The sequence below is a fragment of the Mastigoproctus giganteus genome, unplaced genomic scaffold, assembly GCF_048544385.1.
Source record: "Mastigoproctus giganteus isolate SK-2022 unplaced genomic scaffold, ASM4854438v1 scaffold_15, whole genome shotgun sequence".
Taxonomy (NCBI): domain Eukaryota; kingdom Metazoa; phylum Arthropoda; class Arachnida; order Uropygi; family Thelyphonidae; genus Mastigoproctus; species Mastigoproctus giganteus.
In genome coordinates, this window is record NW_028328292.1 from 7,147,687 (window position 1) to 7,219,775 (window position 72,089).

The 72,089-nt window shown below is 38.5% G+C and overlaps 1 protein-coding gene across 1 annotated transcript; it reads right to left on the reverse strand.

Moving 5' to 3' along the window:
• Window positions 1–12,275: 12,275 nt before the first annotated feature.
• On the reverse strand, window positions 12,276–43,999 carry GatC (glutamyl-tRNA(Gln) amidotransferase subunit C, mitochondrial). Its single transcript, XM_090389360.1, has 4 exons — window positions 43,898–43,999; window positions 32,731–32,781; window positions 24,710–24,879; window positions 12,276–12,416 (listed from the first exon to the last, which is right to left on the reverse strand). The coding sequence occupies exons 1-4, from the start codon at window positions 43,973–43,975 to the stop codon at window positions 12,287–12,289; spliced, it is 429 nt and encodes a 142-aa protein (XP_090245486.1). The 5' UTR covers window positions 43,976–43,999; the 3' UTR covers window positions 12,276–12,286.
• Between the last annotated feature and the right edge of the window lie 28,090 nt (window positions 44,000–72,089).

Sequence of the window (72,089 nt, forward strand, 5' to 3'; positions counted from 1 at the left end):
CGTGGACTAATGTTATCAGTGGAGTCCCTCAGGGTTCAGTATTGGGTCCATTATTGTTTTCTGTATTTATAAATGATATTGATGATGGTATATCAAGCTTAATGTCCAAGTTTGCAGATGATACGAAGGTTGGCAGGGTTGTCAAGGACACTACTGACACTACTGCAATAGGATCTGGAAAGGTTGAGCAGATGGGCTGAGAGGTGGCAAATGAACTTTAACATTGACAAATGTAAAGTACAACATATGGGAAACAGCAACCCCAGAGCAACGTATCAACTCTGTGGTACTACACTGACAGTGGTAGAGAATGAAAGGGACCTGGGGGTGGTTGTGCAGGCAGATATGAAGTTTTCTGAGCAGTGCAGACGGGCTGCAAGAGTAGCTCATGGTGTATTGTCAATGATATATAGGAATTTTTCTAGCAGGGATAAGGAGGTGATTATTCCCTTGTATAAGGCAATGGTCAGGCCACACCTAGAGTACTGTTTACAGGTCTGGAGGCCTCATTTCAAGAAGGATGTAGATCTGCTGGAAAGAGTACAGAGAAGGGCAACAAGATTAGTGAATGGAACAAAGGGGTGCTCTTACGAAGAAAGGCTTAAGTTTTGCAAATTACAGTGTCTGGGGACTAGGCACCAGCGAGGTGATCTGATAGAGGTGTATAAGGCCTTGAATGGTTTGAGCATGCTCAATGCTGATGGGATTCTTCCTCTTTCTCAGAATAATCACCTGAGAGGGCATAAATTCAAATCGAGAAAAGACAGATGTAGGATAGACGTGAGGAAATTTGCCTTTAGCCAGCAGGTGGTTGGTTGGTGGAATAGACTTCCATCCCTTGTCGTGGAAGTTGATAGCCTAAATAAGTTTAAGGTTCAGATGGACAGGTTTTTCGAACGAACAGAGGGGTGAAGTGAAAGTGGTTATTTTTTATTTATTTTTTTTTTTTTTTGGCTGATGCTGCATAAGCTTGCTTTCTTGCATCAAATGCCTCTACTAATGCTAATCTCAACCGCGGACCTTACAGGAGTTAAAGGATCTGCCGGTTACGTGTTAGTACTACAAAACACATTTAGAAATCTTGTAGCATCCATACCTCACTGGATACGAGCTGTTTTGGCTCATCAGTGTATGTAAAGCATGAATTCATGTTAGAAATGGTAAAATAGTCCAGTACATCAATATGCATTCACACTCCACCTCAGCATAAAAAGTAGAAAGAGAAAGCACAATTATAAAAATAAAATCGCAGACTATATAAACTGTAAAAAGAACATTGCAGGTTATCAATGCGTGTTACCAATCCTAAGGTTACCAATCCTAATCAGTGTACTGTTCCACAGGCTTTCCCGTTATGGTGTGCTTGCCGGATAACCCTTTTTACCTAGTAATTAAGACAATCGACTCATAGAATTCCTCAACATTCAATGCATAAAATAAAGCTAGTGGGCAAGACTATCACTAACATTAGTATTCCAGGGGGCCTGGGTTTCATATGATTGACTAGCAGTTTAAATTAGGAAAATAAATCCTGTGCCCTCAAGACTTACTCAGAATGTTACTGTGAGTAAGCTCCCAGCATCAAGGATCGTGTTGTGATTATACTTTGGGCTCCAAAGCACCGCATTAACTAGGGTTCTTTTACAAGATTATTCAGTGAATTATGTGCAACTAGAAAGAATGGTCAAGACACAAAAGGGTAAACAAACAAAACAAAGTTTATTAAAATACTAAATTGTACAGCAGATTATTAGACAAAATATATCATGATTCGTGTTACACTTGTATGAGGCAGATTAGATACAACTAAATAGCAGGTTAAAACATTACTGCTGTTAGTATAACTGGATAAGTGTTCATGTCGGCTTTTTGCTTGTCACTCTTCCAGGTATCAAAATGATTGGTGCCTGTCATAACATACTAATATTCTAATGGTGGTGTAGCGAAATGTGTCGGTTTAATAGTTATAATTAGGGTTTTGGCAATTAGGTTGATAAGTCACCTTATCTGTTAAAACTGAGTACTAGAAATTAATACAATTGTCGGGGTGTATCCATGAGGAGAGATGTCTTATAAACATATTAAAAGAAGTGTAGAGGGTAGATTCGACTTTGGGACAATTTGGTATAGTTTGTTCTTAGGAAACAAGGGTTGACTTACCCAAAAAACTCCGCGCCGCCTCGGGGGCCGTATTTCTTGTCCAGAAATTCATTTTTTTCTCTTTTCTGTTTTCTTCTTGCCGATTGATTCCTTTCTTGTTCTTTACTCATAAAACCACAAAAAATCTTTTTAATCTCTCACTGATCTGTCATTCAGCCACACCCAAAAAGTATGTGACTTCTTGCTTTCCCCTTTTCAAATATATATACCTCTGCATCCCCCTCATGTGTTTCCCATGACCTGTTCTGGTTTCGTGGGTCAATAATGTGGGGAAAAGAATAAACCTTAGGATCTATCACCTATTGCGACTAGAGACTAGTAAAAAATGAAATGTTATCTGGAGAAAGAAATACGATATTTGTACAGGGCAGTTTCCGTCATTTTCCAGGGAGGTTGTCAGAAATAAATTGATATAGTACCAAGCACGGAATGTCGAAATGACAGTTAATGTGTTTATAGGATTCTGATTACGCGAGGAAACATGTCGCCTGTTCTGCTAATTTTCCTACTGCTGACCACAGTCGCCCCTTAGCCTTCATCGTCCTTGGGGATATTACATGTTTGGCGTTCGCCCACAAAAAGGAAAACGACCTGATGTCAATGACTGACTAAACGCCTAATAGTGGTGTAATATTACAGCGGCCGCATCCCCTGGGGCGATGTTGATTGCGTGGGTGAAAAACTAAAGCGAAACGCAGCTATCTCCGATGGAGTGACGAAGTCCTACTGCCTAAATATAAAGGCTGTGGCTAAAGTACAGGGCGTCTTGAGGCATAGAATACTTTTTATGGGCAAGCGAAAAGGCTAGAAATGAAAATGTTTTTCATAGTACTGAGAAAATTAGTGAGAGGGAAAAGGAACGAACTAGCGGCATATCCTAATACAGCAAACGTGGAATTTAATGAATCCTAAGAGTTTCCAAACCTATTCCTGTAATGAACTTGAGACAGAAAACTTTTTGCTTGGTGACAGTGGCCAAAAGTCATGCAGAATTCTTCTGTTTGGATGAAAAAGAAATGCATTTTTGTTAAAAGAATCGAAAAAATGATATGTTAATAGTGCTTTCAAAATTCATTACGTCTATGCTATTATGGCAGAAATGCATGCAGGAATTCATCCAATGATGTGACGTATGCTCCTCTCCAGAATAAGTGGCGACATTATACATATGACAAATTATTTGATGATTCTTCAGATTCAACCCAAGTGCAACCTATAAATAATTAATTGCTTGTTTGAGGTAGCTACATTCAAAGGAGCATTTTCCACTTGCTGAAATTTGCCGTTGTTTTTTCATCTTGCACACAATATGAAAAAACGTTTCACTTCAATGGGGCTTTTCATATCTATAAAACAATATACACAATTTGCTCTATAAACTAAAATTAGTGTACTTCCATGTACTTCAATTTGTAACAACTGAATATATCAAAATATGCAACTGAATATCTTGCTAATATTCTCCCCAATGAACTGCAACCATTCTTTGGTTTGAGGACAACTATGCAAGCAGACAACAGAGACGAGGTAATGGTAAATGTTCTCCGCTATTTCCAAACGAAATGTGGAATTTATATAGAAGAATTTTAAACTATGACCCAACTAACAATCATGCAGAAGCAGCACACAATACTGCAGTGTGAACGAGTAGAACATCCTAATATCTGAAAGTTTATCGATTGGTTGCGTAAAGTTTAAAAGGGAAGAGATCTTTATTATGAGCAGTTAATCCCAGAGGCTCACATCTGGTGAGTATGGGCTTGGCACACCCAGAATTTACACTACATGAATTCGATCATACACGATTTATAAATAGGGGAACAATATCGTATATAACATGAACCGAATTCGCTTATGCATGATTTGCCTTTGTGTTTACAAGAAATGGTCCTGAGCTGGATATCATCATTCTTCTTTCTTGGCAATTCCCTTCTACTTTTAACTCTGTCTCCATCCTCCTATCCACCTGACGATGTGCAATGTTTAGATACCACTTAGTACTGCCATGGGACACCTTGAGTACCCTGTGGAGAGCATGTCAGGACATGTACAAGATATATTAGCGGCAGAAGGTTGTCCCACAAGTTATTAGGTAGGTGTTACTAATGCAAAGCCAGCTCATTGTAAATGAAAAAACAATTGTAGTTTTATCATACTCTCACAAATGTCTCTTGTCATTTGCACAGGACCAGCTCATTAAAGTGAGTATGGAAGATCAGAAGAGATTTAAAGTAACCGATCCAAAGGAAAACATGGATGTCACAGAATTGGAGTATGAGCCATTTTTTGAGCAAAGAAGGGAATGAACCAAAAGTTATTTATGAATGGATGAAAGCTGTATATAGTGATGCTTCCCATTCTGAATACCAAATAAAAATTAGATTTAAGCAATTCTATGGGTAGAGAATAAGGATGAACCCTGCTGGAGATGTCCAATGGAAACAGCAACTTCAGAAATATGCCAGAAAATTAAAGACCTATTTACACAGGATAGGTGTATAAAAGTGTCAGTGACTACCAGGGAATGTTACATTTCCAAAGGGGTAGTATCATCATCCTTCGCCCATCAAAGGACAGATCTCTATGGGTGCAATGAATGCTCACATGCCGTTGGAAACAGCATAGGGCTCCAAATTGAAGCAAATTTACACATGCACAATATAGTTTCTTGAAATTCTTGTGCTTCTACATCATATATGTATAAATCACAGATTTATCCCTGACCTCAGGTAGCACAGTACATAATGATGCAAGGAATTTTTATGGTCTTTTTTCACGCTGAGTCAGTTGATCTTAGGCAAGGGTTGGTTGCACAGAAAATTTGCATTTTTTGGGCAATGGTGGCCCACTGCCCAAAAAATTTAGAATCAGCCCACTGGCAAGATAAGGCCACCATCTGAGTGCAGTCAGTCCTCATATAACACGTGTTTACACTACACGAATTCGATCATACACGATTTATAAATAGAGGAACAATATCGTATATAACATGAACCGAATTCGCTTATGCATGATTTGCCTTTGTGTTTACAAGAAATGGCAGTCGAACGCGAAATCAGCCCAACTGAACGCAACATGACAGGAATGAAGAGAAGTTTTTGAAAATGTATATGTTTTTTATATCAGTGAAGGGGAAATACATATCACTATAACATAAGAACCAAAACAATTTCAGCTATTGGTATTATCACAAATGTAATTAGATCGAGTTTACTACCAGTTTATAACAGATTCTACTAGCAGGAACACAGCTGGAAATCATTTTTATTGTTTCATGGTAGTAACCCCCAGAAAAGTGCTTTAATGTGAGCTAGTGAGGTGTTCATAATGTCTCCGCCTTTACGGTGTTGTTTATTTAGTTGCTACACAAGCGCAGCTTTGTTTATGTGTATCAAGCGTGCCTCCTCATTTTGTAATTGTGCTTTATTTCCTAAAAATGAGTAAAATACTTAAAAGGTCTGAAATGGAAGCATCTTGGTGAAGACATTACAGATTTAGAGAGAAAAAAGAAAAGCAATATCGATAAACAGAGGCGGGCTGGGTCAAAAATTCTTACCCGGGAAAATTTGTAGTGGCCTCATGCTAGTGTTTATGGCCAAAATCACACCAGCCTCCTGTAAGGCTTATGGCCAGTCCACCTTGTCGATAGAGAAAAAATATGAAATTGTGAAACGCTATAAGCGAAATGAAAGACCATTTGATATTGCACGTGCTACAGGCCTAAATGAGGCAACGCTGAGAATTACGAAGAATGCAGAGAAGATAAAAACAACTTTCATAGCACGAACAACTAAAAGTGTAATTAAAATCCACTAGATTACGACACAAAGAATTGGAAGAGGTGGAACGGCTGTCATCTGTTTGGATAGAAAATCAAATAAAAAAAACAAGTTTGCTTATGATAGAAGCAAAAGCATTAGCAATATTTTATTACGTAATAGTCGTAATAAAATACGTATTTTATTACGACTATTATGTAATAAAATACGTAAGTATTTTATTACAATAATTTATTGTTTCGTAATGTTTTGGTTACAAATGTGTGTTCAATCTTGGGTGGTTGGCACCTAACCTTATTTTTCCCATAGGGCCTGTTGTTTATATTGCACGAGGGTTTCTAGGAACACAACTATCCTGCTATATGAGAACTGACTGTATTAGTATCACAGAATTTACAGCATTAATGGTTCGCTATAGCAATGAGGCATCAGTATATTGTCTGTAAATTGCTTGTATTCTATGTTGGTTTGCCTGTTTAGATGGAAGAAACACTAAGCTTTCCAGGGAATAATTGTTGCTGGGCTCATGAATAATTGTTGCTGGGCTCATGCTATATCCACAATATATGGAAAACGGGATTCGAACATAGCTTTGTCGTTGTAGTAGGGTTATTTTAGGAGCATCGGCGACTAAGGCCATATTGCTGCATGTTATATTATCTGTAAATTAGCATTAGTAAAGGCACACTATGCAAGAAAAAAAGCACACTATGCAAAAAAAAACCTCATTTCACCCATCCACTTACTCCAAATATTTGTCTAGTTCTGCCTTGAATTTAGTTAAGCTATCAACTTCTACAACAGATGGAAGTTTGTTACAGCAATCAACCACCTGCTGGCTGAAGGCAAACTTCCACACATCTATCCTACAACTGTCTTTTCTCAATTTGAATTTATGCCCTCTCAAGCGATTATTCTGAGCAAGAAGAATCCCATCAGTATTGAGCATGCTCAAACCATTCAAGGCTTTATACACCTCAATCAGATCACCTTGCAGGTGCCTAGTCTCCAGACACTAATTTGCAAAACTTAAGCCTTTCTTCATAATAGCAACCCTTTTTTCCATTCACTAATCTTGTTGTCCTTCTCTGTACTCATTCCAGCAGCACATCTTTTTTAAAATGAGGCCTCCAGACCTGTATACGGTACTCAAGGTGTGGCCTGACCATTGCCTTATACCAAGGGATAATCACCTCCTTATTCCTGCTAGAAAAATTCCTGTATATCATTCCTGTAAAATGTTCTGAGGTCAATTTTCTGTTTTCTGGACAATAAAACCCAAGTTTCCTGGAGGAAAAACCATGCTACTCTCACCTGAGACCAAACAGCTCAGCCATGTTGTGAAAAAGGCCCATAAAATTTCCTCTCATCATTGACGGGACTCAAATCCAGGTCTTTCCTGCACTCAGTGCAGGGAGGATGGCAATCTTACCAACTGTGCTATCTATGAGGACTCGAACACAGTATTTGCCACACAATATAGACTAGGTGGATTGGTTATTTGTTATTTGGTTTTTAGGAGCATTAGCAACTAAGGCTATATTGCTCCGGGATATGCGGTGGTCATTCCCTGACCTTTCCACATCCTCCGTATTTGGTGGTCACGAGCTCGAACCCCGGTCTAATCAAGAAGCATGTGCTACGCACTGCTGCTCCTGCCCACCTGGCTACGGAGGCACCTCTAGGTGGGTTGGTATGTATCAAGCATAGTGGTTATAAACGTCCTCTCCTACTGACAGGGAAGTCTTCAGTAGCACACTACAAAGCAAATTACAGCTGTGATTTGTCGGCATATTGTCTGTAATTGCATGTGGTCTTCCATTTGCTGTACAGACACCCAAAATTTCAAGGGTAAAACCACAGGACTGCCAGAGATCAACTAATTCAGCCATGTTATGAAAAAGCCCCAAAAAAATATTTTGCCTCATTGATGTGATTCAAAGTTAGGGCTTTCCCAATCAGTATGGGAGGATGATTGTAATGTGCTTAGGCCATATTGTACCATATGAATGTCTAATTTGCATGTGTTCTGTGGTGGATTTGCTGTTTGCTGAAAAAAGCTCATTTCTGGGAGAAAAAAATCATAGTATCCTCACCTGAGACTGACTAACTCAGCCACACTGAAAACGGCCATCATTGACAAGAATCAAACTCAGGTCTTTCCAACATGCGGCGAATATACCAAATGTGCTAGCCACATTTGGTATACTCTCCACAGTTGGAACTACTATTATTTTTATTATAGTAGTAGTAGTTGTTGTAGCCAATGCTTCAAGGAAGATTAAATAGCAAGAGTAAAGCAAGAAAACTACTCACCTATCAGTTCATCCCTTCTAATGTCTAATTCTTTAAAATTTATTCAAACTACTCACTTTCAACAATACCAGTTTGTAGTTTTTCCCAACAAGCAATTACTCTTTGCCTGAAAGGAAATTTTCGCACATCTACCCTGCAGCCATACTTCTCCAATTTAAATTTGTTTCTTTGCATGTGTTGTCAAAGAAAGTAAGAATGCCATCATCATTAACTTTACTCAATTTGTATAAAGAAAAACACTTCTCAGGTCTCCTTGAAAGTGGCTACTTTCTAAGTGCTGCAATCCGTTGGTTTAACCGACATCTTTCTTGGTAAGGGTATTCTTTTGTATCCATGAATAATCTCACTACTCTTCTCTGCACCCATTCTAACAAAGCCACATACTTCCTAAAACGAAGCTTCCAGAACTGCATGCAGTACTCAAGATGTTGCCTAACTGTTGACTTATAATCACTTGTCCCTGCTGGCAAAATTTCTGTACATCATTGAAATACCCCATGAGCTATCCTGGCTGCTTACCTACAGTTCAAAAAACTTAAGGTAAAAATGAGTAATTACATGCCCCCCAATTTTTTCTTTCTCCATTATCTTGGATGCATTACCACCCAATCTGTATGTTATTCTGGGATTCCTGCTTCCGTATGCAGTGTCTTGCATTTTTCTATGTTACACTTCAATTGCCACTTCTCTGCCCATCTGGATAATATTTGTAGACCTTATTGCAGTCATACCCTGATTTCTGTCAACCATACAGCCAATCTTAGTATCATTGGCAAACTTTGACATTGAGATTGTCTTCTTCAATATCATTAATAAATATCGAAAACAAATATAGGACCCAGCACTGAACCCTGAGGGACTAACATTAGTCCATGAATAGTGCCCCTATTAATAACCACTCTGCCTACTGCTACTACTCCATCCCTGTATCTACAGAAGTAACTAGCCCCTAATGCCAATTGCTCCAATTTGTAAAAGCAGTCTTTCATGTAGAACAGTATCAAAAACTTTGCTGAAATAAAAGATGTGAAAATTATTTTTTGCATTGTTTGTTGCTACGTTGGTAGTAACAAACTCATGTGTGTAGTCTAAGCACAAGGAAAGACTCCATCAGCATTGAGCTCACTGAATCCAATCAAAGCCTTAAACACCTCAATCAACTCCACTTGCAAGTGCCTAGTCGCCGGACACTGCAATTTACAGAAATGATGCCTTTCTTGGTAAGGGCAGCCTTTTGTTTTTCTCACTAATCGCATTGCTCTTCTCTACACCTGTTCCAACAGATTCACATTCTTCCCAAAATGAGGCTTCCAGAACTGCACACGGTACTCAAAATGTGGCCAAGCCATTGCCTTATATCAGGGGTCGGCAACCTGGGGCTCTTTGAACATGTAACTGTGGCTCTAACTTTTAGCCCACACGTACGACAAGCTACGCATTTTCGTGAGCAAATATTTTCGAACATGCACTATATTAAAAATAAAGTCATGAAACTGTCTGAACAACGAGTCTCTCAGCATGTTTAAAGATGAAAACTACGGCATACTCGCCTGATGTTGAGAGACTTGCTCAAGAAGTTCAGCAGAAAAAGTCACATTAATTCGTACCTAATTGGATGTTTGTTTTTTTCAGTATTAATAAATAATATTTCAAAAAATATTTTTTTTAAATAAAGTACCTTCCCATTCTATTCCATTTATTAAAAAACTTCCCACGCATCCTAGCTTGAGCTGAGGCTCTTCGGAATTTTTTTTTTTTTTTTTTTTTTAATTAAATCAAAAATGGCTCTTCACTCAAAAAAGGTTGCCAACCCCTGCCTTATACAATGAGTATATGATGATCATCTCCCTATTTCTTAGACATTAAAGCCTGATATGCCTTCATCAATATCATTAATAAATATAGCAAACAACAATGGCACAAAATGACACTTTCATTGCATGCTTTCCCAAAGAACATTTTGATCCGGAATTGAGTCAATCTGGATTGAGGAGGGCAAAAACATTATTTTGGCTTTCTTCTATGGCCAAATTAGTCAGCCATTGGCAACAGTTGCTTGACAAAAGTATATTATGAATTTTCTTCCGCAAAATCGGAAGTGATTCTAATGTAGGGTAGTTGCCCCCCCCAAGGGGATTAAAAATCCCATGGTATATAATTTGTGAAGCAGTTAATGTGTAATGAGCAACTCCATTTTCCTGAAATAGAAATCAAGCTAACAGGTCTTTAATTAGGTTCTAGGTATTTTTTCCGCAAACGTTTTCGCTGCATAACTAATTGGCCGAAAAGCAATTTTGACGTTAAAGATAAAATAATGAAAAATAAAAGATGGACATAAGGAAACATGAAAAATTAATAACAAAATTAAAGACTTTATTGCAAAAAATGAAAATACTAAATATTTGAATACGTTTACAATGTGTGTAGATTCCTAGCAATACTGCACAAATAACTGATTTTATTTTGTGGATCGTATCTAAGCACTTGTCCTCAAAGTTTCTTGGTCGTAGTATTATACATTTCTTTGCTTGTCTCCTCGTCCAGCATCCCACTTTTTTTTTGCTAAAATTTCTTCCTTCATTAAGAGAGGTATGTTTCCAAATACTAGGATGCATTTTTGAAACTGAGCTATGTATTGCATTGTGAAAGCCTTCTACACTGTTGTTCATTCTTGGCATATTGTCACACATCCATTGATAGATGTTCCAAAGTTCTGTGGGAAATGTGGGGTCAACTCTGTCCCTTCAGGGCCCTTGGCCACTTTCTCCTCCAATGTAGTGTTTCAAAATAAGAATCCAACTCTTGGGGCAAATGATCATCACCTGTCAGCTTAATAAAGCCATCAATAACGTCGCTAACTGGAAGAAATGCTAATGCTGTAATGCATTTAATTTTCATGTTAAATTCGGCATGTTTGATAGCGCAACTTTTGTCCAATATCAATGATTTTGCGGTAAATGTTTTTTGCCATATGAAACATACAGCTGGTTACAGTTGTATTCAGGTATATCTTAGAGAAAGTGATGATACTGCCTTTCTCAAAGTTGTTCATTAAGGATTCGGGATCTAGTGTCGGACGTAAGTACTTTATATAAAAAAATCTGCTATAAGTCTCTTCAGATTTCCCTGGAAGTAAAACGAACAGACGAGGGATGCTGCTATTTCTTATCATTATATGTAACATATAATGATAAGAAATAGCATAACTGGTAGTAAATAACTGGACTACATTTAAATGTTCCATCACGTGCCCAGTCCTTATATTTCACCAAATCATCTAAGCCTGATTCTGTGCCAAATACCAAAATTCTGTCTACATCATGTTCTCCACTATCAAATAAAATATTTTCACCATTTTCAAGAAACTTATACTCATCAGGAATCATGTAACCATTTCTTTTTTTGGGGTTAGGAGGAACTTGATTCTTCTTTTGCCTCCAGTTTCTAATATTGTGTGATAAATTTGGTAAAGACAGCATTACAGAACAAGCTGCTGTATCGAAATTAATTAAACAATCGATAATTAATGCTCTCGAAGACTGCTGTGAATTAATAGCTGCCTCTTGCAAAGCTTGGTAAACTGTTTGGTTTTGATAGGTGGGAGGGATGACTGTGCTCACCGAAGGGTTTGCATATGTTATCATTTTTGCTGCTTTTTTTTTTTGCATTCTTTGCCAGAGACTTCTTGTAATTAGGGTAATTTCTTCTCATCATTAGGGTTCATTAATAACCATTATATTAACAATTAATGTCTTGTTTCAAAGTTCCTACATTTTTGACATTGGAATTCTCAAATATAGAATCGTGCAGATAAATGACGTGAATAATATAATAAAACAAAACTTAATCCTTGGCTACCACTGATTGAGCTGTAATGTAGATGGGGGTTACGGTAGGTTCTGTACTTCTAAATGATCCCAATGAAACTAATAAACAAGCAATAAAGAATTTACAGAACATAATTTAATACAGAACATATTAACTAGAAGTAAATAATACAAACACTTCATGATGAGAATAAATACCTAAATTCAATCTTCACTGTGCTGCAATATACCTGGAGGTGCAACAAAGTAATCATACTCAGTTTTGGAAGAATTGCACAGCACCTCTTTTTTGCGCTTGCCATCTGTTTCTTTGTCTTCTCGGAGGTATAAATTCCTGTGAATAAGCAGGTAAAAATCCATTGCAGTTTCTAATTAAAAACAATATTAATTTCGGAAACTACTTCAACTAATCAAATCATTATACAATATTAAAAGTTTTCCTTTCTATATTACATTAAAGAAAGAAAGTGAAAATTATCTTGAAGGACCCTAAAATTTCAGGATATGTCCTCTGGGAACATTATAAAATTACTTTGGTAACGAAAGTAAGAAAAGGAAATCTATTAAAGTGACTGAATTTTTTTGAAGGGTGCTTATCAAGGCTGGGCTGCATTAATTATAAAATGATCCATCACAGTAATGCTTCTGTAGTTTCACACAGACCAACTACAGAAAAAATGCACTTAAATACAAAGAATAGACATTTCAAAATTTTACCAGCACAAGTACAAATACTGATGAAAATTAGTTTAATTACTCAAGTACAAATATAAATAACACAAATATAAAAATAAGTATAAATCGGTATAAGTAAAACAAGTATATTAGTTCACAACTAATTTAAATAAACACAAAATATATTTGGATAATTTGTTTAATAATAACTTTCCAATTATGTAAATTCAAAATGGGACTGACAGAGTAAAAGAGAAAAATGTTAAATACATATATTTTATATAACTGCATAAAATGTAATAATTAAATAATAATAAAAAAAAAAGTAGCAAAACAAACAAATGTTAATCAGTGAACAAAGGAGGTAGACTGATAACCGCATGTGGGATGTTTATTATATAGTGAGATACTGTCTCTGATACAGTGCCTAATATCCATATGTAGATAGTTATGGATATTAGTCACTAACAAATAAAGTAAAAGGCATAATCAGCTGAGTATCTTTCGAAGATTCTATAGCTCATATCATCATTGGATGATTAGAGATGCATACATACAGTTTTATATATATAAATACACGCACACACAATGCATAAATACGAACAATGACAAATAAACAGTTATATAGCTGCACAGAACATAACACAATACAGTACAGGAGTATACATGTCATTCACACAGTAACTGTATATGTCATTCTGAAGTGTTAACAGTTATTCTGGGCACTGTTTTGGATTATGATATATCAAATTTTTATAAAAAATTTTTCTTATTGACCAATTCTGTGGGCTTTTAACAACTAATTTTTCCAATTTTTTTTTGATTAAGGTATGTCCTTCTGTGCACATACATAATTATATCCCCTTGATTTATACACATTTATAATCCTGGGCATCTACTGCTGTGAAGGGAATTTGTCTTTGCCTTTGGGCTTCTGTAGCTGATAGCACAATAATTGGATTCTATCTCAGGCTCATTAAAATCACAGAAAACATTTTCAGTATTGGTATTAGCAAATAATATTAGGAAGCATGCTTATGTAGCATCATCCAAAAAAAGTCCTTTCTGTACACAGTGTACTCACCATATTCAAATTTCACATCTCTTAGCACCATATTCAAATCCTACATCCCTTATGTCTCAGTGGTGCCATGTCTCTGATAAACCTAAAATGTCCATGTTTGATAACCTAACCAGTATTTCATCAACTTTGTATTTTGTACCCTCCTAGCATTTTACTCCAGGGGCTCACATTTGGTGAGATGGGCTTGGCACACCCAGGGTCCTGAGCTGGATATCATCATTCTCTTTCTTGATGATTCCCTTCTACTTCTGACTCTCTCTCTCTCTCAGGGTAACTCGGAAATTTTTTAGCTGGTGCAGCATAAGCCTTAGGCTTCCTTGCACTATATGGCTAGTAATAATAATAATAATAATAATAATTAGTGTATATGCAAGTATACATGCACCTGTTTCTGCTCTATTAATAACAAGCCAATGGATGTGCTTGTCTCAAGGACCCACAACAGTCCCTGTAATAGCTGACACCTTGCTTTACAGGCTGCTGCATGTCCCAATAGAAGTACAGTGCAAGAATCACTTTCACTTCTGCCTGCAGTTGCTGTTAATCTATTAGTCTGTGTAACTCCCCAAGTTAGAAGTTTTCCAACCCAATAATCAATGGTATTAGTAAATATTCATGCACCCTTTCTATTCAAGTATATCCCATACCAGTATAATCAGTCTCCCCTATTAACAGGCACACACCGTGATGAGAAAAATTCTATCCCATAAGTCTTGCACAATCTCTCTAGGGCTGAATTGACTGACAAGGCTCTCGTCATGTACTTCCTCTTATGTCCGGGCAGAATTGCAGACACTTTCAAATTTAATCCCAACTTATGACCTTTTCTCAACATGTCCTCAAATATCCTACTCTTATTATCATTAGTACCAACATGAGCAACAATCTCATGTTTTGTGCTGATGATAGCTGCTCAACATCATCAACTTTTGTCCCTGGTCCTATTCCACCTATCCTTTTTACAAAATTATCTCCCTGGCAATAGTCACAGATAATACCTTCCTGTGGGACCAGCACATTCTGGTCAGTAGGATGTCATTATGTCCAGCATTGTACTAGGAAAATAAATGTCTGATGGGTCCCTCTCTTTTATTCTTCTGAAGGCATCAACCTTGTTCCTCAAGGCCCTCATATAAGCCCACCAGAATACTGAATCAGCATTATATTCTTCATACTTTCTGAAAGAATAGCACAAAAAGATGTCTCCTTTGGCTGTATCATATCCCACTAGAGATAACATGACAAAAAAGAGAGTAAGAACACTATACATAACTTTGATTAGCAAGGGGAACTGCTATCAACTGTTCTCTTTTGAATAAGAATTGAATTTCTGTAGGTTGTATATTTGGGAAATATACATATGAAGAAAGTCTGTTCCAGAAAACAGAAGTAAAAAGGGATAAATGAGGAAGAGGAAAAGATGGTTCTGCAAGCTCAGAGTTGGATGATGAATCGATGTTGACTGCTTGTGCATATGTTTGGATTGGTTTGGAAGGGATCCAGGGAATTTCAGATGTCATTTCAGAAGAACAGTGCCTAGGGAAGCATCTATAGAAAAAGCATGCAGTAGAAACTGAATATTTATGAGATAGAGAGTAAAGACATTTTTAAGAGAGGAGTGATTAATTAAAGTGACTGCACTCTATCCTCCACATAGGTATCACACCAGATGTGGGAACAATATCCCACGCTAGGGCAGATTTGAGTTCTGTACAGTGAGTAGTTGTTTAGAAGAAAAGTGATGCAGAGAGAGAGAGAGAGAGAGAGAGAGAGAGAGAGAGAGAGAGAGAGAGAGAGAGAGAGAGAGAGAGAGAGAGAGAGAGAGAGATATTAATTTGAAGTAAGTCAGGGTAATCCCTAATAGAGATATGTGATTTGTCTAAAAATCTGGATGTCAAAGATGAGCATAACAGTATTCATTTTTTCTCCTTTTCTTTTCCTTTTTCTCTTTCAGCAGACTTGTAAGTTTTCTATACGCCACTGGAAAATTATCTGGACATCAGAATCTAAGGAATTTGTGGTGGATATCTGATAAGTTGAGACTGGTTCAGGGCAAGGTTTCTCAAACTGGAAGATGAAATTGTAGTGTGCCCTCATCAGCAAAATCGACAGGATTTGCAGTTAGCAGGTCATTAATAAACAAGAAAAGAGTGGGAGAAAGAACTGAACCTTGGGGAATACTAGCATTAGTGGAGAAGTTGGAAAACAGAGCAAGCAGGCCATAAGATTGGAACTTGTTTAGAAGAATTTTTCAAACTTTTGGACAATTTTTCCAATGAATTTGCCCAAAAATTAGTAAAAAAAGGTAAAGTGCAGCCATTATCAACCCACTGCAGGATGGAAGCCTCCTCAACAATTCATGCTGAGGGAAATGGACCATAATCTGCCACGCTGGTCCGGTGCGGATTGGCAGATCGACCGTATTCAGCAGTCAGGGGCTTGAACCCCGGTCTACTCAAAGAGCATGTGCTACTGCACTCCTGCTCCTGACCACTCGGCTATGGAGACAAAAATTAATAACATATGCCAATACATCATTAGTAAATTGACACTGATAGAATGCATATTGTGATAATTAATCAAATAAAAGGTATTACTTATTCATTATATTATTTGATTTACCTTACTATACTCCTGTTTCTGCTCTCTTAATAACAAGCCTATGGATGTGCTTGTCTCATAAGGACCCACGTCTGCAGTTGCTGTTAATCTATTAGTCTATGAAACTCTAGTATATGTGCACCTGTTTTTGCTCCTAATAACCTTTAAATAACCCATGTATTTGCTTGTCACATGTGGGCCTCCCCCCACTTAGTAGTACTTGTAATCCACACCTTTCCAGGTTGCCACTTACCAAAAATGGTGCAACAATTAATTTTTCTGCTTGTGGCTGTTGTTAAACTGTTAGTCTGAGCATCCCCCTTCCAACCTAGCAGTTTTCCAATATTCTTGCACCTCTTCTATTTAAGTACACCATCCCTGTAAAAAGTCTCTTTGTTAACAAATGCAGACCATGCTGTGAAAAATTACCTTAACTCATGGCTTTTCTCAACACTGCCCTACACCTGTTAGGTATATCCTCAGAACTCCTATTCTTAATATCATTAGTACCAATGTGTACAACAACACCTTGACAGACATATCCTGGTCCCATTTCCACATATCCTTTTTGCACAACATATTTCCCTTGTCACTGACAGCAGAGCCACCAACAACAGCTACTCCTCCACCTTATAATAACGAATAACTTACAGATGTCCTAAAATCACTGGTATTATTTCAATTGTTTAAAGTTTTCCTATTTTTTTATCACAATTAGGCACATTTGGCAAATGCATGCACATAGTTTTACAAATTATTATGTGGGCGTATGGACTTTTATTGCAGTCAGCATTTTCAATTAAATTTAATTTATGGATCGTATATCTGTAATACTTTGTCAGCATCAATTCATCTTCAGTGTTTTCTTCAATATTAAATTAAATGAATTCAACATCGTTATTTTCCGCTATCAATAATGACTTCATTTATGTAAGTGTCAAAGAGCTTAAAGTCCAAAGTGTTAACAGTTATTCTGGTCACTGTTTTGGATTCTGATATATCAAATTTAAAGTTTAACTTATTAGTGGTGGTGCCTATTCTGGCAGATCTCTAAGCAAAATATCTACTGCATGTCAAATTGCTGGTTGAAGATTAGTTGCTATTACTCTCTATGTTCCTAATTAAACAGTCTTATTTCAGTAGCTTCAGAAGTCTGAAGATTGTTTCCATGGAATCTTATATGAATATAGAGAATAAATAGTTTCACGTTTATGTTTCTCCTCCTCCTGCAAAAATAATAGGTCTTGAATTGTTGAAAATAACAGGTGTAAAAATAATAATAATAAAAAAAATTATAATTTTCTTAAAAATCAAAAGTTAAATTTAATAAGTATTGAAATAAATCAGCAAAAGATCAAGCACGAACAAACTCAAAGCAGAATGCAAAAAAAAAAAAAAAAAAACTTTTTGTTAAATAAAAAATTATGGTTCCAGGTCTGTTTTACTAGATATCACTGTTTTTGTTACAACTATAGGTGATCATACTGTTGAAATGCATATTTGTTTTTGATTTCTTATTTGAAGTGAAGTTTTATTCTTAAAATCTTAATTTCCATATATGGCTTCTGCTCAAGATGTTAAATTTACAATTTCTAAAATTTCTACTATATTTTTATAATCATAAATATCATTACAAGAAAAAGTAACGGAAATCCTTTTAAAATACTTATTAATCCAGTGACAACATGATGGCCTCACAACTGCAGCTGTGGATAAGGAAGCAATTCAACTTGCTTTTCATGGTCATCTCCCACTTCATCTCACCCCCCAAACTGGATAAATCTTAACACAGATCATGTGTCTCTTGAGTGTACATGTGTGTGTGTACACATGCATAACATGCCAATTTGCATGTTATGCAAATGGAAAACCTCGAATAACTCACAAAGAACTATGTTCCTTCTGTCTGATATCAGTTAACTATAGTACTGAATGAAGAGCTCCTGATGTATTCCTTCAGTCACAGGTGAGGATTGAGCCCAAACCTCTTCAAAACAAGTGGCATGCAGTGATGCATCATGCCGACTAATATGCCACAGAGGAGCCAGTGGCAAATAATCCCAATAAAAGTTCCTCTTCAGACTGACTATATCAGTTATAATGCATACAAAAGGTTGATTTTCGGTAAGCCACATTTCTCCAGATTGTACAGCCGACTTTTATATGCAACAGTATCAAAAGGTTCCCTGAAATCCAAGCATTATCATTTTTCTCTTTCTTGGTGAATCCGTTCCACTTCTGACTTGTTTTCTCTCTCTCTCTCTCTCTCTCTCTCTCTCTCTCTCTCTCTCTCTCTCTCTCTCTCTCTCAGGGTAATTCAAAAATTTTTTTTTGGCTGGTGCAGCATAAGCCTCAGGCTTCCTTGCACCATATAGCTAATAATAATAAAAAAAAATAAGATATCAAAATTATTTTTGCATCCGGTTCCTTGATCACAGCATCATAATATCCTATCAGTTTGATTAGACAAAGACCGCCCTTTAATAAATCCATGCTGTGATTGCGGTATAACCACATTCCTGTCCAGATGGTTGTCCTGCATTACTTCTATAACCAGTGACTAAATTATTTTCTCTAGAACAGACGTTAAACTAACAGGTCTAATTACTCATGTCACCTTCTGATTCTCCTTTTTGAATTGGGGATACATTCACACATCACTAGTCCATAGGGACCTCCCCTGAATCCAAGGATGCTCCTATAATTATGGCTAAGCATTTGCTTACATCCTGTGCTACCTCCCTTAATATAATTAGATAGAGTCCATCCACTCCAGACAACTTTTTATATTCAGCTTCAACAATTTCTCTTCCACTTTCCTTTCAGTTATCACAAAGTCATTTAGTAACAGTAATAGTAGTCACCATATAGTACAAGGAAGCCACAGGCTTTTGCTGCACTGGAAAAAAAAAAAAAAAGATAAGAAAATACAAATTATATGCTTCCCACCTCTTATAGATAACTATCCAGTAGACCTATGAATTTATGAAAAGTTGTGAGTCTAAGCTACCTGTTAGGGCAACTTGTTCCAGCAAGCAACGACTTGTTGGCTAAAAGAAAAATTCCTACAATCTAATCTAAACCTCAACCCCTGTAATTTGAATTTATGGCCCCTAGTTCTGGAATTCTTTAGAACTGAAAATTCCACATGCATTCATTTTACTAATCCCTCTCGGAGCCTTATACAGGGTGTCTCAAAAATATTGGTACAAACGTTTAGGAGAGGTAGGTAACATCTAAAAGAATGTGAATCACATAGGAACCCATAACCGGAAACGTCACCGTAAGTCAGTACATGGCGCTGTTCATCAGTTTGCAAGAGGGAAAATTTCTGGTTTATTCATTCAAGCAGTAGTCGCCGCACGAAGAGCATGCATCGATATACAAACTGTGAGCTGGCAGACATGCACTTAGTGTATGGATTAACAGAGGGCCCACATGGTGTGTGTCCCCATGCGGCACAACATTGCTTCGCAATAAATGTGTGGGCCGGTATGGTCAGTGACTGCTTAGTCGGTCCATACCTGTTACCATCCCGCATGAACTCCGCTAAATATCGGATCTTTCTTGAACAAGTTCTACAAGGGTTAATTGACGATGTTCCAGAATATGTGAGACGCAACATTTGGTTTCAACATGACAGGGCACCTGCCCATTATGGAAGGTGTGTTCATGACCATTTGAACAGGCGTTTTGGGCGTCGATGGATTGGCAGTGGTGGACCTGTTGCCTGGCCGCTACGCTCATCTGATTTATCGAGTCTTGATTTCTTTCTGTGGGGGCCCTCAAATCTATCGTGTATGAATTGCCTGTGGAGATGGAAATGGATCTCGTGGTGAGACTCGTCTGCGCTGCTGCTACTGTCTAAGAAACTCCAGGTGTGTTTGACCGTGTCTGCCAATCCATGCTGCATCGGTGTCATGCATGCATCATGTCTCATGGCGGAACCTTCGAGTATCTGTTGTAACATCATGAAATGCATCCATCTCATACTCCATTGTTAATATTATGTCAAATAAATGTTTGCCACTAATTACTGACTTGTGTCATTTCTGCTTCTTGTGCCTCTGCTACTACTTTCCCGTGACATTTCCGGTTATGGGTTCCTATGCGATTCACATTCCTTTAGATGTTACCTACCTCCCCTAAACGTTTGTACCAATAGTTTTGAGACACCCTGTATATCTCAATCAGATTACCTCTAAATTGCATGGTTGCCAAGCTCTGTAGCCCACATAATTGGAGTCTTCCCCATACGGTCCTCCTTTTGCCAATATCATCATTCAAGTTGCCTGCCTTTGGGCCCTTGAAAGAAGCTCAATGTCTTTTTTCAGATGAGTCTCCATACTTGAACACAGCACTCCAAATGTTGTCTTACAATTGCCTTATACAGTGGGATTATGATCCCCCCCCCATCTCTACAGGACAATGTTCAATAAATCATCAACAGGACAACATGGGCTTTCCTGGCTACCTGTCTACATTGTTAAGAAAACTTCACATCACCCGTATTGTAACTCTCAGATTGCTTTCTTCCTGCGCTGTTTTTAATTCAATCCCACCAAGTGTATAATTTATTTTGGGGTTACCAAGTGTAAGACCTTGCATTTTGCTGCATTAAAACACAGCTGCCAGTTCTTTGACCATCATTAAAGTCTGTTCAACTCATCCCAAAGGAGCACTGCTTGGCACTGATCATTAATGACTCAGCCATCATTACATTGACTGCAAATTTTGACATTACGCCTGCCATCCCTTCGTTGAATTTGTTTATGAAAATGAGAAACAGCGGTCCAAGAATTTATTCTTGGAGGACCCCACTCCTTACGTTACACCAATCCGAAAAATATCTATTAATCAGAACCCTCTGTTTTCTGCCCTGCAGTTACCTCAGCAATCAGTCTTAAAATTTTTCCAGTAATCCCAACTAGTTCCAGCTTATACAGTTATCTCACATGAAAGACCAAGTCAAATGGTTTGCTAAAATTCAAATAAACTATGTCAAAATTGTTCCCTACATCCAGCTCATAAGTAATAGTATCAAAAGAGCCTACTAAGTTAGTTAAACATAATTTTCCCTTAACAAAACCATGTTGTGTGTCCAGAATGCCATATCTAAATGTCCCTGGATTTCACTCTTAATCATTACCTCTAAGATTTTCCCTACCACTGAAGTCAGATTAACTGGTCTGTATTACCAAACTTGCTCTTAGAACTGCAATTAATTTATTGGTGATACTTTGGCACTTCCCCAATTCAAAGGTGCCCTCATAATTCACCTCATTGGTTCAATACACTCCCTGGTGGTCTCCCTCAAAATTTCTAGGTATATGCCATCAACTCTGTGAGCCTTAGTTACCTATATGCCGAAACATTTTTCTAATTAACAGTAATTATGAAATCACTAATTACATATAGCTCTACCTCACTCACACCTCTTCCCATCATGTCTTTCATCAGCTCCCCATCACGTTTAGTCCCTGTCAGGTTTTGATAAACTGCTAGTATCCGCTCCCCTAAAGAATTCCTCACGTGTGAATGTAGATGCAAGAAAGCTATTCAATTTGTCAGTAACCTGAGCAGTTATCAACAGTTAACCCATTGACATCAAGTGCCCAATGTGATTCAACCCCTTTCTGCTACTGTTAATAAGCATAGAAATATTTGCTGCTTTTCTCTGTATTCCTTGCCAGAGACATCTCATAATCTGCCTTAGCTTGCCTAACCTCCTTTGTGACTTGATTACAGACTAATTAATATATACAGGGTGTTTCAAAAATGATGGTCAATAATTTAAAGGTGAAAAGTACAAACTAAAATAAGCAAAAAGGTCCCAGTGAATGAACCATTTGAGATAATGCACATTTTCTGTTAAGATCCGCCACTGACTATGGGAGCACTAGTTTAGCAAAAAGCTATGAATCCTTAGGGTGGTTTTATTAAACATAAGATAATACATTTTTAATTTCAACACCACAGCATTTTACAAATGTTAGATGTTACAGGATGTTCTTTCTAACACCCTTTTCTCAACATCAGGTGTTATGCTTCTGGGCTTACCTGCTTGTACTCCATGTGCGAAGCGCCCATGTTCTCTTAGGCATTGATGTACCCTGATGAATGTGCGCCTGTTGGGCTGCCTTTGGAGGGGAAATGCTCCTTGGTACAAATGTGCAGCCTCGAGTGCACTGCCATTGGCTTTACCATACATGAAGTGCATGTCCGCATACTCTTCGCTGATGTAACCTCTTTCCATGTTGACTATCCTTTGACAAGTACTAGTATGCCTGCTACGTCTCAGAGCATTGAGAGAGGGGAAACGGAGAGAATGTGCATAACCTAACCTAAACAAGTCAGTAGTGGATCCCAACTAGAAATGTGCAATATCTCAAAAACTATTCACTTACGGATCCATGTTTACTAAGCTTTTTTTGCATACTCGAGTCTGTACAGTTCACCTTTAAATTATTGACCATCACTTTTGAAACACCCTGTATACCATAGGCTTCTGTATCTCCTGATAATTTATAAGCATCCCGTGCACTTTTCTTTTCTGCCACATGTCTCAATAGTCCATCTGACATCCATTTAGTTCTAAGCCTTGAACGGTATTTCTTAGTTGGTATGAGAAGCCTAGCAGCTTCCCTGAATGCTTCCCATTTAGAACTTGCTGTTGGTAACATCTCAGTCGGTAGCACTATAGTGACCATTATGAAAGCAAAAGCCTTTCCCTTTATCCCTGACAGCAACCTGAGTCTTTAATGTCTTTAATTAAACTTCACATTACAACACTGATTGCTGCCACCCAGTGGATCTTTTACCTACAGATTCTTAATGCATGAAAATTACTGCTTATAAAAAATCAAAAGTATTGTTTTCTTTTGTTGCCTCTCCAACATGCTGCTGCTGCTGTAGAAAACAGTCATCCAAGCAATCTACAAAGGTTTTGCTGTGTGGGTGACCAACCCACAAATTCCAGTCAACATCTTCAAAGTTAAAATCCCCCAATATAAGACATTCTTATTTACTGGCCCACTTTATTTCTCTGTATAGCTGATTGGTATACTCACCACAGTCATTAGGCCCATGACACACTCCTACCCTCAATTTTGTTTTCCCAGTGCTTATATCACACCAGACTGATTCAAGGTTACACTGGTCACCCAAGTTGTCTGGATGCACTGCCTTCAATTTAATGATTCTTAATTAAGAGCATAACCCCTCCATCCCTCTGGTCCCGTGTCCCTCCTGTATACATTGTACTTCCCATGTTCAAATACAGCATTGCTTATGTATGAGTGACACCTTGTTATTTGATGACTCCACTATCTCTACAATGTCTGCATTTGATGACTTAATCAGTATTTCAAATTCATCAAATTTATTTACAATGCTACTAGCATTAGCATATATGCAAGTATACATACACGTGTTCTTACTCTTAGTTTCCCCAACACAGCCCGCATAATTACTTGTTCTATGATGACCCACAGCAGGGCCTGAAATCCCCAATACCTTGCTTTCCAGGCTGCTGCATGTACCAACAAAAGCAGTGCAAAAATCACTTTCTCCTCTGCCAGTGGCTCTAGTTAATTTATTAGTCTGTGTACCCCCCCAAAGCTAGCAGTTTCCGACCCACCTATTATTTCCCCAATAGCGTCAGCAAATATTCCTGTACCCCTTATATTTAAGGGTATCCCATCCCTGTAAAAAGTCTCTCCTGTTAACAAGGATAGGCCACACTGAGAAAAATTCTACCCCATGAGCTTTGCACATTCTCTCCAAGGACAAATTGATTTACAAAACTGTCAACATGTATGCCCTCCTATCGGGTCTGAGCAGAATTGTGTACTCCCCCCCCCCCCGGCTGATGCTATATAAGCTTGCTTCCTTGCATCATATGCCTCTACTAATGCTAATTCTGCTCAGACATTTTCAAATTTAATCTTAAATGTTAATTCTGCTCAGACATTTTCAACTTTAATCTTAACTCAACTTTTTTCCAACATTGCCCTGTACTTATTAAGTTCTCAGATCTCCTACTCTTAATATCATTATTGCCAATGTGTACGACAATATCACCTTTTGTTCCCCTAAAAGATGATATCTGCTCTATGGCAATCATAGTCATTAGCTTTACAATAAAACATTGATGAAATTTGTAGCAAACTTATTTTGATTTCTTGGTAACACAAAATTATGTATTTCCACTAATAGTAAAACCAAATTTTATAAATTCTGTTTCCTGAAGCTCTAAAATTGCATACCTGTTTTGTAATACTGTAACCAGAGGTTCCACAGCAGTTGTATCTACTAAAAATAACTGATCTGCAAAACAAACTGCTTCTTCTAAACATTTAAGTTCCCTTTCACTTGCAAAGTTTACAAGAGACAGCTTTTCTAACTGTTTCACAGTTAGCAGACTGATTTTGGTAGGCTGAAATTGTCAATAAGATAGTTTACAAAAAAGGATTGGGGGGGGGAATAGATAATAATGCACTAAAATAATCTATGAGGTGCTACCCAAATGTTCCCAAAATTTGAATGTTGTACGGGAACTACGTCTAGTACAGACATGTGGCACTAGGTAACATTGCATGCATCCTTTGTGAATCAGTGTGCCACGTGGCATTTGGCCAGATAGAGTTATTCAGTATTTATGTGCAATTCTTTGGCGGTGTGTTTTGTGTAGTTTGTGATTGTTGCGATGGCTGACGTGAGAGAGCAATGTGCTTGCATTAAGTTTTGTTTCCTTCTTAACAAAATAGCAGCAGAAACCCATAAGAAGTTGAAAAAAATCTTTTGGTGACAATGCTTCGGGCCAGATGCAGACCTACTACTGATTTAACAGCTTTAACGGTCGAATGTTGGTTGATGACGATGATCGCTCTGGGCATCCATTATTGAGCACCACCCCGGAAAATGTCGCAAAAGTTTCGGGTGGCGATCCATGAAGACCGCAGGTGGACCATCCATGACATTCGTGGCATGGCAAGACTATAGTACAGCAGGCATCAGCAGATTTTGCCAGACGAGTTGAACACGAAAAGGATTGCAGCCAAATTCATGCCACGGTTACTGAGTGAAGACCAAAAGCAGCATCACATGGAAGAGATCTTCAAGAACGGGCCAGGAGTGATCAAAACCTCCTTTCTACAGTCATCACTGGTGACAAGAATTGGGTATATAGGTATGATCCAGAAACCAAGCAACAATCATCCCAGTGGAAGAGCCCATCTTTGCCCCAACCGAATTAAACCCGAAAAGTGAGGAGCAATGTGAAGTCCATGCTGATCTGTTTTTTTTTTTTTTTGGACATTGACAGGATTATCCATAAGGAATTCGTCCCTCCTGGCCAGACTGTCAAATGCAAAGTTCTACTGCGATGTCCTGAGGTGGTTAAGGGAAGCCGTCAGGAGGAAACATCCAGACAAGTGGCGCACAAAGAACTGGGTACTTCATCATGACGTGCCGGCCCACACACCTTTCAATGTGGCACAGTTTTGGCATCCAACAACATGACAATTGTCCTCCCACTCCCCTTATTTACAGATTACGCCTCTGCAACTTCTTCCTTTTCCCAAGAATGAAAATCAAGCTGAAGGGTTGAAGATTTGACAGCGTAGAGGATATCCAAAGTGAATCGCAGGCGGTGCTGAACACTATGACAAAGGACTTTCAGGATGCATTCAAATCATGGGAGAAGCGCTGGGATCGGTGTTTATGCTCTGAAGGGGACTACTTTCAGTCTCCAATTTATTTTATAAATACATTTTGGGAATTTTTGGGTAGCACCTCGTATTTAAGGTAACAAAAAAAAAAAACAGTCTAATAATATTCTATAACTACAATTTAAAATATAAATATAAGAAATTTGTGTTTGTAAAAGATAACACTAAATGACAGGCCCTCCATTATATAGCATCCTTTTTCTACAATGCATCAACACCAAACTAAATTTCAAAGGCATTTAATCTATCAAAGGCATTTTATGCTGAACTGCATGGTAAACCTGAACAAAACAGCAATCTGAACCAAAATTCCCTTAAAATTTCAAAGAGAAAATAGAATTGAATCAACAAGGCTAATTTTTTCATGCACAAAAAGGCTTTGGTGAACAAAAGGAAGAACATAGTATTTCAATAACCCTAAAGTCACCGCAAAGAAAGGCTATTCCCCTGGAATTGCCTATTAACTGACCTTTATGACAAGGTCTAGAACTGAAAATGAGACACAAAGAACTAGAACCTGCACAATTTGAAAAATAAGATATCAATGACACCTGAAGAGATAGGATTCTGGTTGATGAAATTCAAATGTTTGGGAATTTAGGTTCTAATTAGTTCACCAATTTGAAGACAGCTTTGAAATGACATTTTATGCTTGCTGGGACAACATTATCTCTTTTATTGGCTAAGTGCAATCAATTTAGGTTTTCAGCTGAGTCATCTCCAATACCCACCAAAGAAGGTGGGAGGGATAGAATGCAGGTAGTCCACCATTCTCCCTTTCATATTCAATTGTTTCTGCCTATGGCGCAGACCAGTGACTGGCTCTGCACCACCACACCAACTCAGAGAAGTCAGTTCACAATTTTGCTTAAACTTGACACTACATTTTTACACCAAGAGAAAAACTGTCTAAACGGATTCACAGAATATTCTATTAGTATATCCACATATCATTAAAAAAAAGCACCGTGTGTATCCTGTACACACGAAAGATGTTTTATTTTATGCAAAAATATCCTTGGCTTGGACATGTTTATGGACTGAAGGGTTTTAGGACTGAAAAGGGTGTTAGGACTGAAAAGAATCCGAACATGTTTATCATTTTAAAGGATTTATTTTTTCAACAGTTTCATCAATTTGAGGTTGCAATACATGTTCAATAGGTAATTTACTTACAATGGGTGTGACAGCTAAAATATGATACATACACTTGAGATTGTAGAGTGGAGATTGATATTACCAGAGGCTTTTGCAGTAGAAACGGACACGAGCTGATTTATCATAGCTGGCATTGCATTCATACTATTTCCCATAGGTTCTTTAGGAGCATTACCAAGCTACAAAAGAATGTTAGCATGTGTACAGCCATGATGTTAAAATTCGATCCGTTTAAAATATTTGACAACGTAATATTGTCGAAATGGACCGAAATGCTTAGACTGAAGTAAAGTTAAAATACAATCCACATATGAATTGCACACATTACAGCATCTTCATTAACTAATGTCGCCTTTCCCATAAAATGAAGAGCTGCTTGCTCACCAGGGATATCCAGACCGCCGTGTTTTAATTTGTATAAAATTTTTTGCAATTTAGGCCAACTGATTTCATTTGCACCCAAAGTTAAGAACGTAGGTTTACCCAATTGTCTGATCATCACAAACAGATCTCTTTTACATTGTGTCCAATAATAAGTTGAATTAGGAATTGATTACAAAAACAATTATTTTTAATGCAGTTATTGACGTATTCTTGGGATTGGATTTGTTCTTTTGTGAGCTTAATGTCTTTTCTGACATATTTAAAAGCAACTGTTAGCGAATCTCCAGTTCTTAGTCTCATTTTTGTAACCATATAAAGATAAAGCATCACTGCACATTGATCTGAACGATAAAGTTCACTCGATGCCATCATAAACAGTATAACTTTTAAATTACCTGTTTTTTTTTTTTTTTTGTTAGTTGTTGGCGCATCGGCTTCTGTGGCCATAATGCACCTCCCAAGGTTTTTGCACTACTCTGATCCAAGCCTGAGGCGGGATTCAAACCCGCGACCTTTGGGTTGCCAGGCAGGCACTTTACCCACCCGGCTAGCCCGATCGGCTTAAATTATCTGTAAACTCTTGATAGTGACCACAGTAAATGCTAGGAAAGGACAATTCTTTGGCATGTTCATCAAAAAGTAAACTTTGTGGAATTGTTCACCAGGAACCATAAATATTTATTTGTCACTGCTCTACAAAAGAGTTTGTTGTTGGGTGACTAAACTTTCTTCAATAGGTATAACTTCACTCGTTTCATCACATGTAGGAGCATTGTGTTCCATGTCTTCATCGAAGAATGCTTCATTAATCTCCATATCAGACAGACAATACAAAAGAGTCGCCGACCGGGCTAGCCGGGTGGGTAAAGTGCCTGCCTGGCAACCCAAAGGTCGCGGGTTCGAATCCCGCCTCGGGTTTGGATCAAAGTACTGCAAAAACCTTGGGAGGTGCATTATGGCCACAGAAGCCAATGCGCCAACAACTACAAAAAAAAAAAAAAAAAACAAACGAGTTGTAAGTAGATACTTTAAACAAACCCATTAAATAATTCGATTTGTGAGTTTTTTTACATTTGATATGAACGTTAACGCAATAATAGTCATCAATACTTCGAGGAAAATGACTGATCATCGAATTAACATTTACACGAACATTTATAATTTGGCCCAAAATTCCGTATTGGCCGAAACCATGTCTTAGTCTTCTAATTTGCATGAACGGTATACGAGGAGAAATGAGCCACTCGGCCACTAAATCCAATCAAGGCAGATGAAGTGGAATGGCAGGATAAACAAAACTGTTGTTCTTCAAAAATGTTGGAATGGAATCTTTTTTGAGAGATGCTTGACAAGTATTATGCCCCTTTATAGTCATTAAGTGTGCAGTTGATAATTCTAAGAAGTAACGGATAACTTCCTGGAGTGCACAATTTTACATCATTTTTATACCATAATCAATCACAGATATCACAAACAGTTCCAAATGTATTTTACAGAAATTGTTGTTCAAATTCTTTATAGGGGTTATGGTCATGTTCGATGTTCTTGTAAATGATTTCATACTGAACTACTGTTGAAACCTATGGAGGTCTACAACAGGCAAGTGAGCTGAAATATGATTTTGTTTCTTTTTGGATGATGCAATCGAAGCTGGTTGTTGCAGTAAACTGTTTAATCGGTTCAGGAAACAAGTGAAAATTCTCAGGAAATTCATTTGAACTCAAATCTTCTGGATCGAAATCTTCAGAAAATTCTTGAATATAATTTCATGATGTTGACGGTCCAGCTTCTTGATGAGAAATCAACATAGAAGTTGATGTTGATCAAAATCATGAGAAGCAGATTTTATTAAACTGCATTTTTTTTTTTTCAATCTCTATGTTTTTGAACTCGTTCTTTTGTCGACATGGGAGGCTTCTTTGGTGATTTTTAAGCTTTTATTCTTGCATAATTCTCTCGATTTCATTCAGCTGGAGTTTTAGCCATCTTCGAAATATTCTTATAGGTTGTTAATTGAAATTAGATTTGGTTTGGTATTTTTAAGATTTAATAGTTAGTATTCCACAAATGGATTTTGCTATGATGTCATAACAAAAAACTACTACAAGAAGTGATTGTTGTTTGTTGAAGTGATTGTTTTATTGTTGTGTTCTTAAATAAAAAAACCTTTAAATTTTTAAACAATTTAATCAAACAACTAGAGCTGAAATTATGAAAAATGTAATCTTTTATGCTAAAGCCCACTACGTACTTATGCTACTCAGAAGGTTGATGTTGATCAAAATCTCGAGAAGCAGACTTCATTAAACTTGGCATTTTTTTTCATTCTCTATGTTTTTGAAGACACGAGAGGCTTCTTCGGTGGCTTTGAAGCTTTTATTCTTGCATAATATTAGTATCCACTACTTACTCTACTGAATCAACGTTAGTGGCTGAGTTAGTGTCGTTAACGTCATTTAGGAAGTGACATCATTTGTGTCATTTCCATCTCTTAGTTTGAAGGATGTAATGTTTTATTCTCACACTGGCTACTTACTTTAACGAATCAATGTTAGTGACTGAGTAGGAAGTGACATCAGTGTATCATTTCCATAAGAAAATTTCATTACCAATTGGTTTTCCTTCAGTCCAGTATAGTAGTAGGTGCCCCATAGACGTTTTCACATCAAAAGTTTATGCACCTTTTGATTGCACTTAGCCAGCAAAACAGACAAAGTTGTCTCGAAAAGGATAAAATGTCACTTCAAAGAATCACTGAAAGTAAGGAATGCACCATAGCATAAATACAAATATCTGAAATCTGTTTCCTGACCTTTCAACTTTCTATTACATAAGAACTAACTTATTTGTGCAAAGATAATCATTTATTATTTTTATCTATTTATTTTTTTCTGATAAAGTCAGATGAAAAGCATGCTGACACTACTAAAATCAGAATATCTGATGCTTCCAACTATTTCAGTAACTCTGTTTTCTACTAGGCAATCACTTGACTGAGTTGCTATACCCTTAAACTCAGTGTCCCTCTGCACCTTCCACCTTGACCAACAAGTCCAAGGTGGATACCCAGCATAATAAATAAATAAATACAGAAATAAAAGTTAATTATGTAAAGGAATTTAAGTCTTTCATTTTTTTTTTTTTTTTTTTTTTTTATCAAAATGCAGAATAATCTCTTGGGTCATTGGTAAAAAACTTTGCCATACTGTGATTGCATTTCTTGGCTAAAGACTTCTTCATTGGTATTAAATCAATTACTACTCAGGTTTAGGGAACCTAAGCAATGAAAATCAATCAGTTGCAAGTCAGGACTATGTAGCAAGAGGTGCAGCACTCCCCATGTGTAATTCTGTAACTCACTAGTGTGTTTGGAAAAAGCTTTCCAAAACCCATTCAGCACATCATATTTGCCCATTTAAAAAAAAAAAAAAAATCAATAAGAATCAACGTAGTGATTCCCAAACAGTGGTGGCATGATCTGCTTTGCTAATGGCAATGGTTTCAATTTTTTTTAAGGAAAGGATGATGGCTGTTTTCATGTTATGGATACCTGTTTAAACTGTGGTGTCACAAGATACACCCACATTTTGCCCTCTCATAGTGTGTTATACTCCTTCCTTGTGACAGCCTGATAAATGCAAAAATGAAAGTTCCATTCAAGTTGTTGTTATTATTTTTTAGGAGCATCAGAGACATATCATATTGTTCTATTGTGTATTACACCTGTACAAGTGTTAGTTCATGAGTTAGTCTGCATGTTGTATGGGCTGTGAAACCCAGAATAACTCATGGAGAACCCTATCATGTTTGTAAAAGTGTTAATACTCTGATTTGGGACAAAAACCCATATTCCCTCAGCCCAAGATCAGCCACTTAGTAATGTATTATCCTATTGTACAGATGGTGAAAATGCACCATGGCCCTAAGCTTAGGGGGGGAGCAAAAGGTAGAGAGAAAATGAAAAAAGTTACATAAAAAATAGAGCTATTACACTATACCATGGCCTGAGCTCATGATGTTATGGTTATGTATCAATCCCTTCTATCAGTCTCTGTTTGTTTGAACCCAGACCACTCCAAATGTGATGGGGCTCACATCTGGTGAATATGGGCTTGGCACACCCAGGGTCCCGAGCTGGATATCATCATTCTTCTCTTTCTTGGTGATTCCCTTCTACTTTTGACTCTCTCTCTCTCTCTCTCTCTCTGGAACTTTTTTTTTTTCCTGGTGCAGCATAAGCCTCAGGCTTCCTTGCACCATATGACTATTAATAATAATAATATTGTAGTGAAACCACTATACCGCTGCAAAGGACTACTTGGTGAAAAATCATTTGCAATGTCAATCAATTGGATGCATCTCTCATAACCTCTTTGATGTAGCAAACATGGTTATCAGTGAAGACACCTCACTTGCTGCTTGTCTACAGCATCTATCCTACTATTATTGAAGCCTTTGCACCATACCAGATGGAATTTCAATCAAAGGAACTTCATATATAAAATGCTCATTATATTTCATTTCTTTTTACTCACAACTTATAATAACCGATTCATTTTTTTTTTATTATCATTAGCTATATGGTGCAAGGAAGCCTGAGGCTTTTTGCTGCACTGGCCAAAAAAAAAAAAAAAAGTCCTGAGAGTGAGTGTTTCAGTTTTCTTAATTCTGAAAATGTTAAAAGCCACTTCATTTTGCTCCAGAGTATGTTTTCTTCAATCTAACAATCCAGGCATTATTTAATAATGCCAATTATCTTAAAATGACATTTCTTCATTCTCCAAAATTTGGCAACTTGCTATCCTTTAAGGTGCACTCTTTACAAAATGGGACCAAAACAATTCTTTAAAGCTAAAGATGAAATGTTAGTATAAAGAAATAAAAAAACTAAACACTTTGTGATACTTTCCTTGAGAGTTATTGTTTTCTGCGCCTCTAGTGATGGCTGGGGTAATAAAAATAAATAAATAAATAATAATAGTAAATTCATAGAAGTCAGAATTATAATCACTTACAGGGGGTAACATTTCTTTTTGGATTTCTTTAAATACTGGCTGCTTTGGTACCTAAGAGAAAAAAAAAAAAAAAAATATATATATATATATATTATTCAGTATTATTTTCAGTATGAAATTGACTACAGTATTTACAATAACATAGAAAGCGTGCAAACAACTTCAAGTTTCATCATTTTAATAACATAATGCAAAGTATTGCTTATTACTAAACTGATACTTTTATATAAAAAAAGTATTACCCAAGTATGAAGAATTGTTGTGTCGAATTTTTATGAACCACAAAGTAGATGTTTGTATTTACTTGCACAAATAAATAAGTTCAGTACTCCTTTACATACTACTTGATATTCCAATATAGAGGAAGACCTCTGCTTAACTTTATTTCAGAGTTATGTAATACTGATACATGCAGCAATGTGGAACACAAGGTGTCCGGGATTTTAGGCTCTGCTACGGATCATCATTTGTTAGGGTAACTAAGATTAAGAACATGTACATGTATACTTGCATATACACTAATGCTAGGAGCACTGTAAATAAATTTGATGAATTTTAAGTACTGATTAAGTAGTCAAATGCACACACTGCAGGAATAGCAGAGTTGTAGTGCCACTCGGACATAAGTGATGCTGAATTTGAATATGGAGAGTACAATGTATGCAGGAAGGACTGACAGAACAGGAGGAGTTAAAAGCAGTGCATCCAGTTGACATGGATGACCAGTTTGGTGTGATATATGCACTGAGAAAACAAATTTGAGAGTAGGATTGTGTACTAGGCCTAATGACTGTGTTAAGTATACCAAACAACTATACAGGGAAATAAAGTGGGTCTGCAAATCAGAATGTCTTATATTGGGGAGTTTAACTTTGAAGATGACTTGAATATGTGGGATGGTCACTCACAGACTAACAAGACTTTTGTAGATTTCTTGGATGACTGTTAATAAAAACAGTCATCCAACAAGATGACTGTTTTTACTAACAACAAGAGGGAGCAATACTCTTGATCTGGTAATCAGCAGTGATTCTTCATGCATTAAGAATTTGCAAGTAAAAGACCCACTGGGTGGCAGCGATCACAGTGTACCAATGTAGAATTTAATTAAAGATATAACTACTGTCAAGGAAAAGGCATTTGCTTTTATAAGGGTGACTACAGAGTTCTTGCACAGTTTTTAAATTGTGTGCAGTGAGATGTCAGATGACATCCATTTGGGCCACTTGATGTCCATGGGTTAACTGGTGATGATCCTGCTCAGATTGTGCACAAACTGAATAGGTATTTTGCATCTATATTCACACATGAGGAATTCTTTGGGGAAAGAGATGCCAGAAGTTTATCAAACTAAAAAGTAAAAAAAGTAAAGTGCAGCCATTATGAACCCACTGCAGGATGGAAGCCTCCTCAGCAATTCATGCTGAGGGAAATGGACCATAATCTGCCACGCTGGTCCAGTGCGGGTTGCTAACAAGCACCTAAATGACTGTGATAACTGAAAGGAAAGTGGAGGAAAAATTGAGGATTGACATAAAAAAAAAAAAAAACACCTGAGGTGGATGGAATCCATTCAATTATATTAAGGGAGGCAAGCACAGGAGATAAGCAAACCCTTAGCATAATTATGAGATCATTCTTAGATTCAGGACTGGAGAAGTGTGAATACATCCCCAATTCACAAATGGGAATCAAAAGGCAACATGAATAATTACATACCTGCTAGCTTAACATCTGTTCCAGTCAAAATAATGGAATTCCTTGTTAAAGAAATAATGCACTACCACCTGGACAGGCATGCAAATATATTGCAATCATAGCATAGATTTGTCAAGGGGCAATCTTGTCTAACAAATCTGATAAGTTACTATGATACGATGACCAAGGAATTGGATGCAAAAAATAATTTTGACATCATATACTTAGATTTCGGAAGGCTTTTAATATTGTTGCACTTAAAAGACTGCTGTACAAACTAGGGCAATGTGGCATTAAGGGCAAGTTACTGCTATGGATAAAGGTATAGTTAAGTGAAAGAAGACAGAGTGGTTATCAATTGGCACCTCTTCAATTGGACTAATGTTATTAATGGAGTTTCCCTGGGTTCAATGCTGGGTCCACTGTTGTTTTCAATATTTATCGATGATAGTGATGAAGGTATATCAGGCTTAATGACTAAGTTTGCAGATAATACAAAGGTTGGCAGGGTGGTTAAGGGCAGTAATCAGGGTGAGCTACTGCAACAAGATCTAGGAAAACTGGATCGATGGGCTTAGAAATGACAGCTGAAGTTAAACATTGACAAATACAAGGCACTGCACATGGGTAGCAGTAACTCCAGAGTAACTTATCAACTGTGTGGTACTACACTCGGGGTAGTTGAGAATGAAAAAGACCTTGGGTAACTGTGCAGTCAGATGTGAAATTCTCTGAGAGTGCAGACATGCTGCCAGGCCAGCTCAAGGTGTTTTGTCAATGATATACAGAAACTTTGCTAGCAGGGATAAGGAGGTGATTATCCCTTTGTATAAGGCCATGGTTAGGCTGCATAACGAGTACTGTATACAAGTCTGGAGGCCTCACTTTAGGCAGGATGCAGATCTGCTGGAACAGGTCCAGAGAAGGGCAACCAGATTGGTGAAGGGAACAAAAGGGTGTTCTTGCCTAGAAAGGCTTTAGTTCTACAAATTGCAGCGTCTCGAGACCAGACACCTGTGTAGAGATCTCATGAGGTGTTTAAAGACTTGGGATTGAGTAAACCGAATGTTAATGGTATTCTTCCACTTGCTGAGTCTACACACGAGGGGGCATAAATTCAAGTTGAGGAAGGATGGTTGCAGGATAGGTGTGAACATGTTTGCCTTCAGCCAGTCGGTGATTGATTGTTGGAACAGGCTTCCATCTGTTGTTGTGAAATTGGATGGATTGAATAAATTCAAGGGAGAACTAGACAAAATTTTGAGAGTACGGATAGGTGAACTGTTTTCTTTTTTTTCTTCTTTTTTGCTGATGCTATATAAGCTTGTATTCTTACATCATTTGCCATTACTACTATTCAAGCATTTCATCCAGTTCATAAACCATGTTGTTTTGATGTTATATCATTTTATGCTGATACCAGGTATAGTAAAAAGTAAATTAACATTACTGACTTCTAGGAATGATCATTATAAATTAACAAACTTTAATATAGTGAAACTGCTGTATTCGATACTCACTTCTACAACACCAGATGGAAATTTGTTCCAACTGCTGTAAAGTTTTTTCTTTTTTTTTTTTTGCACATCTATGCAACCATCCTTTTTCAATTTAAATTTCTTGGTGTACCAGAAGAAGGAAGGATTCCATCAGTATTTAGATTACTCAATCCAGTTAAAGCCTGAAACAATTCATGAAGGTCTCCTTGCAGGTGCTTAGTTTCTAGACCTCAATCACTGTTGGTAAGAGTACCCTTTTGTATCCCTGATTAATCTTGGTGCTCTTTTTTGCGCTCATTCCAACAGATCCACATCTTCCTTAAAATGACACTTCCAGACCCATGTGCAGTACTCATGATGTAACCTAACAATTACCTTACGTAATGAAATAATCTCCTCCTTGTCTCTGCTGGCAAAATTCCTGTTATATCACTGATAAACTGTCATCAGCTGTTATTCTAGCAGCCTGTCTACACTGCTCAGAGAACTTCACATTGGACTATATATTACAGATCTTTTTTTGTTCTCCACTACCTTGGGTGTGGCACCACCCAATTGGTATGTTATTCTAGGAATACCGTTATCCAAATGAAGCAACTTGCATTTATCGGTGTTAAACCTTAATTGCCACTTTTACAGATGATCTGCCTAATTTATCCAGGTATTGTTGGAGTAGCGTACCTTGATTACTGTCATTAACTACCCTGCCAACTTTTGTATCTGCAAATTTAAGCATTAAACTTGATATGCCTTCAACATCACTGATAAATATTGTTTCAGTAAGGAAGGCCCAACATCAAATCCTGAGACTTCATTAATAATATCAATACATGAAGAGCAGTGGCCACTAATAATCAATGTTGCCTGCAATTCTACTACTCCATTACATACAGCAGTAAGTGCCAAAGTGCTCAAGTCTGTATAAGAATTCCTGTGGAACAGTATCAAAACCTCTACTGAAATATAGGTATCATCTCAAAATTTTTTTTGCATCCAGATCCTTTTTCACTATCAGCTAGTATGTCACAGTAGCTAATCATCCCTTTAAAAAAAAGGAATGATCAGCTACTATGACATGCAGTTATATGGCAGTGCTGTTACTGCCATATAACTGCATTCTGGTGAAGATGATCCTACATTAATTTTCTAACCACTGATTCCATTACCTTCACTGGCACAGAATCTCACTTAGAGGGGCTATACTTATTCACTACACCTGTTGATCCCTTTTGTGAAAAAGAGACATTTGCACATCTCCAGTATATATGGAACTCCTCTGAATCTAAGTATGCTCTCATAATTATAAAAAGTTGACTTATTTCCCTTGTTTCTCGTTTCAAGAAAACTCGAGAGATTCCTTCAGTCCCAGGTGCCTTATTTACAAGGCAGGTTCAATAAAGATTTGATTCACCCCAGAAGTAGTGACATAAAGATTAAATTTTTTGTTTGAGACAATCTCTATAGCAACCACACATATTTTGATTTCAATCTGACAATTCATTTTTTCTTTGCAGCACTAAATGAAGTGAAGAGTCACAATGAATAAAGTGGAATATCAGTTATTTAATTCCTCTTTCTGCAAGGGAGAAACACCCAAAACAATCTATAAAGAAATAGTCCCTATTTATTAGCAAAGTAGAGGCATACGATGCAAGAAAGCAAGCTTATGCAGCATCAACAAAACTCCCCATTCCACCCCTCCATTCATTCCAAATACCTGTCCAGCTCAGCCTTAAATTTATTTAGACTATCAACTTCCACAACACAAGATGGAAGTCTGTTCCACCAATCAACTACCCACTGGCCAAAGGCAAATTTCTGCACATCTTGCTCATATTAAAAACCTGTGACCGCTCAGATTTTTAATCTGAGCAAGAGGAAGAATCCCAGCATTCAGCTTGCTCAATCCATTCAAGGCCTTATACACCTCAATCAGATCACCTCGCAGGTGCCTACTCTCCAGGCACTGCAATTTGCAGAACTTAAGCCTTTCTTGTTAAGAGCACCTATTTGTTCCCCTCAACAACCTTGTTGCCCTTCTTTGTACTCGTTCTAGCAACTCTACATCCTTCCTAAAATGAGGCCTCCGGACCTGTAGACAGTACTCTAGGTGTGGCCTGACCATTGCCTTGTATAACAAGATAATCACCTCCCTGTTCCTGCTAGCAAAATTCCTATATATCATTGATAAAACTACACGACCTGTCCTGGCTGCCCATCTGCACTGCTCAGCAAACTTCATATTTGACTGCACAATTCCCCCAGGTCTTTTTCACTTTCCACTTCCCTCAGTGTAGCACCACACAGTTGGTACATTTCTCCTTGGTTATTGCTACTCATATACAGTACTTTGCAATTGTCAATGTTAAACTTCAGTTGCCACTTCTCAGACCATTTGTGCAACTTATCTAGATCCAACTTATCCATCCACTTGGAGTAGCATACTGTCTTTACTGTTGTTAACAACCCTGCCAACCTTTGTATCATCTGCAAACTTGGACATTAAACTTGATATACCTTCATCAATATCATTGATAAATAAAGAAAACAATTATGGAGCCAATGCCGAACCCTGGGGAACTCCACTAATAACATTTGACCACGAAGAGCAGTGTCCATTGATTATCACTCTCTGTCGTCTCCCACTCAACCATCTCTTTATTTTAGCAAGTTACTCTTAATGCCATACCTCTACAATTTGTACAGCAGTCTTCCACGTGAAACAGTATCAAAGGCTTTCCTGAAATCCAAGTATACGATATCAAAATTATTTTTGGCATTCAGTTCGTTTGTAACCACATAGTATCTAATCAAATTGGTTAGACAAGACCTCTCTTTAACAAATCCATGCTGTGTCTTAACTATTACTGCAGTCTTGTCTAGATGATGATCCTGCAATGCTTCTTTAACCAGTGATTCCATTATTTTCTCTGGAACACAAGTTAAACTAACAGGTCTATAGTTAGTTGTGCCACCTTTTGCATTTATGAATTGGTGATACTTTTGCACACCTCCAGTCCATGGGGGCACTCCCTTGAGTCCAAGGGAAGCTCTCATCATTACTGCTAAGGGTTTGCTTACTTCCTTTGCTGCCTCCTTTAATATAATTGGATAGATCCCGTCCAACCCAGGTGCCTTTTTTATGTTTAACTTCAACAATTTCTCCTCCACTTTGCTCTCAGTTATTACAAAATCACTTAGCTCCCTGTTAGAGTTTGAAAAAATTCTGGCACTCCCCTCATTGAATAACTCTTCATGTGTGAACGTAGAGGCAAAATACTCATTCAGTTTATCGGCTACCTGAGCATGACATTCAACAGTCAACTCATCTATGTTAAGTGGTCAAATCAGATTCATCCCTTTCCTTCTAGAATTTACATAAGTAAAGAACTCTTTGCTGTTTTTCTTTGCATCCTTTGCCAAAGATTTCTTGTAATCTGCTTTACCTGCCTAACCTCCTTTGTGACTTGATTACAGACCAGCTTATATCTATCATAGGCTTCTGTGTCACCTGTTAATTTATATGTATCCCATGCATTTTTCTTCTCTGCCACATGTCTAATTAGTTCATTTGACAACCATTTAGGCCTAAACCCTGAACAATATTTCTTAGTTGGTATGAAAAGTCTAGTAGCTTCCAAGATTAATTCTTTGAATGCTTCCCATTTTGAATTTGCTGTTGGTAACATCATCAGTTGGTCCCACTGAATAGAATTTAAATACTGTCTCAGACCACCGTAGTCACCTTTACAAAAGCAAAAACCATTACCCCTGATGCTAGTTACCTCTTTGAGTAAATTCCACTTCAGACACTGATCACTGCCACCTAGTGGTTTCTTTATCTGCAGATTCTTAATGCATGAAGAATCACTACTGATAATCAGATCAAGAGTATTACTCCCTGTGGTTGCCTCTAGAACATGTTGCTGTAGAAAACAGTCATCCAATATATCCAGAAAAGTCCTGCTAGTGTGTGAGTGACCAACCCACAAGTTCCAGTCAGTATCCAGAAAGTTAAAATCCCCCATTATAAGACATTCTGATTTACTGGCCCTCTTCTATTTCTCTGCGGAATTGCTCATTATACTCATCAGACCATTAACACACACCTACTCTCATTTCTCCTTTCAAAGTGATTATGTCACACCAAACAGACTCAACATTGCATTGTCCACCAACATCAATTGGATGCCCTTCCTTATATTTTATGTGTTTCTTAACTAACAGCATAACCCCTTCTCCCTTCCTGTCCTGTCTATGCTTTCTGTACACATTGTATTCCCCAAATTCCAATTCTGCACTGATTATGTCTGTGTGACACCACGTCTCTGATATCCCAACAATATCTGCCTTTGATGTCTTGACTAGCACTTTGTCGTCTGTCCCAAAAAGACCCAGACAACCTCATAAACTTATTGCAAAAAGAAAAGAAAATCAAGTTTATTAAAAAACAATTTACAGCCATCGATTGAACAACTCAAAATTTTTTTTTTACCATATTAATAAATTTACACGAGACCCCTTTGTAGCGCAAACAATGTCTAGTCAATCGATCTCCAAGTAGTAGTTTGGTAAATAAATTTGATGAATTTGAGGTGTTTATCAAAACATCAAAGGCAGATGTTGTTGGGATATCGGAGATGTGGTGTCACACAGATATAATGAATGAAAAAATTGAATTTGGGAGTACAATGTGTACAGGAAGGATAGACAGGATAGGAAGGGTGGGGGGGGGTTATGCTATTAGTTAAGAAACAAAAATTCCAAGGAAGTACAGCCAGTTGACATGGGTGGACAGAGCAGTGTCGAGTCAGTTTGGTGTGACATAAGCACTGAGAAAACAAAATTGAGAATAGCAGTGTGTTATAGGCTTAATGACTCTGATGAGTATAATAAACAACTGTACAGAGAAATAGAGTTGGCCAGTAAATCAGAGTGTCATATAATGGGGGATTTTAATTTTCCAGATATTGACTGGAATTTGTGGGTGGTGTCACTCACACACTAGTAAGGCTTTTGTGGATTTATTTGATGATTGCTTTCTACAGCAGCATGTTCGGGAGGCAACTAGAGGGAGTAATACTCTTGACCTGATTATCAGTAGTGATTCTTCATGCATTAAGAATCTGCAAATAAAGGAACCACTAGGTGGCAGTGATAACAGTGTACTAATGTGGGAATTATTTAAAGATATACTACCATCAGGGGCAAAGGGAAAGGTTTTTGCTTTCATAAAAGTGACTACAGTGGTCACAGAGATTTTTTACATTCTATACAGTGGGATCAACTGATGATGTTACCAACAGCAAATTCTAAATGAGAAACATTCAAGGAATTAATTTTGGAAACTACTAGGCTTTTCATACCAACTAAGAATACTGTTCAAGGGTTAGGCCTAAATGGATGTCAGATTAACTAACGAGGCTCTTGCCAGAGAATAAAATTGCATGGGATGCATATAAATTATCAGGGGACACACAAGCCTGTAAAAGATATAAGATAGTCTGTAATCAAGTCACAAAGATGGCTAGGCAAGCAAAGGCAGATAACGAGTAATTTTTGGCAAAAGAATGCAAAGGAAAACAGCAAAGACTTCTTTACTTACATAAACTCTAGAAGGAAGGGGATGAATCAGATTGGTCCACTTGATATCGATGGTTTAACTGTTGATTATCCTGCTCAGGTAGCTAACATAAACGAGTATTTTGCATCTACATTCACACATGAGGAATTATTCAGGGAGGGAAATGCCAGAGGTGAATTAAACTCTGGCAGTGAATTAGATGATTTTGTTGTTGTTAGATTTGTTGGTGCATCAGCAACTTAGGCTATAATGCACAGATGATTTTGTAATAACTGAGAGCAAAGTGGAGGAGAAATTTTTGAAGATAACCATAAGAAAGGCACCTAGGGTGGATGGGATCTATTCAGTTATATTAAAGGAGGTAGAAAAGAAAGTAAGCAAACCCTTAGCCATAATTATGAGAGCTTCCTTGAACTCATGGAAGGTGCCCAGAGACTGGAGGTGTGCAAATGTATCCCCAATTCACAAAGTAGGATCAAAGGGCGACAAGTAATTACAGACCTGTTAGTTTAACTTCTGTTCCAGGGTAATTGATGGAGGCACTGATTAAAGAAGCACTGCAGGATCATCTAGACAAGACTTCAATTATAGCTCCGACATAGCATGGGTTTGTTAGGGTGAAATACTGTCTGACCAATTTGACTGAATACTATGATGTGGTCACAAAGAAACTGGATTAAAAAATAATTTTGATATCATATACTTGGATTTTAGGAAAGCTTTGGATACTGTTGCACATGGAACACTACTATACAAATTGGAGAACAATGGCATTAAGGGAAAGATGCTGCTATGGATAAAGGGATGGTTGAGGGGAAGAAGACAAGAAATGGTAATCAATGGACACTGCTCTTCATGGACTATTATTAGTGAAGCCCCCCCATGAGTTTGCTGTTGGGCCCATTGTAGTTTTCTGTATTTATCAATGACATTGATGAAGGTATATCAGGCTTAATGTCCAAGTATGCAGATGATATGAAGGTTGGTAGGGTTGTTAATGACGGTAATGGCAGTTTGCTACTGCAATGGAATCTAGAAAAGTTGAGCAGATGGGATGAGAGGTGGCAAATGAAGTTTAACATTGACAAATGCAAAGTACTCCATATGGGTAACAGTAACCCCAGAGTAATGTACCAACTATGCAGTACTACAATCAGGGAAGTGGAGAATGAAAAAGACTGGGGGGGGTAATTGTGCAGTCAGATATGAAGTTTTCTGAGCAGTGCAGACATGCTGCAAGAGTAGTTCATGGGGTCTTGTCAATGATATACAGGAATTTTGCAAACAGGGATAAGGTAATTATCCCCTTGTATAAAGCAATGGTCAGGCCACACCTTGAGTACTACATACAGGTCTGTAGGCATCATTTTAGGAAGGATGTAGAGCTTCTGGAATGACTACAGATGTGGGCAAAGAGATTGGTGAACAGAATAAAGGATTTCTCTTACCAAGAAAGGCTTAAGTTCTGCAAATTGCAGTGTCTGGAACCTAGGCACCTGTGAGGTGATCTGGTTGATGTGTACAAAACCCTGAACGGGTTGAGCAAGCTCAATGCTGATGGGATTCTTCTTGTTGCTCAGATTACGCAACTGTAGGAGGGAGCATAAATTCAAATTTAGGAAAGATAGTTGCAGAATGAATGAGCAGAAATTTGCCTTTAGCTAGCAAGTGGTTGATTGCTGGAACAAGCTTCTATGTCATTATGGAAGTTGACTCCGCCCACTGGGTGGAGCCGGCTGCCGTCAATCACAGCCGTATCGCTAGCAACGCCGTACCCGATACTGAATCTCGACCAAAGAAACACTTGTGCTTAGCAGAAAAACAGTAAGCTTGCCACTTTCTTCCAGCCACTTCGGTAAACTTTAGAATGGGGTTCACTTTCCAAAATGGCGGTGATTAGAAGGGAGGAAAGCAGTGATTGACGGATTTGTGACTCCGCCCGCTCACCACGTGACAAATCAATGCGCCGGAGCTGAGGACGAAGGAAAAGGAACTGATCATGCGACTTATCACGTGATACGACTCCCCGATAACACCCAAGGAGAACTGGGGGGGATGACGTCAGTAGGCGGAGCATTTAGCTGTCCATTATTGCGTTCACGGAGACAGTGTGGAAGGGGCACCCTTTTCTTAAGTTCAGCCGATCGTTGCGGGTAGCAGTGATTGACATGCCTAACCTGCTATGTTTAGTCTTAGGGTGTTTATCCCCCACTTGCCGCTGTTTTAAAATCGGACATCTTCAAATACCATAGAGATTAAAAAAAAAAAAAAATAGTAGCATCTATATAAAAAAAGAGACAAAAAGCATGTTGCATGTAAGAATACGCTCTATGAAAATAGAATGGATTATAAACACTTTAAAGTAATTCTTTAAGTATTTTCCTACCCTATTAACTACTGTTCTACTTAATGCCCTACCACCTTTAAAATATAATACACGGAAGAGACATGAACGATAAAACATAACTGCCCTTACGAAAACAAAACACAATCTAACTAGGCAAGGTATAATTTTCCACCTTACAATGCCACCTGCTGTTACAAAATTCGAATTCATATTAGCCCAAAAATCAGAACATTTATGATTGGTTGATTACAAACACCATTTGATTTCCCCAATCACAATACTCTGCTGAAATAAATCAGATCCACACGGATTAAGCTAGAAGATAGAAAGCATACCGTAATATCTGTTAGATCCCAACCCATTTTGGAAAACTAGGAAATGAAACTTAGATTAGGTTGCAAAACAACTAATATTTCAATGTGATTGATATGAACATCGCAGGGCCAAACTATAAAACCCTCATACAAAAACCGATTTCTCTCAATAACAAGCAACGAAGTTGTGGAAAGTAGGACAGGAAGAAGTGATTCTTGCTAGAGAACGCATTGGACACACTTACATAACTCAAGACATCTTTATTGTATTCTATCTTATTGCAGCGTTTCCCAAACTTTTTTAGTCATGGAACACTTTTCATCTCAACATATTCACAGAACATATTTGCGAAACACAAGTTTAGAGGGAGCCAAAGAACTGTTTGCTAATATTTTATTACATACGACGCACTGTGCATCAGAAGCATCTTTATTTCCAACACATGTAAAGAAGAAATTCAAATAAATGTCATATATATATTGTTTTGGTCTTTTATTAGTAGGTTCCTGTTTTTTCACTTCGGATTTTTGGGGAACAGAAGGCTGCGATTGTCCATCCTCACTTTGAAGTGTGACAATATTGCGTTCGTTTTCATTGACCACAATTGTACTTGCTATGCTGATGGAACTGATATTCGGGTGGCATTCAAGTCAAGTGGACCCAATTTCGATGAAGTCCGGACGCTCTGTGACATACTCCTAGTAGTTGCACTACTAGAAGTATGTACTTTTCTCCTCTTTCTTTTAAAGTTCCTTTTTTTCAACCACAAATCCACAGTCACATATTTTAAAAATAATTTTTCGAAATACTAACAATTATAAAAAAAAATTATACAAGGTTTTTTTTTTAGGAGCATTAGCAACTAAAGCCATATCGCTCCGGGAATGTGCGGTGGTCATTCCCTAACTTTTCCGCATTCTCCGTATTTGGTGGTCACGGGCTCGAACCCCAGTCTGTTTACCTCTCAAGGAGTGCAGACGTTCCCCTATTGTGCTCCCTTAAAGAGTTAAGCCGATTACAACGAGAGGGTTACGGACCAAGGCCACTACTGTTTTACGCCTGTGTCCGCTTAAGCTGTTAGCCGTTATAATGAAGCAAACCAGAAGTATACCCATACCAATGGCGAATACCAATAAAATAGGAAAAAGTCCAAAAGTCGTAGATCTCTCAGACCTGGAATTAATTTCGTCGTTAAACCTAGCGGAAGAACTCGACTGGAGCAAATCTTGTGTCCTAAAATGTGATCCCACCGGAGCACCTTACTCAGAGGACATCATCGACGCCATAAAACACCAGGTAAGAGCTTCTGAAGTTTGGCACCTCGGTAGCGTAAAGTACAATTTCGTATTTCTAATATCATTCAAAGAGCATGCCACCAAAGAAAATATTCTTGCTCTTAAAACCCTCCAAGTTAAAAATGAAAAATGTGAAATACTATCAATTAATAGAACCCGAAAACTTGACATCGCTATCCACTGGTTACCGCCACAAATTCCAAACCGCCTGGTAGCAATGCACTTTGAAAGATTCGGAAAAATCGAAGCTATTAAAAATATCTCCCAAATTAAGGACAAAGACTGGGCACACTTCCTTAGTAATAAAAAGAAAATAAAGATAGAATTAAATAAAAATGCAAAAATTGGAGACATTCTTTATGTTATAAAAGTACAAAGAATGACAGGAATAGTCGTCATTCCAGGAAGACCACCATCCTGTTTTCGGTGCAAGAAAGTAGGTCATCTTAGAAAGGAATGTCAGGTGCCCAAATGCGAAAAATGTTATAAAATAGGACACGTAAGTGACAACTGCCCTGGAAGCACATATGCATTCATCACATAAAACACCCCACCACAAACCCAAAAGGAAGTCAGTCAGAATGAGATTATTGACGATGTTCAAGACGATGCATTTGGAACGAAAACCAACAAAGCAGAAGAAACAGCAGAGACATCTACAGGTACTGTCATGACTCCACCTGAAAATGAATCAGAAAATATCGAACCCCCACCAGATTCACTGCCCCAGCAGACTGATGATGACGAAGAAAACTATACAAATGAAGAAAAGTGTGAAGAAAACCAAAATCACACACAGGACAACACAACAAAGGAAAATTACAGAGCAGAGGCATCAACAACTAAAGAAAGGGAAGATGAAGACAGCAAAAGAAAAAAAAAAAGTACACCCCAGTGATAACAGAACCCAGGCCAGAAAGGACAAGAGAGAAAAACAACTGTAAAAAGTAAACAGAAACAGAAAAACACAACTAACTGAAATATCATGAACGACAGAATAAAAATAATAAGCCTAAACTGCAACGGGTCGAACAGCATTTAAAGAATTTAGCCTTAAAATCTCTAGCAGACATAATAATGTTCCAAGAAACACGTGTGCATGACACTCAACAGCTAAAGAATATTGAGAGAAATCTAGAAAACTATCACCACATTATCAATGAACCATCTGATGTCAACGGATCAGGAGATGTAATGACACTAATTGATAAAAAAAGCAGTCTAAAAATTTTATGGCAAAACACATTAATACGGCACAGAGTTATAGAAACGGAAGTCTTATGGCAAAACAAAGTATATTCTGTCATAAACATATATGGGCCAACAAAACACGATCAGAAAAAATCATTTTGGGAAAATATCAAAGAAATCGTCCGCCAGAAACACACAACTATTGCTGCTGGTGACATGAATTTCATTGAAGATATCCACAAAGACCAAGAAAGGCTGACGGAAAAATAAATGCCATCATTTATTAATATATTCAAACAATGCAGCTTAACTGATGCTTTTAGAGTGCTATTTCTAAGAAAAAGAGAATACACTCACTTCTCCCCAACCAATGCCTCCAGGCTTGACAGAATTTACTTCCTCGCACACATGGAAATTAATCCCGTTAAGGCATTTCACGAACCCGTATCGTTTAGTGATCATCACAGCGTGAGTGTAGAACTAACACAAAGACAATCCAAAGAAGAAACCTTCATAAACAGAAAATACCCATTGTGGAAATTTAACCAGCGGCTGATAAACGAAAAACAATTTGCAATAGAAATTGAAAACATTTTAGCTGAGGTAAAAACAATAGACAACCCAATTTCAGCCTGGCATACCTTTAAATCAAAAGTTAAAAAATCGGCTATTAAAATAGGCAAACAACTGAAAAACACCTGCAAGCACGAGAAAAAAAGAGTTCGTTGACAAACTAGCTGCGTTATACCGTACAGATAGGACCAAAACCGAAAACAAACTGGCCATAGCAGAATTAAAAGAAAAACTAAGACAAATCGAAATGGAGGAGATTGAAGGGGCATGGCTAAGGGCTAGAATCAAAACGATCGAGAATGATGAAGGAAAAACAAATACTGCATACTTATTTGAAATCGACAGGTGCAAAAAGAGAAGTATTTCGACCATTAAACATAACGGGAAGGAAATAAAAGGAGACAAAGAGCTCATTAGAACATTCCACAACCACTAAAGTCAACTATTTGTGCAAAAACAAAGTAATAAATCAGACACAGAAGAAATGCTGTCGTTCATGAAACAACTATCAGCAGAAAACGCAGCAACAATAGACAAACCCATAACAAAAGAAGAATGCAGAAAAATTGTTTAAATGATGCCTACACACAAGTCATCAGGACCAGACGGACTCACCTCCGAATTCTATAAAAGTTACTTCTGGATGTTTGAAAACCTATTTGTAAAAATGATCGAAACGATGGAAGAAACAGATGTTATGCCACCCGATTTCAACTTAGGATACATCACACTAATCCCGAAAACAAAAGATGAAGATATCCTAAGGGATATTAATCAGTGGAGAGGAATTACTCTACTAAATACCGACCTTAAAATAATAACAAAGATACTAGCAATCCGCATCCAAACACATATCACGAAATTAATTCCAGAAACTCAAACTTGTGGAATCCGGGGAAGAAGCATAGAAGACACCATCTTACATGTTCGATGTATCGATGTTCGATGTTCGATGTTGTGGGGATTTCAGAGACGTGGTGTCACACAGATATAAGAAATGCAGAACTGGAATTTGGGGAGTACAATGTCTACAGAAAGGATAGACAGGATAGGAAGGGAGGAGGGGTTATGCTATTAGTTAAAAAACACATAAAATCCAAGGAAGTGAAGCCAGTCGACATCGCTGGACAGTGCAGTGTCGAGTCAGTTTGGTGTGACATAAGCATTGGGAGATCAAAATTGAGAGTAGGAGTGTGCTATAGGCCTAATGACTCTGATGAGTATAATAAGAAACTGTTCGGAGAAATAGAGTGGGCCAGTAAATCAGAGAGTCTTATAATGGGGGATTTTAATTTCCCAGATATTGACTGGAATTTGGGGGCTGGTCACTCACACAGTAGCAAGGCTTTTGTGGATTTATTGGATGATTGTTTTCTACATCAGCATGTTCGGGAGGCAACTAGAGGGAGTAATACTCTTGATTTGATTATCAGTAGTGATTCTTCATGCATTAAGAATCTGCAGATAAATGAACCACTTGGTGGCAGTGATCACAGTGTGCTGAAGTGGGAGTTACTCAAAGAGGTAACTACCATTAGGGGTAAAGGGAAGGGGTATTGCTTTCGTAAAGGCGACTACAATGGACTGAGACAGTATTTAAATTCTATACAGTGGGATCAACTGATGATATTGCCAACAGCAAATTCAAAATGGGAAGCATTCAAAGAACTTATCGTGGAAGCTACTAGGCTTTACATACCAACTAAGAAATATTGTTCAAGGTTTAGGCCTAAATGGTTGTCAGATGAACTAATGAGGCATATGGCAGAGAAGAAAAATGCATGGGATACATACAAATTAACACGTGACACGGACGCCTATGATAGATACAAGTTGATCTGTAACCAAGTTACAAAGGAGGTTAGGCAGGCGAAGGCAGATTACGAGAGATCCTTGGCAAGGGATGCGAAGAAAAACAGCAAAGAGTTCTTTACTTATGTAAACTCTAGAAGGAAGGGGATGAATCAGATTGGTCCACTTGAGATCGATGGGTCAACTGTTGATGACCCTGCTCGGGTAGCTAACAAACTAAATGAATATTTTGCATCGACATTCACACATGAGGAGTTATTCAGCGAGGGGAATGCCAGAGGTGTATTCAACTCTAGCAGTAAGCTAGAGAATCTTGTAATAACTGAGAGCAAAGTGGAGGAGAAATTGTTGAAGATAAACACAAGAAAGGCACCTGGGGTGGATGGGATCTATCCAGTTATATTAAAGGAGGCAGCAAAGGAGGTAAGCAAACCCTTAGCCATAATTATGAGAGCTTCCTTGGACTCAGGGGAGGTACCCATGGACTGGAGATGTGCAAATGTGACCCCAATTCACAAAGGAGGATCAAAGGCTGACACAAGTAATTATAGACCTGTGAGTTTAACTTCTGTTCCCGGAAAATTAATGGAGGCACTGGTGAAAGAAGCACTGCAGGATCATCTAGACAAGACTTCAGTTATAGCTAGGACACAGCATGGTTTTGTTAAGGGGAATTCTTGCCTGACCAATTTGATTGGATACTATGATGCAGTCACAAAAGAACTGGATGCAGGGAATAACTTTGATATTATATACTTGGATCTTAGAAAGGCTTTTGATACTGTTGCACATGGAAGACTGCTGCACAAATTGGAGCAGTGTGGCATTGGAGGCAAGTTGCTGCTATGGATAAAGGGGTGGTTGAGGGGGAGAAGACAGAGAGTGGTAATCAATGGACACTGCTCATCGTGGACTAATGTTATTAGTGGAGTCCCTCAGGGTTCAGTATTGGGGCCTTTATTGTTTTCTGTATTTATAAATGATATTGATGATGGTATATCAGGCTTAATGTCCAAGTTTGCAGACGATACGAAGGTTGGCAGGGTTGTCAAGGACACTACTGACACTATGCTGCTGCAACAGGATTTGGAAAGGTTGAGCAGATGGGCTTCGAGGTGGCAAATGAAGTTTAACATTGACAAATGTAAAGTACTACATATGGGAAACAGCAACCCCAGAGCAACGTATCAACTCTGTGGTACTACACTGACAGTGGTAGAGAATGAAAGGGACCTGGGGGTGGTGGTGCAGGCAGATATGAAGTTCTCTGAGCAGTGCAGACGAGCTGCAAGAGTAGCTCATGGTGTATTGTCAATGATATATAGGAATTTTTCTAGCAGGGATAAGGAGGTGATTATTCCCTTGTATAAGGCAATGGTCAGGCCACACCTAGAGTACTGTATACAGGCCTGGAGGCCTCATTTCAGGAAGGATGTAGAGCTGCTGGAACGAGTACAGAGAAGGGCAACTAGATTGGTGAATGGGACAAAGGGGTTCTCTTACGAAGAAAGGCTTAAGTTTTGTAAATTACAGTGTCTGGAAACTAGGCACCAGCGGGGTGATCTGATAGAGGTGTACAAAGCCTTGAATGGTTTGAGCATGCTCAATGCTGATGGGATTCTTCCTCTAGCTCAGAAAAATCACCTGAGAGGGCATAAATTCAAATTGAGGAAAGACAGATGTAGGATAGATGTGCGGAAATTTGCCTTTAGCCAGCGGGTGGTTGGTGGGTGGAACAGACTTCCATCCCTTGTCGTGGAAGTTGATAGCCTAAATAAGTTTAAGGCTCAGCTGGACAGGTATTTCGAACGAACAGAGGGGTGAAGTGGAAGTGGTTATTTTTATTTATTTATGTTACTTTTTTTTTTTTTTTTTTTTTGGCTGATGCTGCATAAGCTTGCTTTCTTGCATCAAATGCCTCTACTAATGCTAATGCTAATGCTAATCTTCGAGCACTACACTCTGACCCAGAAACCTTGCCTCCTTCTAGGCGTCGACATCGAAAGAGCATTTGACACCGTCAGTCACGAATACCTGACAAACGTGATCAAGGCAGCAGGTTTTGGAACCGGATTCCAAAAATGGATTAAAATGCTGTATAGTAAAGCAGAATCACAAATTATTGTCAATTAAAAGCTCTCGGCGCCATTTCCAATAAAGTGCTCCGTAAGACAAGGACACAACTTGTCCATGATTCTGTTTGTCCTTGCATTGGAACCGCTCATTATGCCAATTGTGCACAACCCCAGCTTCCATGGAACGCAGATACGTGGAGAGAGCAGTGCCAAAATAATGGCATACGCCGATGATGTTACCATGACAATTACGTCCGAACAATCGGTAAAAGAAGTATGGGGAACCCTACAGAAGTTTGAGAATGCCTCAGCGCTCAAAGTAAACCTACAAAAGACCAATGCCATGTGGATTGGGAAATGGATAAACAGGCCAGCACTTCCAAGAGGAATTGACGCAAAAAACATATTCCCAGTACTAGGAGTAATCCTCGCAGGCGCAAATACATATAACCAACAATGGAAAAATATCTATCAGCAAATAGTAAAAAAAATAGGAACACTTAGAGGAAGGCAATTATCGGTAAGAGGCAAAGCCAGGATATGTAATCAATATTTACTCTTAAAAACACAATACACTATAACAAATATCCCATATCATGGACAATACGTCGGTAAAATGCACAGAGAATGTGCGAAATTTATTTGGGATTCAACATATGAACCAATGAGACGAACAACAATTTACCATGATGTAGAAGCAGGAGGACTCGGGCTGATCAATGTCCACTTGAAGACTTTGATTCAGCGAGCCAAAATCCCAGAGGGAGCCTACAAAGAAAAGAAAATATGGAGCGCCTATGTCCTGTTTTACATGCAGAAAGCACTGCCAGACAGATTTATATGCACCTTCCCGAAAACCACCAAACAGACACCACGCATGTTCAAAGAAATTGCAGAGGGTTATAGTTTTCTTGAAAAAGAGATTGAAATGAGCAAACTGCTAAAAATGAGACCCAAAGCTATATACCATAAACTATCACGAGCAGTGCTACCACCTCCACATTGCAGGGAGATCGAAAGAGGACGCATCAAGCTGTCACCAGTCCTAAATAATGTTTTTAAATTACCAATGAGACCGGCATTTAAAATTTTCTTCTATAAAGTACACCACGCCTGCCTACTGACAAAAATATGGGCCGTTGCTAAAGGCATGCCAATGGCAACACCAGCCAAATGCCACTTTTGAAATGAACCGGAGACACTGTACCACCTCATGCTTTACTGCTAGGTGGCATCTGAAATTTGGGAAAGTGAAAAACCATTATTCACAGAAAGCTGCACCATTGACGAAAGTACCTTATTCTGGCTCAATAACGGCAAACTGAGAAAAATAAAAATGATCATTGTCATTCACGTGATGTACGCCATCTGGACCTACGAACAACAATTTACCATGATATAGAAGCAGGAGGACTCGGGCTGATCAATGTCCACTGCACATATGGAAGAGAAGATGCTCCAGACATCTATGACAAAACTGAACACATATCTGAAAGAAACAATCACAGATTCGATATACCGAAAACAGATTAAAGCACAGCAATGGGCAGAAGCGGGACTGGGAAAAATAGAAGATGGGAGGCTCCACGTTATACCAATCCTAAAGAAACCTGATACACCTGTGACGAGCTGAAAGACCCGATATAGAAATGTAGACGTACAGAGTAGTAAAAATAGCCAAAAAAAAAAAAAAAAAAAAAAAAAGAAGAGAACTTCCTTATATGAAAACGTGAATTCCACACGAGATCATTACTCAAACAAGAAAGAGTACCAGATGAAGAGAACTGTGTCAGCTTATATCAGAACTATAACTACGAACTTGTGAAGAACTGAAACCAGAAAAGTAGACTCTTAATAATGTGTTAAAAAGAAAATGTCATAAATTATACTAAAATTGAAAGTGTTAGAATATATATATTGTTTAAAAAAAAATTATGTTAAAGCAGACAAAATATCTGGAAAAATATATTTATTGATCAATGTAAACAGTGTATATAATGAAAACGTGAATTCCACACGAGATCATTACTGAATCAAGAAAGAGTACCAGATAAAGAGAACTGTTTCAGCTTATATCAGGTCTAATCAAGAAGCGTGGGCTACACACTTCTACTCCTGCCCACCTGGCTACGGAGGCGCCAATTATACAAGGAAGTGAGTTTAGTTATGATATCGGTTCGCTTCCTCCTCTCCTTCAACCCGTGTACTCCAGGCTAAATCGCGTACGAATGGCATATTAGATCACTATATTTATACTTTTTCGTAGATGCCATTACCTCTATGTAATGACACCTACGAAAGCCCACCAAAATAAAGCGTTCCGAGGTATATTTGATTATTAGTCTATGCTAGTATATTAATAACAAAAAAAGAAATGTTAAAAATTATAATGATACAAAAGTGGGGTACGCTAAAAATTGGCAAAATTTATTTTTTCATTTTTTTTAATTATTAAATACGATTTTTCACATCTCACGGAACACCGTTTGAGAAACACTGTTTTATTATTATTTTTATTATTATTATTATTATGCTTAGCCATATGGTGCGAGGAAGCCTGAGGCTTATGCTGCACCAGCCAAAAAAAAAAAAAAAAAAAAAAAATTCAGAGTTACTCTGAGAGAGAGAGAGAGAGAAAGCGAGAGAAGTAGAAAGGAATCACCAAGAAAGAGAAAAATGATGATATCCAGCTCAGGACCCTGGGTGTGCCAAGCCCATACTCACCATATGTGAGCCCCTGGGGTAGTGAATACACCGTGGAAGGGAGCCTTAGCCCTTCACAGTGTACTCACTACGATGCTTCTCTTAAAATAAAACATTTACTTGACTGCCCCTATTACAGCAGGAAAGGCTAGAAATATTTCTATTACTGAAAAGTTTACAGGAACCTATATCAGTGAAGCATATCATGGGAAATCAAGCAAATCTAGATGAATTCTTACCTTCCTAAAGACGGTGATGATCAGCATGTTCATATATAACTTATAAACTTAAGACTTATGTTAATAACCTGTAAGTCACAATATGGCCGTTGTGGCCGTCTGCCAAAACCATCTAGATCATTAACAACAATGCTGCGTAACATTTTCAAAAAGGTTCTGCTTATCTGCAGTTCTTGGAATTTCTTTATCAATTTGAGAATACTTACAGTATTACGAATATGATTAAGGTAATATTTGTAATGTTTTTGCATAGCATCAACTGTTTGCCCAAAAATGAAAGAAAATTAAATTTGACAATAATACTACATCACATCAGATTTATTAATAATTATAAATAAGTAATATTAAAAAAAGATCAATTAAACAATCATTGATATTCTATTCTGTAGAGAACAGAATATTAATCTTTGCTACAAGTAAACAACAAGCAGAAAAACAATTCACATATTGAAAAGTAGAAACCCTCCTTAGATTAAGTGAAAAGATCGCATATATATGCAGCAAACTACTTTGCCACTTTTTTAGAACCATCGGAATTGGGCTATATAGCAACAATCGATTCCAAAATATGTAAATCGATGATCAAATGACTACGTATGCAGAAAAGAATATAAAGCAGTGTGATTCGACTACTAGCCAGATCAGCTCACTTTCACTGACTGAAGTGAAAGAAAAAGAAGGAAACATTTCACTGACTGAAGTGACAAACATACACCGATGAGCCAAAACATTATTGAACACCTACCTAATATGATGTTGGTCCTCCACGTGCAGCCAAAACAGCTCATACCCGGCGAGGCATGGACGCTACAAGATTTCTAAATGTGTCCTGTGGTATCTGGTACCAACATGTAACCAGGAGATCCTTTAATTTCTGTGAGGTCCGTTGTTAAGGCGCCGCAGATCGGAGTTGCTGTTAGAACACAAACCACAGGTGCTCGATGAGATTGATGTCTGAGGAATTTAGAGGCCAGAGCAATACCTGGAAGTCTTCCTCATGTTCTGCAAACCAGTCTCTAACAATCCAGGTGGTGTGGCATGACGCATTATCCTGCTGAAAGACGGCACGGCCAGAGGGGAAGACCGTTTCCATGAAAAGGTGTACCTGGTCAACAATGATGTTTCGGTAAGTGTAAAGTGTGTTGAGGGTTAAACGGCAGGGGTTCCCCCCATCACCGTGATATACATTGTTTTGAGATACAGAACACCATAAAGGCCATAGATTTAGACGTATATGGTAATGTTTATGTGTAGTGTTGTGTACTGTTGTTCATCTGGCCATTTAGCAGGACCCTTGATGAGGCCCGACGTTGCCCGAATTTCGCCCCATGGAGGCAGAACAGGTAACCAGTACTTTAAGATTACTCTGGCAGGTCCTGCCAACTAATTTCCCGAGATTTCAGCGGTTAGAACCTTAAAAAAAAAAAAAAAAAAAAAAAAAATCACACACGTGGAGTGATCGCGGCAGGGATAGCGCTAGAATTTGAAGGGCCCAAAAGTTGTGGGCGCAGAAATTTGCGTGTTGTTAAATTTGGACGTGTAGGGTGTTCGCTGGCATACAGATAGAGTGGAGGTGACTGAAGGCTGGGGAAAGAGGTAGAAATATGGGGACAATAGAGAAGGCGACTGGAGAGAGTAAGTGAGGCAGGGCCATGCCTCACCTGGAGAAAGGAGGGGACGGCAGGGGGAGGAAACGTTCCCCGCCTCCCCACACCGGGTGGAAAAGGACCGGGTTCGAATCCCGTCGATGACGCGAGGAACATTAATGGGCTTTTTTTACTCCGTGGCTGAGTTAGTCGGTCTCAGGCGTAGATATCAAAGTTTTTCTCTCAAGAAACTGGGGTTTTATTGTCCAGCAAAACAGGCAAATCGACCACAGAATACACGCAATTTACAGACACAAATACAGGTTAATGTATTCAATTAAGGGCAAACTTAAAAATAATAATAATAATAAAAATAAATCCCCCTTGCCAAGGGAAGAGGAGTTAAAAGGAGAACGAGGCACGCGAGTCCGTTCAGATCGCGAATAGTGGTGTTGGGCAGCGTAGCTGCACTATCATTCATGGGCCAGTGCAGTATGTTTTCATGCTTGAGATGCAGGACTAAGTTTGGGATGTTGTCTTCTAGTCCAGTTCTTCTTGGTCTTGATGTAGGTGTCTTCGTTTAGTTCCTTTTATATTCATTAGTGAGTGTGGTTACGTGCAGTGTTTTCGGTAATGCGAGTTGGTGGTGTTCGCGAGGACATTTTGGTGTTTATGATTAAACCGACATTAGTTGCAGTCCAATTCGATTCCACTTATTGACCGATTGCCATTTATTGACACCAATAGGTAACCAGTGGTTTGTCTTGTGTCTGTTTCTTTTTTCACGATTAGGTGGTTGCGGTAGGGTCCTTAGTCTGATAAACATCTTTTGGGCAAATTGTGAGATAGCCCGATAATGGTCCTCCTCCAGCAGTATGAGATGCTCCTAATCCTTTGGGTTGAAATGGATATTCGTGATGAGATGGAAACGGAGGTTTTCGTAGATGGGCAATCGTGCATTAAATGCTTCCAGGTTTTTATGTATATTTCACATTCATATGTTAAAATTAGTGGACCCCAGGGTTTCCCCCATTAGCAACTCGTAAACGTCTTGTGGTGAAGCGAACACAAATTCCGGCCATGCAGGGCGACCAGGATCAACTTACATCTTGCCACACTTACAGAGATCAAGGCTCTGTAAGTGCAATCGAGAAGAAATATAAAGGGTATATATACAATTAGGTAAAGTATGGGTAATGGATGGAATTTAGTAAATAGAGAAGAATAGAGAAGGAGCATAGAAAGACTCATCATGAAATAGAAGTTAGTAGAATGAATAAGGAAAAGTTGTAGTACAGAAAGAGGAAGTTTCTTCCTGTCACTTCTTCAAATTCTGAAGAAATGAAATTGTTTACAGCGTATATTTACATCATATAAAACAGCAAAAGTCAAAGAGAGTGGAGGTAGTCGACTGTCCCCTGTCACCTCCACTAACACTGAAGAAATGAAGTAATGTACAGCATATAATTACATCAAATAAAAGCAGGCGTCATCTTCCATCAAGTCTTCAAACCTTGAAGAGATGCAATTATTTACAACATGAAGAGTTTCAACTATTTACATCATATGGAAACAATATATATAACATCGGGAGTTGGTTTCCAGACACATCTTCAAACTTTGAAGAAAAGCAATAATTTACAACATAATTTACAGCATATTACAGCTTATATAGCATTTACCATTACATAATAATTCCTAGTAAGAAGCATGACATCAAACTGACACCATAAGACTGTACAAAAATGACAAGTTAAATGGACAATTCAGTTACATTAATAAACTTCCGATGTAAGTAATTAACATATAGTAGTAGTAGTAGTAGTAGTAGTAGTAGTAGTAGTAGTAGTAGTAGTAGTGGCATGTGATGCAAGAAAGCAAGTGAATGAGCTTATGCAGCATCGGCCAAAAAAAAAAAAAAAAAAAAAATCACACCATTCCCTCCAAATGCCTCTCCAGTTCCCCCTTAAATTTATTCAACCTATCAACTTCCACAACGTCAGATGGAAGTTTGTTCCAGCAATTAACCGCCCGCTGGCTAAAGGCAAATTTCCGCACATCTATTCTACATCTGTCTTTTCTTAATTTGAATTTATGCCCCCTTAGGTTCATAAGCTGAACAAGTGGAAGGATCCCATCAGAATTCAGCGTGCTGAACCCATTCAAGGCCTTATACACCTCAATCAGTTCACCGCGCAGGTACCTAGTCTCCAGCCACTGCAATTTGCAGAACTTAAGCCTCTCTTGGTAAGAGGATCCGTTCATTCCCCATAGTAGATGACTCAAGTAAAAAGGTAATAAAGAGGTTTAGCTAACAAACATCATATCAATTTAATTAATACCCCACATAAGACCAACAATTGTGGTCCAAAAATTAACCCAGCAAGCGCTAGCATCGTGATAAATTTAACAATATTATGTCAAAAACATTTGCCAAAACAACTAAAAAAAAAAACAATGTAATACATAGCAAATATATCATCTGTATAACACATAGCAAAATACCCTCGGCTTCCGAAGGTAACGTTCGAAAGGTCACCAATTTCCCATAACTTTCAGTAGGTGAACGTTCATAGAAACCCCAGTTAGAATTGTTATACAGACCCTTAATTAACAATATAAATACATAATATACATATATTATGTATATTATGTATTTATATCGTAAAAAGGTATCACAAGATCTAGAAGGATCAATTCAATAACTCATAAAACTCGTCAAAAGTCCTATAATCAACTTTCATAAGTGAAAGTTCGAGAGGAAGATGAGTACCAGTATATTCAGAGTTATATGATAGGCAGCAGCAATGACTTCCAGTAGTCGCGAAAGTTCATGCGCACTGTGAGATTCACTAGATAAGTATAGTAGCCACATATGTAAGTGATGTCTTCCACAATAATCCAAGAGACGTTAATAAAATTTTTCCACATGTAATTCCAAGTTTGAATTTTTCAAAACAATTCACCATATCCATATCAAGAAGCTTGTTGCAAATGTTCTCTTCTTTTGAAAGCACGATTGGTAAATGTATTGAATTTTACAAAGACAGTTTGAGAATCAACCAACACCATTTTATTGCCGTGAGAAAAGTCATCAACATGATCCTCTAAGTCCATTCAGGTCTTGTTTCTGTAAGATGAACAGTGATACACGATGTGATCTACAGTTTCTTCTTCACCACAATGACATAATGGGGAAGTTGCCAGTTTATGCAGTCTGCTGTTTAAACTACCAAGACTGGTAATTAAAAACGTGGTATAAAGGCTCGGGAACAGCTAGAGGGAATCTCTCTTTACAAATTCCCTAACAACTGGAAAAAATCTTTAGTGATTATACCGACATCAGTTGCAGTCCAATCCAATTGCCATTTATTGGCAAAAAACATCCGGCGCTTTTCTTTTCTTGGGTTTGGCTATTCTCCAAGTTAAGACTGATGCCACCAATTGTCGCAGGAATTTGTCTCCTGTGACGATAAACTAAATATCTAAATTACACCTGGTACTGTATTGGAAGTTTAGCAAGGAGCACTTCAAGAGCTGCAGTAGTAGTTTTGCAAACTCTGGACATCAGGAGCATGGCTGCTCTCTGAGCTTTTTGCAATTGCTTAATTATTATCACTTTATAAGATCTATAGCCCCAGGCACCGGCCCCATAGGCTAGAATTGCTAAAAATATACAGTTATAATATAACATTAAGGTTCCACTCTTAGAACAACCTTCTTTACGCATGATTTGTCGTAATTTGGCCGAAAGAACTTTGCTGTCCTTGACATACACTGTGCTGCCACTTTATTAGGTACACCTACATAGTAGCCTGTTGAGCCTCCTTTAGCCTTCAAAACAGCCTGAATTCATCTAGGCATGGATTGAACAAGATTCTGAAAACGTTGTGTAGGAACGGAGTACCATGCAGACAGGAAAGTGTCACGCAGTTCCTTGAGATTCGATGGAAGTGCAGGCCTGCAGCGAACAGCCCTTTCCAGCTCATCCCAAAGATGTTCAATAGGATTCAGATCCGCAGACTGAGCGCGCCACTGTAGCAAAGAAAACTCATTGTCTTGTTCCTGGAACTGTTCCATAGTGATTTGAGCTTTGTGCACCGGCGCATTATCCTCCTGGAAGTAACCATCTGACTGAGGATAAACATTCAACATGAACGGATGCACTTTGCAGCAACAATGTTTAGGTATGATGTGTCATTCAGACGTGAATCTATGGGTATTAATGGACCCAACGTGTGCCAAGAAAACATTCCCCACACCACAACACTGCCCCCTCCACCTTGCACAGTAGTTGTCAGACATGACGGGTCAATGGAGTCAAGTTGTTTTCGCCAAATTCTGAGCCTTCAACTAGTCAGATCAAGCAACTGTTTTCCAGTTCTCGGTAGTCCTTCAATCAAAGGTTCTTTTGGACAGCTTAACATGCAGGCAGCATGTCCAGTGCACAATTTGGCAATCCGGGTAACAACAAAATGATTGGCAATAGCCGCTGCAAACCAAATACATTTCCTGGTGTTTCCATCAGTTCCAACAATAACTGGATCAGAAGAAACAATTCTAAATCTCAGGAGTAGGCCTTTGATGACACCTTTGTAGGAATAAGGCTCATGTAGTGGAAGAACCTGAATGTCATTATCCAGAACAATAGAAATCAAGTCATGAAGTCTGAAATCGACCGCATACAGTTCAGTTGAAGGAATTTAATGGTATAAAAATTATTGGTACCAGTAGTGTTTGGAGAAACAGGTATACTATTCATAGGCTGTTTTTGCTCTTATTACTTCTAGCGCTTTGAGGTACTTTTGACACTTCGAGTCCCCATACGAGGGAGCACAATTTCGCTTTCGTCTTTTACAACTGGGACATTCAGGCGGCTTCTCTTTATTGGGAAAATCGTTGAGGTTATGTCCGGTTGTACCAGTGTCCACACGTTTCTGCTCTTGAGTACAGCCACGAACTGAATGACCGTAGCATAGGCACGTTGTATAATCTTTGACGGCATGGGATGTTCAACCCAGGTAGACTATGTGAGGCGAGAAGAAATCTCCTGATTTTTCCAGAGACCTCAAGAATCCAGTTGAAGCTAGACTTATTAAGTTTTGGGCGGGTGGAGAATCTCGGTCTAATGATTTGTTTATTTCATCAAAGGAGAAGCCCATATCCTTAAGATTTTTAAAGTACAGGTCATCAATAACGTTGTAAAAATGTCTTTATTTTTACTTTTTGTTCGACTTTAAGAGCAATCACCGCTCCAAGTCACCCCATACTTTTGCCACTACTATATTTGTAGAATAACATCCACTTCCTGTAGAAGGCTGTTTTCTTTCGCTCTAGCAGGCGCTCGTTGACGCCACACTAGGGAAAGCAACAGTTGAAACACTATTCCACCGTTATGAATCTGGCTGTTTCCCAGCAAGAGATCGTCACTCGATCGGATCGGACAAACGTCGTGGACGTAATATTTATAAAAACGGTGAGAAAGTATGTGACTTTCGTCGGAGAAAGGAGAGTAACGTCAGTTAAGGAACATACGTTTGGGTGTAATCTGAACCAGGTAACCATAGGTTGATTGTTGTCTGGAGATTCCTCGTGTAGGAGTGAGCGGACTTTATATCTAGTGACTACGGCTGGGCAGTCAGGAAATGCAACCCCATGCAGATATGAAGTTCCTCTTACTCCTCATAAATTCCATTTTACTGTGTCAGGTCTCCAAGATAACAGTCCCTGGGATTTTCATTTCCCCACGAAATTAACCTTTGGACCAATAGGTGCATTGGAAACTCAAAAAAAAGGGGACATATATATAAGCAGAGGGGAGGAGAGCGCAGACAAGCAGAGAGGTGACGCGAGAGAGAGACAGTACGGAGAGAACAGAGACGGAGAGAGAAGAGCAGAAATCTAGAGGGAGACCAAGAAATCAAGAGAGCCGAACCCTGAGAGAGTTTCTGGTGAGTTCAGCTGACGAAAAAAGGACGTCTCGAGAGTTTGACATCCTGCTCTGAACCACCAACCCAGGAATGAATAGTATCTATTTTGTCACACGTATGTCCTGGAATTTAAGACCAACAAGACCCATTGTCATAAATGTATTACTATCAGTTATTGTCAAACTTACATGCCATCCTTACACTGGTACCCAAATACTTGAACAGGGAGATGTCTGTCGGCCCCATAGAATATGAGCAAGAGTGTTGACTAAAGGCTATATGAAGAACGCAGACCAATTTGCACACATGCACCATAACCATACTAATCTATAGTTTATTCAGTGATAAAGTTATAGAGTTTTATTGTACTATACTAAAGATGCAACAATTTGTTTCTTTTATCTATTTTGTATGATATGTTTCATAAATCATGTTTTGTTTATTCATTCTTGCTACACATTAGCCACAGCACGAGTTTTATAATAAAAGATCACGTTTCTGCTGCACTCTGAGGTCTAACTTCAGGAAGGATTTCAGAGTGAATAACACAGCGCCGATCTTGATGTTGCGAAACTATGCTCCATGTTTCAGAATAGATCTTGAGAACACGAGGTTGTTGTCCTAATATATAAACCCCAGTCGATCATATAAAACACAGGTGTTTTCTGGAATATCAATACCCGAATGAACTTGCTTGGAAACCTTATGGTACACATTGAATGTGGAATAATAGTAAGAGTTGGTTGCCTTAATCTCCATTAGAAGAGCGTTACCCAGCAAGCAATCACACGATAACAGAAAGACCTGTGCAACAACGTCTTCAATTTTGGTATCCTTATGAATGTCATAAATGACTAATGTAGGCCGAAGTTTCCTTGGAGTTTCGGTTCTCAGACCAATCCCCTGCAGTTTGCTGCAGTTTTTGATCTTTTCCAAATCACCAGAGGATGCAGCTTCAATGAGAATGCCAGTGGCACGTATCTTCCTCATCCTGACGTCTTTAATTTCTGGGGAAAATTTGGATCACACCTCTTGCTTAACCTCTTCACTAGTTGTGAACGAGCTTCCCTCAGAGGCCTTTATCAGAATAACGTAATGTTCCCTCAATGGTTTCGAGGGTGTGGATTTCTTACGCATACCAGCTGGGGTTTACAGACCCGTGGCCTGAGCATAGCTTCAAGTAGGGGGGTTAGACAAAATCGCTTGATCAGCAGTACTTGTGTGTTTTATCATTTTATTCAATTAAAGTTCTCTTTCCTCCAAATTTCCCTTCGGTCTCACATTATCGAGAATCACCTTCATAGTAAGTTGTTCCATAGCGGAACAAATATCTTGTATATCCGCTATGGTATTTTTAGTTAGTCTACCGCCTTCATTGAGAATTTCAGTCAGAGCAGCATGTAACGAAAACACTTGATCAGGGAAAGATCCAAAATGCGAGGCCAAAGACATGGCCCCATCAGGTTTTTTGGCTTCAACAGGTTGATTAACCAAAGATGCAACCGCAGAATCAGAAGTAACTTCAAGACTAGGTCCACTTAATGGAAGAAGATCATTAGGATCAATTCTAGTAAGTTCAACTCTGGGTGCAGGTAAAACTGTAACAGAAGCACCAACAGTAGAACCATCAAATACCTGAAATCGAACCATAAGAGGTGGGATACTATCCACCAGCTCATTCTTTTGTATCGATCCATATGAAGTCAAACGGTTAAAATATTCACAAGTAAAACACAGTAAATGATCAAAATAAGAGTATACCGTTCCTGAATGTAAAATCAAGGTCCTATAGTTTAACACTAGAATCACAATTTTGACCAAAGTTCATGGTCAAAAACCAGTCATTCACTTGCGTAACAGTTCCATAAAGTGAGAGAATAAAAACAGTAGACAGTTCCAAACACAGTTACAACAATGATTTCCATTGATTTTTAATGTGAACATATTTAAAAAGTACCGAGGGTATGAGGCAATTTATCTCAGCTATTTACCGCCAGGGCTCTGTAAAAATTTGAAAAATAAAGTAAATTTCTTTTTGTCTGCATGGTCGCCGTCCGTCCAATAGCGTTTCGAACTTACACAGGATGATAGCCGAAACAAACCCAAAATGGAATGAATGACAATTTTGGAAATTAATTAATTAATATCTTTATTGCAGACAGTGAGTGGATACATGATTGCCTGATGCAATAATACCCACAACAGCGACAATGCTAGGGATTTAACATGAAATAACTAATACAAGAAAAATTACATAAAACATATATTAGGACATAAAACTTATAATTATATATTTTACATATAAAATGAATATTAACATGTGAAATGAAAACACATGAAAAGCGATGAAGAGACGATGGCAGTCACTCGATTGAAGACGAGAGCTGGTCCCTGATAATACGTCTTCTGTACGATTTCTTCTCTATGAACTTTTTGTAGTCCACATCTAACTCCTGGAAGTTGTGGAGAATCTCCATGGGCAGGAATCTATCCCCTATCCTGAGCCTCCATGCCACAGACTGCAGAGAGGGGAGGGCTATTAAGGGTTTCAGGGGGATCCTCCAATTGCACATCTGCCAAAAATTTGGCGTATTGACTTCACCCAATATCATTTTAATTTACACAAGCAAGCGGAGGGCGAATATCCGTTTGGAAACTTTTCTGTAATTTAGAAGTTGGGCGATATCTGAAGTATGTGTGAGTTGTGGCAGATTAAACTTGAAGAGGACCCACCAAAGTAGCCAGTACTATTGAGATGCAATGATTTTTAGCGTGGTTTTCGTTGCCGACGCCCAGATTTCTGAACCGTAGGTGATGACTGGCTGCAGAAATCGGTATATGTATTGGATCGTGTACTCAGGCTCTGTGACATGGAGGTGTTGTTTGGCAAGCCATCTTGATCTGCAGACCTTGTTGTGATGTCTGCAACATGGTGTTTGAAACTGAGTTTAGGGTCAAATATAACGCCGAGATCTTTGTGCTTGATGACTGGGGTGATGGGATTCCGTGGATTTCCAAATTTCGCTGCGTTGGGTTTGATTTGAGTGAAAATACCATTTGTGCAGATTTTTTTGGATTTATCTTAAGTAATCAGATTGTGCCAAGTATGTAATCAGATTCTTAAGGCTGTTGAGAATGGTTTCAGAAACAGAATCAGGTCGGGCAGTCCCGTTGATCCGATAGAGGAGCTTCAAGTCATCAGCATCACTGATAAATCGGCTTGCTGGCACAGGAATGGGTGGATGGCAGCCGTAAAGGGGAGCCCTGAAAGAACTCCACCCTAGGGTACACCTACACTAACTTTCCTTGTGTAAAATTTTTTTATTCACAGTCAAGTGAAGGATCCTGGTCGTAAGTAGCGACTTCAAGAATTCCAGTATATTGCCTTTTATCTGGTATCCATCCTAACAAAGTTGCAGGAGGTGCTGGATATCTATGCTGTCGAATGCAGACTGGATATCCAGATAATCAATTGCCATCTCAGCCCTATCTTGTAGAGCCGAGAATGGTGTTGGTGGTTTGCAGTAGGTTGGTAATGGTGGACCTGCGTTTCAAGGCATAGTGAATTGCCTTGGCAATTCAGTATGTCTTCAAATTCACACGGCAGAACCTGGTTGGTCAGGATGGGAAGAAGGCACTTCTCCATGACTTTGAGGAGACATGAAGCTTTCATTATTGGCTGGAATTGTGAAATTGATGTCGCTCCTTGTGTTTTGGTCGAACAATATACTGATTCCAGGCTGTTGGGAAACTTTGCGTTGTGAGGATTCCATTAAAGATACCTAGGAGTGCATCAATGACGAAAACACTAACGCTCTTAAGAATGAATTGTGGGACCCCATCATATCCAGTGCAAGACTTTGGTGGGATATCATTGATGGCCTGGATAAGCTCTCTTTTTGTGATGATGATGATGGAAGCGAGGACATCTCGCTGACAACTGTTGTGAATGCTCTTTAGGACTGACGCTGGTTTTGGCTTAAATCTTGTGATGTAGTCTAGCCATTCGATTGGATTAAGTTGTTGAGGGAATTCATCATGCCTCGTCTTAAACGGTGCCTTCCCGACCTTGATTGTTTTGTCGATGTAGGGTTTAATGGCTTCAGATTTGCTTCTATTGAACTGGGCTTGGGCTCTTGAGTATGCAATTCTGTCTAGCAGCTGTGCTTTAATCTGGATCTGATTTTGCTTTCCATTTTGCATGTACTCTTTGTTTATTCTGAAATTTAAGGCTGAGATCTTGGGTCCGCCATGCTTTGCTTCGACAGGAGATCGAAACTGTTTTTGATGCCGCAGTTCGAGCAATAGACTGCAGCCAGCAGGTAAGAAAGTGCAGCCCGAGCTGTGGATGACATTGGTTTAGGGCTTCCCAAGGAAAAGTGGATGCTGAGAAGCAGTATTTCTCTGGATTGAGGAGAGAGGTGCTAATCACTGTCTTCTTTACTGGTGCCTGATGTTGCCGGGATGTACTGGAAGTGATTGGAAGAATGAGGGCTACTGGTAGATGGTCTGACATGAAGGCTGTTTCAGGTTGGCTGTGAACGGTGAGGGTGTCTACCAAATATTAGGTCTAACAGGTTAGCGCCTCTGGTGGGGGAAAAATTCTGGAGGGTCAGACCTACTGCAGCCAGATTAGAAGATAACAATCTGCGAAGACTGTGTTGGCTTGAGCTAATATTAAAGTTTCCACACACAAGTAATGTTGCTATAGAGTGGCATTGATTAATTATCCAGTTGGAGATCTCTTGTAATGTGTTCTTTACTGTGGGAGGGGGGGATGTAGACTGTGCACATGTCAAGTCTGTGGCCTTGTATGCTGAGTGAGGCTCTTGCAGCTTCAAACTGTTCTGTTTTTAGAGTGGCTGAGCTAGTCAGTGAGAATATTTGTGTGTTGAAGAGAATGCCTACACCACCACCAGTCGTCGGTTCCCTCGAAGCAAAAATGCCCGAGAAGCAAATGGGTTGAGAGAATGCGAGGTCTTCTTCATTGGTGGACAGCCATGTCTCTGTGATACAAATGATGTTATACGGCACCCATTAAAACTCTCCCACCTAATTTTTCAAGTTGAACTTTATTTTATGACCCAAATACACAGTTTTAAAACGCAAAGAAGGTATAGGGCACTAACTAAGCCAATAAAGTCAATGTACATTGGTTATTTGAGTAAAAAAAATTTATAAAAAAAAAAGACACCAATATTATGGTACAGAATATATATAAAACCTTCTTTTGCATACCAGTGAAAATGGCGACCTTTAGGAAGTAATATCCGGCGTTGCAAACATGTTATAACCATGGCAATCCCAATAAAAACACTATATACAAGAGCATCTAATAATTTGAAACCAGGATACATTTATTTCACATATATTAATCGCCCTATAGCAATATTCCAGTTGTAACGTCACGCCACAAGATGGCAGCACTCACTAAAAACTCTCCCACCTAAATTTCCCTCCAAACAATCTGAATGGCTTTGACGTTTGGAAAAGACAATATGGCAGATATAGTATCAAGTAAGTTTCAATGTTAGAGCATGAGCCTAAGATTTTAATTTTTCAAATGACTGCATATCGACAAACATAAAAGATGACCGAGTGTCCCCTCTGCCACAAATAGCCACTCGAGTATCCAAAAATCTATATTTAGGATCTATTCTATCGAAATATGGGGAGAAGAGACAACAAAATCAAATATTTGTCTGACAATCAAGGAATAACATAAGCCAATACATAAAACAACAATGTCAACGCTAATTTTAGAAAATCACTATTATTCAACAACACCTCCACTGTCAGACCTAAAAAGCTATCCCACAGACTCACCAACACTTTATAAATCTGGGAAACACATTATTTACTTGGGGGGGGGGGGAATGCCTAGAAACACAATAATAAACAAGATATCTGGGAGATAATTATAATAAAGCTAACACCAGGCAATTCTGGTTTTTAGGTAGGTGGTAGATGTCAAAGTTCCCGGAACATGGATGATTGGATCCAGGGTATCCCAGAAGAACATCGCCCAAAGAATAACACTACCGCCTTGTTTTCGTCACATGGTGCATCCAGGCGCCATAATTTCCACAGGTAAACGAAGCACATGTAACCGGCCTCCACATAGTGCAACAGGAAACGTGATTCATCGGACCAGACAACCTTCTCCCAATCACTCAAGGTCCAGTTTCGATGCTCTCGTGCCCACTGCAGGTGCTGTCGCCAGTGAACCGTGGTTAGCATGGGCACTCGGGGAGAGCCTTCGTTTGCCTCGAGCATGGATAAGCCGTGGTCGTCCAACACTTCATCGGCGATTCGTGGGTTCCGCTCCTCGGACCACTTTCGGTAGGTACGCACCACGGCCGACCGTAAGCATCCCACCTGCCGTGCCGTTTAGGGTGTGCTCTGACCCTGTCGTCCGGCCATTACAATTTGGCCTTTGTCATATTCGCCGAAGTCCACTGCCTTTTCTACCTGAAGAACAAAAATAACACTGATTAACGGAGTTCAGTATTAGGTGTTTTTTTATACCGTGTCCCGACCCGCGCCGTAGTACACCTGCCTTTGCTTCGATTTGCATAACGACTCACTGGTCATAATGTATTGGCTCATCGTTATAGATAAATAGATGCAGATGCGGCCAATAATGTAATGAGATAAGAGCTGCTGGGCACTTGAAAGGGATTATCATGTGATATTGTCGCCAACGGATTAATAATTAATTTCCTCATTGAATGATTGAATGAATATCACAGGAAATCAATACCTGCACCACGCAAATAAAGTATGGGAGTGCGAGACCTTTAGGGGCGCTACTAAACATGGACACCAGCCAGAAAATACGACTGCCTTAGTAACAGGAATGCAAAACTTAATGGGAGGAATGGAGCCAACGTTTTTCGTGAACCAATGAGTCCTCATTTACGCTAATCAACACGATAGCAATGTGTACATGTGGGAAAAAAAAAAACATATTGGTGACTGAAATCATCCAATTGCGTACAAGGTCGGATCCAAATTGTTTCTAGAGGTTGCGATATAACGATGATGATAAAGACTGTCTGGCCATAACATTATGACAGCCTACCTAATAAACGCCAGACACCAGAGCCGCACGGCCAATACACTCGAAAAAATATTATCTTTTTTAGGCCACCCGAATAATTAAATTCATCTGCCGTGCTGTCATATGTCTGATAATTGCGCGTGTTTTATGCTGGACGAAAAACCCCAGATTCTGGGGAAAAAACCTTAATATCTATGCCAGAGACCGACTAACGCAAGATTATTTAATGAAAAAACTTTCGAGCCTACAGACCAGTAAGGCTCCTGGAGTTGATGGAATATACCCTATAATCTTAAGAGAGGCGGCGAGTGCATTGAACCATTGAGGCTAATTATGCGAGCATCACTAGACTCTGGCCAGATTCCCTTGGATTGGAAAAGTGCAAATGTATCTCCCATACATAAGGGTGGCTCTAAAAGTGAAGTTGGAAATTATCGACCTGTCAGTCTGACTTCAGTAGTAGGGAAAATCATGGAGGCAATGATCAAGGGTGGAATTCAGGATCATTTGGATCGAATTGAAATTCTCAAGGATACTCAGCATGGTTTTGTAAAGGGAAAATCATGTTTAACACATCTAGTTCGCTATTTCGAAAGGTCACTCACGAGCTGGATTTAGGGAATAATTTCGACACATTGTTTATTTAGATTTCAGCAAAGCTTTTGACTCAGTCCCACATGAGTGATTGCTTTATAAGCTGGAACAGGTTGGAATCACTGGGAAAATTCTTAGATGGATAGAACGATGGCTTCAGGGTAGGAGGCAGAGGGTTGTGATAAATGGTTATTCCTCAGATTGGGTTGATGTAAGAAGTGGGGTTCCCCAAGGATCAGTATTAGGACCACTGTTGTTTTTAATTTTCATAAACGACATTGATGAAGGGATAGAGGGCGTGATGTATAAATTTGCAGATGATGTTAAAATTGGTAGAGTAGTTAATGATCACTGTCAAGCTGAGCTTCTTCAGAGAGACCTAGATAGACTTCAGGAATGGTCAGAAAAATGGCAGCTGTGCTTTAATCCAACAAAGTGTAAGGTATTACACCTGGGAAACAGTAATCCTAAAAAAACTTATTCACTTGGTGGAGTTCAACTAAACCCAGTACTGGAGGAAAGGGACTTGGGTGTTACGATACGGTTGCAAGGAAGGTCCATGGTGTCCTATCGATGATCTATCGAACTTTTGCAAATAGAGATAGGGACGTGATAATCCCATTATATAAGGCTTATGTTAGACCACACTTAGAATACTGTGTTCAAGAATGGAGACCGCACCTAAAGAAAGACATCAAGCTTCTTGAAAGGGTGCAAAGAAGGGTAACTCGCCTGGTGAGATCGGCAAAAGGGCCTCCTTATGAAGAAAGACTTCGAATATGTGGGTTGCAGAGTTTGGAAACTAGACACCTTAGAGGAGATTTGATTGAGGTGTTTAAGGCTCTGAGAGGCATCAGTAAAATGAATGAGGACAAAATTTTCAAGATTATAAATGATGCTAGAACTAGGGGACATAAATTCAAGGTACGGAGGGGGGAAATGTTTAGATTGGACTGCAGGAAGTTTTATTTTAGCCAGCGAGTTATAAATTACTGGAATAAGTTGCCTTCATGGGTGGTAGAGGCCGACAGTTTGGAGAAATTCAAAGGTCATCTGGATAGTACTTTCGGGTAAGGGAAGCGCATAGGATGATAGGTTTAATTTCCTTTTCTTTTATTTTTTATTAATTATTATTATTTAGTTATTTATTTTATTTTATATATTTTTTGTTTTTATCATTGTTTTGTTCGGATTTTTTTTTTTTTTTTTTTTTTTTTTGGCTGGTGCAGCATAAGCCATAGGCTTTCTTGCACCATGCGGCCGTTACTAATACTAATACTAACTTAGCCACGGAGTGAAAAAAGCCCATTAAAGTTCCTCGCGTCATCGACGGGATTAAAACCCCGGGACTTTTCCACCCGGTGTGGAGAGGATCGTGACGATGCGACTGTGCTACCCACGCACACAAAGACTATACAGTCAAAAAAAAAAAAAAAAAAAAACTTATATTTAGGCCATCCGAATAATTAAATTCATCTGCCATTCTGTCTAATGTCTGTTATTGTGCGTGTTTTATGGTCGATTTGTTTGTTTTGCTGGACGAAAAACCCTTTCCTGGGTGAAAAACCTAACTCTCTACACTTTAGACCGACTATACAGTCCACTTGAACATTGCAGAAAGTTTGTAACACCACGTGGCCAGGATTGTATCTAGATCTGACAGTCCGTAGTAAAGGAATCAAACGCCAGATCAGCCAATTCAAGTAATCAAGATGTTCTATAGGATTCATTAGTGACTACAGCGGCCAAGATAGTACTTGAAGTCACTTTTGTGTACCAAAAAGAAAAAAACTCAAACTATTATATTAGGGCCACCCGTAATTTCTTACATATCGAGGGTCTAATGTCAAACGTTAACTATAAAACTGCATTTTCTTTTTGTGACAACTTTAGCTTTACTTTATACAAACAATGCATATCATGTTGTAGAACTGCATCTGTCTAGTACTTTAAAGTTAGCTTAGGCTGCAAGTATATTTCCGGTAAACAAAGTATATGTCAAACGATTTTTTTTAGTTAATTTCAAAAATATCAACTACAAATTGATTTTGTAGTTGATGTTTTTGGATACTAAACCTTAGATATGTGGACATGGACATGTGTTTTTGTAAAAGGCGGCACCTAGAATCATCTCTCCAGGTGTTTGATGTTTCTGGGTACTCATCCACATCACGGGAAGGTGGGCCAGTCCCAGTAATGCACGTACTGTCTCAAAAGAGACCCTGACCCACATGATGTTGCCAGCAGGTAGGTCAGGATCCTGTGGGGGGGGTCCCATTCCAGAGGGGAAGAAAAACAAAAAAAAAAAAAAACAAAAACACCCGTGGTGTAGGTAATGGGAAGAAAAAAAAAATAAATAAAAAATAATAATAAAAATAAATAAATAAATAAAAATTAAAAAAAAATAAACACAAAAAAACCCCCACCCGTGGTGCAGGTTATGGGGGAAAAATAAATAAAATAATAATAAACAAAAAAAATTAATAAATAAAATAAAATAAAATAAATTTGGAGAAAAAAATATATATATAATAAATAAAAGTAAGTGTGGAGTGGCTGACTCAAAACAGAATGCAAGGAGGAGGGAAAAAAAAAACCACCATTGTCTAATCCACTTCAGGCCCAATGTCAGGGGTGTTGACCACTCTATATGATCTCCTCCTTCGAGCAAAGACTTCCGTTGCAAAGTTGTGAATAGAAAATAAACGTTCAGGAGTTTGGAGTATCTGGTCTAATTGGTTTTCCGATATTGGGATGGTATTCACTAAACCTTGTCTCAGGTTCTTCGTACAGAATACAGTCAAAAAGGATGTGCCTCCAGTTTTCCTTGTCTCCACAGTAGCACAGGTCAGTCG

What these genes read in the sequence shown, in the direction of transcription:
- GatC (XM_090389360.1), bottom strand. Translation starts at nt 43,975, where the DNA reads ATGTTTTATCGTTCATGTCTCTTCCGTGTATTATATTTTAAAGGTGGT. An exon ending in AAAAAGAAATGTTACCCCCT is followed by an intron (nt 24,880 to 32,730) that starts GTAAGTGATTAT and finishes TGACAATTTCAG; the next exon opens with CCTACCAAAATCAGTCTGCT. An exon ending in GTTACAGTATTACAAAACAG is followed by an intron (nt 12,417 to 24,709) that starts GTATGCAATTTT and finishes GCTTATTCACAG; the next exon opens with GAATTTATACCTCCGAGAAG.